The sequence below is a fragment of the Ixodes scapularis genome, unplaced genomic scaffold, assembly GCF_016920785.2.
Source record: "Ixodes scapularis isolate PalLabHiFi unplaced genomic scaffold, ASM1692078v2 PGA_scaffold9__187_contigs__length_104089568, whole genome shotgun sequence".
NCBI lineage: Eukaryota > Metazoa > Arthropoda > Arachnida > Ixodida > Ixodidae > Ixodes > Ixodes scapularis.
Window position 1 is genome coordinate 65,238,495 of NW_024609884.1, and position 72,089 is coordinate 65,310,583.

At 45.4% G+C, this 72,089-nt stretch overlaps 2 protein-coding genes and 1 pseudogene across 7 annotated transcripts in view; 1 reads left to right on the forward strand and 2 right to left on the reverse strand.

Annotated features, from left to right (window-relative positions):
• Positions 1–3,963: 3,963 nt before the first annotated feature.
• Positions 3,964–5,510, reverse strand: LOC115309703 (annotated as a pseudogene).
• Positions 5,511–18,882: 13,372 nt separating this feature from the next.
• LOC8032725 (Golgi reassembly-stacking protein 2) lies at positions 18,883–58,018 on the forward strand. The gene is made up of 10 exons (XM_029967953.4): positions 18,883–19,110; positions 27,673–27,753; positions 28,388–28,591; positions 32,426–32,512; positions 33,387–33,517; positions 37,361–37,472; positions 47,795–47,879; positions 50,343–50,480; positions 52,836–52,952; positions 57,390–58,018. Exons 1-10 carry the CDS (start codon positions 19,048–19,050, stop codon positions 57,443–57,445), a joined length of 1,074 nt encoding a protein of 357 aa, XP_029823813.2. The 5' UTR covers positions 18,883–19,047; the 3' UTR covers positions 57,446–58,018.
• Positions 58,019–68,714: 10,696 nt separating this feature from the next.
• The window catches only part of LOC115309710 (band 3 anion transport protein), a 235,408-nt gene continuing 232,033 nt past the window's right edge, over positions 68,715–72,089 (reverse strand). For all 6 annotated transcript variants that reach the window (XM_040504406.1, XM_040504405.1, XM_040220069.3 and 3 more), the window contains one exon: positions 68,715–72,089. This exon is cut by the window's right edge and continues 211 nt beyond it. The gene's annotated coding sequence lies outside the window, so the exon portion shown is untranslated.

Sequence of the window (72,089 nt, forward strand, 5' to 3'; positions counted from 1 at the left end):
ATCTTGTTATTTTGAACAATTTTAGAGATGCTCGCGAGCTAAACCCTTTTGCTTCTCTAGCCGAGTTTGCTTTGGATATATGATCAATTTAGCGGCGCGCTTAAAAAAAAAAAAAAAAAAAAAAAAAAGTCACTCTCAACTCTGCAGACCATCTCTCCCGCGCCCACGTACCTACACGCTCTCCGCCAAACGCACCGTGGCCAAACGTTGCCCCTCTTGGCTGGCGCCTGCGCTCTTGGCTTTCGCTTTCGAAGTTCCAAAGAAGTTGTTTAGCACAGCTGAAGCCTACAAAGCTGGCAACGAACCGTTGACATCGGCAGATTTAGGTGAATTGAGCGCAGTCACCATTGAGGAAGAACTCTTCTTCTTCTAGACTGTTCCGTTGAACTGTTCTTGAAGACAAAGCAGTCATTATTTTCGTGCTCAAATTAACAAGCACCCGTTTCTTATACATACTTTCGTACCCTAGTCGTTTCCCAAATAAAACATTACAAATAAAAACCGTCCTAGTTTTCTTCTGTGTAAGTTTAACATCTCAAAATACCTGAGATATGATTATTTGGGGTTCACTTACTTTAAGAAGGTTTAATAAGCTTTTGGAATTCAGCGAATATTTTAGCGACTTCCTGGCGAATCTAGCGACTGTTTAGTGACTTACTCGCCTCAATTCAGCAGTGGGCGCAAAAAAAAAAAGATGGCAACAATAGGGAGTTTTCGTAGATCGTTTTCGCCATCCAGGCCATCGGCGCACAGGCGCATTAGTAGCTTTTTCGTTGCGGAGGGCTTAGCGGAGGGGGAAGCGCGGTCTACGAAAACTCCCTACTGACACGACTGACACCCGCCGCTCCACAGAGACCGGCCAGACGGCGTGCGCAGAGGCTGCCCGGTCGGCCTCTGCAAAGGATAGCGGGTAGAAGCTTGTAGGAATACTCTACGTATATTCTACGCGTGGGAATACTCTACGCAATATACGTAGAGGAATACTCTACGTATATTGCGCGTAGGAATACTCTACGTTGCATTCCTACGCGCAAGCAGTCTTAAACGTTTCTTCTTTTTTTTTTAAATCTGGTTGGGACACGCGTGTTAAAAAATAATTTTACGCGCCCAAAAAAAGTTTAGAGCGATACTGACGGTGCGAGACGCGATTGCACACTTAACCGCGGTTAACTCAGCTGCTTCGATAGATGCACTGCTTCGAAGCAGTGCATCTATCGAAGCACTGCTTCGATAGATGCTCAAGATGCTCAAGCGCACGTTCGCCCATAGCTTTAACTGCATAGCCGCAGAATGTTGTCGGCGTCAACTGTGGCTTAGCGTAACTGCAGCTAAGTGCGCCCGTGTAACAAGGGTATAAGTCGGCAGTCACCTCCTTTCCAGTTGTTTTCTCTTTCGGCATTTCGGTCGCGTGGAGTAGAGGTGGATCGGCTTCGCCTTCACGACCGAGATGGTCATCCCGGAATGACCCGTGACGTCATGGACTTCGCGCGCGAAATTTCAAATAAATCTCTCGCCAGCAATATTGCTCTAAATATCTTTTCGCGTTAAATTTGTTTATCGACACGCGTGTCCCAACCAGACTGTTAAAAAATTGTCTTCTCAGGGGCTCTTTAAAGGGTAACTGCAAAGAAAAAAAGTGATCTGTTAAACAGCCTAATTGGGACAAGCATGTAACCAGTGTGTCGAACCGAAAAAAATACGGGTTCGGTTACGGTTCAGGTTCAGGTAAATTTATTTTGTTCCGGTTCAGTTCCGGTTCGATTAATTCGATCCGCGAACCGGTTCGGGGCGCTGAACCGGTTCGGGAACCGGTTCGGAAATTATAAATGACAAATTGCAACATCAAAAAAAGTTACAAATAAAACATCTGAAATCAGCACATACGAAACTGGATACATCGTAGTGTAAGGCTCAGGGATTTCTACCAGGAATGGTCTCTTTATGTGCACTCAAAGGTTAGCTCACCGACGTTTACGCATTCGGACTTCATCTAATTGGGTCCGACGCAGTAGCTGTAAAATCCGCGACCTCCTTACAAACCCACTTACAAGTAAAACTCGCTAACTATCCCGCCACCTCGGCGCGTAAGCAATTGAAGGAACAGTGGGGAGAAAATACAGCTTTCTTTACTTGAACTAGCCTTCGGTAACTCAAATTAGACCCTTAAAGAAGTTTTCATTAAACAAGATACGGAATATGAAAAAAACTTCACCGAACGCAACGCCAGAAGGACGTAATAAGATAAATATTAAAATAGAAGAGTTCGATGTCTCACAAATATGTTAGCTTCTAAGTGCCTATACGAAACCGGATGCATTATTATCAAACTCCACAGCCTTTTCTTTTCTCATTCCGATGGAAGCAAGCTTCAAGAACTCGCGCGTTCTAGAAACGTGTTATGAAATGAGCACACAGCAGCATTTAGGATTTACGGGATTGTAGGAAAATAAAATCCCGTGACGCGATTTTTTATTTTTTTTTGCACAGCCTTCCAATTTTTTTCTTCCGTGCAAGCCGCGACCAGCGCAATACTGGTTCCTATGTAAAGATTCATGGATGCAGCGTTTGTCAAGATTCATGGATGCAGCGTTTATATTCCTAAGACTGAGTGGAGAAGAAAAATATGTAAGCGAGGTGTGTGTCAGTTGACGGCACTTAAAAAACAAATGGCATTGATAGCACATTCATTGTCAACAGCGCGTGGCCGAACCGTTTTGACATGAGCCGGTAGCCGTTATTTTTTTTTTTCCGGTTCAGTTCCGGTTCGGGTTCATCGCGATATCAATATAACGGTTCGGGTTCGGGTTCAGTTCCGGAAAAATACCGGTTCGGTTCCGGTTTTCGGTTCGGTTCGGTTCCGGTTCGACACCCTGCATGTAAAAAAACAAATGTTCCGCAAAAAAAAAAAAAAAAAAAATTACCAATATTTACGTTACAGGATGTAATTTAGTCGGAGTCAGAACCTAGGGAGGCCTCCCTATCAGAACCTCTTCAAATTTGGAACTCCCGCTCTTTCGACCCCGCGGGGGAGAACTACGTCCCGCCCCTCACTCTTGGATTTACTCTTGGGTTGACTTGGCTGCAGAGTTCAACGACGCAGCGTCTCAACTTCCGGTAAGATCTGGCAACAACACACGTTAAACATGGCGCCGGTATTTTTTGGTTTGACGGGTTTGACGCAAACATCATTGGTTTGACGGAACAGGAGAAGCTGCGCGGTTTGCGAGCACTCAGCGAGGACGTGACCAGAGAATTGCCCTTGTGATATTCACGGAAGACGGAAAGTATAATTCGTAATCGACATGTGCGCTTTGAAAGCAAAGGGAGTCACAGGGTCCATGAGGGCACAACCACATGCCGAGGTTCACGACAGCGCTGCATCGACTATGGCGATCTCGTTCTGTTTGGTGCAAACACGGCGATGCGACAAAGAACAGACGTTCGCGGTGTGTGTGGTGCGGTGCTTGGAAGTAGATGTTAAGGAAGAGATCCCGGGCACGTCCGTTTCGATGGTGTCGGTTTATCGTTCTCTCTCGTGCCGTTCATGAGCTCGTGGTTCTGCGCTCCTCTACCTCCTTTTCCTCTTGTCCTACTACCAGATCGCATAATCTACAACAACTTCCCGCGCCGGCCTGGAGATGAGACCATGCATTCCCATACCGCGAGATCAGGAAGTTTAAGAAGGTACAGAGCAGTGCAGAGAACACGAACTCATGAAAGGTCAATGGGGAATACAAAAATACACAAACAAGTTGAATGAACACTTGGCCGAGTCCCACACCGTTTCAGTGAAGTCATGATAACGCAATGCTTGTAGCAAACAAGGGGTGTCCATCGTTCTGTGTCAATTCTTAGTTTGATATGTTGCCTTCAAGTAAGAGAAGGCCTTGCATAGGGCGCTGAATTTCTTGTCTGCTCGCAAGGCGAACCGCGCAGAGTCTTGGTATGCCGTCTCTTCCAGGAAATGCTGCTGTTATTTTTCCAAGTTTCCATAGGAGCAGTGGCGTGTCGTCCTTTATAATAACAACGTCTCCCGGTTACGTCCGGCGGACGTCCTCAACGCCGACGCCGACCGAGGTCTGGGCTTTCGCCACAAACCCGGCGCTTTCCTGGGCTCCTGCTCGAAGTCGAACTCCTCTGGATCACTCCTAGACCTTCCGCCACGCCTGCGGTAGTACCTCCCGTAGAAGCGTCGATGTGGCTTCCGCTGGACTCGGGTGTCCCTGTATTCGTCCTCCTCTTCAAACTGGAAGTTGGGTCTTATGTCTTCGGCGGGTAGCGAGCTCCTGGTCATACCTCTGTAACGGTGGTAGTAGCGGCGTAAACAGGGTCTCCCAGGCTGCAGCCATCGCTGCGGTGGCGGTTGCGGCCGCGGCGAGTCCGGCACGAGCACAACGTCATGGAAGTCGTCCGAGTCCCGCACACCGTGGAGCGGGTTGGGCATTGGTCGGCATTGACTCCGTCTCGGAAACCAACGACCTCCGAAGCGTCTTCCGCCCATGGCATAAGGGAGGTCCCGACGGGCTCGCCGTCGGGACCTGTCACATTGGCGGCCTCGCGCCCTTTCTCGTCTGCGACGACGTCAAACTGGACGGTCTCGCCCTCGGAAACGGTGCGCGTGAGCTTCTGCGGGTGGTTCCGCGTGATGGCGGTCTGGTGGACGAAGATGTCTTCCCGCGTGTCGTTGCGGTTGATGAAGCCGTAGCCATTCTTTACGTTGAACCACTGGACGGTGCCCAGCACCCGCTCGGCGAGCACGAGTTTCTTCCTGGTCAATTGCGTGGCGCCAATGTCGACGGTGCGCGCTTTTTGGCGTTGCCCACTAACACTTGCTGAAGGGTAAAAGATGGCTTGAGAGTACGTTCCTTGGACCATCCAGCCAAATATGGTTTCTACCGCGGTGAGGTCGTCAGTCAGGTGCTGGATCCGTCCCGTGACGACTTGCCAGTAGAAGTCTGAGCCTATGAGAACGCCGACGTCGTTGTCCACTCTGCTTTGAGCCCCAGCAGGGATGATATCTGCGGCTTGAAGTCCGCTGGAATGAAGTTGCCTCAGTAGATTGTCATCTAGCTGCTGGTTGGATACTGTGCAGAGGTCTGGGACTTCCAGTGCTTCAAGTGATGTCTTCTGGTTGCTTTGATGGCTATGGAGGGTCACAACCACTCGTCTACAGGACCGTTTGGTGGCTGTGTTTCCAAATGTGTATACAGTAAGCTCCTCCTGGCCAACGACTTCACAACCCAGTTTTTCAGAAATGTCCTGCCGGATAAACGTGCGCTGACTCCCACTGTCCAGTAACAGCCTCAGTAGGAGGTGTCTCGGTGTCCCTAGAGCCCACGTTCTAGCAGTTTGCAGCAAGACAGCAGAAGAGCGGGAACTGGTGCGCTCACGACTGTTGCGGTACCTTCACGAAGTCCTCCTGGGTCTGGGTTGTCTGATGCGGCTGATGTGGGACGTGATAGATCGCAGAGTATAGTCACGTGGTGACCTCCACAAGTGGCGCATGTCATGTTCCTGCACGAACGGCAAAAACGAGCGATGTGGTTTCGCTTGCCGCATTTGAAGCAACAGCGTGCTCGCGCAAGCTTGGTTCGTTTTTCTGGTGTTGAAAGTCTAGCCTGGCAGTTTTGCACCTCGTGCTGGGTGGTGTCACACAAAGGGCACGTGGCCGCTCGGTAGCCAACAGTCTCAGTCGAGAGTGCGAGTGCGGAAGGGTGGCTCGCCTGTACGGATTCTTGACGTGGTATCGGCGATGACCCATACTGGGGAGAGTGACTTGGGTGTTCCATTTGGACATCTTCTCGAATTTCCACTTGAGTCTGTAGAAATAACATGATGACGCGGACCTGCCCTTCCGGGCGTATGTCAGGTGTGTCGGCTGATGGTGTCAGTGCTGCTTCCCTTAACTTCTGTCGGTATAGTATAGCCAGGTCAGCAGGAAGGCACCGCAGGAAAACATGATGTAGGACGACAGCGTAGTTGCTAGGCGGGACATCCAGCCCTTGAAGAGATGTTGTTCTGAAGCGTATCGCATCGTAGAGTTTACGAAGCTGTACTGCGTTGGTTGAACTGTTGACCGCAGGCAAGCTCAGAAGCCGATCAATGTGATCATCAATTAGAATGTCCCGTCGTCCAAATCGGTCTTGTAGCGTCTGTACCGCGAGGTCATAATTTTGTTCTGAAAGTCGGATTCCTTCCACGGCTCGCCTCGCGTCATCTGTGAGATACGTGAGAAGGTATTTAAACTTCTCGATTGGCAGGAGTTCAGAATTGGTGTGTATCGTACAATTGAAATGATCCCAGAACCCCTGCCAGTCGCGACGGCTCCCGGCAAAAGTCGGTACCTGCAGTTTCGGTAGGGCGACCGTCCTGTGGCTCCTTGAGGTCAGAGTTGGAGGAAGACCGCCGGACTGGGCTCTGTCGAGAGGGACGTTGGGCGTGATATTCGTGGGTTGTGGTACAGAGACTTGAGAGTCGAGGGCGTGTCGGACGCGCGTGAGGCTATGACTGATGCGAAGACGGTACTCCTCTGCTCCCTCAAGCTCGGCCTCAAGATCGTCATCTGAGGTGGACGTCTGGATGTCACGGTCAAGGCGGATTAGGTCGCTTTCTTTCTGAAGCAGGTAGTCCAGTTGTAGTCGGAGGTCTAGCTCTGTCGTGTTCTCGTCTTGCAGATTCTCGATTTTGGTTATTGTTCGGCTGACGGCTGAGCGGACGATGCCGCGGGTTCTTCGGCTGCGGTCCATCTCGTTTCCCGGGTTTCGGCACCAGTGTTAAGGAAGAGATCCCGGGCACGTCCGTTTCGATGGTGTCGGTTTATCGTTCTCTCTCGTGCCGTTCATGATCTTGTGGTTCTGCGCTCCTCTACCTCCTTTTCCTCTTGTCCTACTACCAGATCGCATAATCTACAACAGTATAGACATCCACACTAACATGGAGCACAAATTGGTTGTTGTGGCGTTGAGGTTTAGCGGGTTCAGTCCCGTCGTCGTCAGCCGACCCAATTAAACTGGTCCGGGAGGACGCAGCGAGCGTTTTTAAAAGTAAATCTTCCTTCGTTCTGTTTCAAAATGTGGAAGATTCCCGACGCATGCCATGAGTAAAAAGCTGCGGGCGTTTTTAACAAAATTGTTTTAATTAAACGATGGACTCCGAATTGTCGTGATAAATCTGCTGTTTTTATGCTTCGTGTTGTTGGACTGTTTGCGCAGCGACGTGTTGCGCTCAACGTGCGGTGTAAATAAATTTGGGCAAGACTTACTACCTGCCCACAGATGCATGAACTGAGACCATTGTTTACGTAGTGAACAGTTTTGTGTTTTTCTTTTTGGGAAGAGGCGGCGTGCATTTATTACGATACCATCAATTGATAGTTCAGAAATTGGCGAGGGCGAGCAAGTTTTCTGAAGTTTGTTTCTGCTCTCTGGCACTGCCCCTAGTTTCATGGTGCAGTTTCAGTAGACGTACCTACTATCAGCCAGCAGGTATAAAACTTATCTTAAGCAGGTAAAAGACGGCAGACGGGACGGTGCGGACTCCGTGTTTCACGCTTTTCGCAAGGTGACTGGGGAAGGCGCATGGACTATGCTACCAATTTTCTTATGCCCGTCGTTTGCATCCCTGCAGCAAAACGAATTATTTCTACAAAGGCGTAATCGCAAGCCAAGATTTACGATAACAGTACACATTCATTCAAACAACTTTACGTAAGATAGTTCGGAAGCCGAGAAACAAAAATGCAGTGGCTTAGCTTGGCTATGCCAGGATATGCGTAGCGTGAGCTGGTTAATCTTAGCTTTCCTGGTTGTCTAGGATTAGCTTGATTATCAAGCTTACTGCTGCTTCAATGACACACACACGGTATACGCATTATGTGACACATGTGTATTTATTTTTTTTTTTGTTTGCTCAACGTCTGGTTGAATCTCTATTGCCACAAAGACGGCTCGGTGGTCAGTGTAGTAACACGCTGCCGTCTCTATGGCCCCAACGCAGTATTTGGAATAATTGTCTGTCTCTGATACACAATATCAATGGTGGTTCCCCATTGGGTCGTCTGTACAGTTGAAACACTGGCATGTGTTCCAACAATCCGCAATCCAACCCCGGGAGAAGCGAAGGACCGCCGTGCTTCGTCTTCGTTGTTCGCTACATCGAGTGTCCCCGCCATGGGAGTTATGGGCGTTCAATACAGAAAAACAATGTGATTTTCTAGGGGATGTTTGGACTGTTTCATATAAACAATAATTCGAAACACACGGGTGTGATATAACCGGGCTCGACTGTATGTTTGGCCTATTCCATTGATATCTGAAGAATTTTGGACTGTGAAAATTCATCTGTAACAATTAAAAAAAAAAAAAAAAAAAAAAAAAAAGCTTTTTTGATAGAAGCACAAATTTCCCGAGTTTTTCCAGGCTACTCAAAATCCCTGAGAATTCCCGGTTGGTAGACGCCCTGAGGAACAGAATTCTGTGTTTGACAGCAACAAAATTGCCCTCGACAATCCTGTCTAGGGGTGTCGCGAACCGGCCGCGGTTCGAGTTCGACCAGGTTCGACTTTTTCGAACTTTTAGTGGAAAGTTCGACGAACCTTGTATCGAGGTTCGACTCGTGTGCGCATGCCAAGGAGGATGCGCATCCTTGGCGCATGCGCGTCAGGCTGGCTCGTTGGCTTCGGATTGGATGGTAATGGCTAAGAGATTAATTAAGTGCAGCGCTGATTGGCTATTTCAGTTAATACAGTACTAAAAATTAAGTTTTTAACTTCTTCAGTGATTAGATTTAGTTTCTTTTAATTGCAGCTGTTCACAAAATAAAATAACCCTTTGCATAAAAAAAAAATTCTCCAAACCTAGACATGCTTGTATCAAGGGCTGGCCACACTGTCCACAAAGTCGAACCCACTGATCTCAATGACAATTGCTGGATCGCGCTTGCCGCTCCCGCAAGTGAAGCCACCGGGCCTCACTCGCTTGGGATACGATTTGCCGTTTTTGCTAGCCTTTGCTGCGGTTTTCCAGCGTGCTGACGACACGTTTTCTACTCGTTCGTCGTCATTCGCCGAAGAAGTTTTTTGAAGACTCTGTGTATTGTTGAGACTTGCCGTTGTGAACACGTGGAAAAGTTTACGAAAGTGCAGTGTCGCAGGAAAAAGGCACAACGCGTCGAAAGGAAGGGCTGGCGGCGTGTTCAAAGCATCCTTGGCACGCCGAAGTGCCGTGTCTCTGTGCCTTCGCGCGCTTGGATACCGACCAAGAACCGACGCCGTGTGAATGTGTTTAGCGAGTGCAATGTGCGTGAAGCCGTATCAAAAGGTACAACTCGTCGAAAACGTGTCGCCGGTGTCGCGGCGTGATCAAAGCTTCCTTGGCACGCCGAGTGATGCATCTTTGTGCCTTCGCACGCTTGAATACCGGTCAAGAATTGACGCCGCGCCAAAGTTCTGAACGTGTGTCGCGCGTAGATGCCTTTAGATCATTTATATATATCGGCCACGGAGTTCTGGATCGTCCAGCTGTTCCGGTGAGTTGCTATCAATAAAAGGGGGAGATCTGTACGTGTTCTTATGTACTATATTAACCATGGCTATGTCCCAAATCTACTCTAATAGATTCCGTGGGAGCACGAATAGGGCAACGTTGTGGAGCCAGGGGGGTTTTCGAAAGCAAAAGTACAAGACGGCGAGAATGAAAATCTTTGAAGCGCGGCCGATATGGTCGTGTGCAATCTGTTGACCAATTACAATTAGGCGAGCCGCGCTCAAACGTCAAGTGCAATTAAGTAGGTTGATAATAAGCCAGCACTGATCAGTGATGAGGAGCTGTTGTGCACGGTATTGTGTAAATCGTCTAAGGACGAAAAAAAGACGTACCTTCTCCCCATCTTCCGTCGCTAGTGGACGCTGGATTAAGCTCGTTCCCTAAACTGCGAGAGGGAAAGACGCTGATCCAGAGGCACGAACAGCTTCACGCACATTGCACTCGCTGAACACATACACACGGCGTCGGTTCTTGGTCGGTATCCAAGCGTGCGAAGGCACAGAGACATGGCACTTCGGCGTGCCAAGGATGCTTTGAACACGCCGCCAGCCCTTCCTTTCGACGCGTTGTGCCTTTTTCCTGCGACACTGCACTTTCGTAAAATTTTCCACGTGTTCACAACGGCAAGTCTCAACAATACACAGAGTCTTCAAAAAACTTCTTCGGCGAATGACGACGAACGAGTAGAAAACGTGTCGTCAGCACGCTGGAAAACCGCAGCAAAGGCTAGCAAAAACGGCAAATCGTATCCCAAGCGAGTGAAGCCCGGTGGCTTCACTTGCGCTGCAGCGAACAAGCGGGGAAGCGCGATCCAGCAATTGTCATGATCAGTGGTCGAACCGGTCGAATCTGGCAAAAAGGTCGAAGGTTCGTCGAACCGGTTCGACCCAGTCGAACCCCGAAAGTTCGACCAAAAAATCTGGTTCGACAAAAGTTCGCGACACCCCTAATCCTGTCTTGCTTCTTAATGTAAATAATAAAAAGAGTCCAGCTTGAGTTTTGACTTCCGGTGTAAGTATACAAGCTTTAACCTGGTCATTAATGTTTTAGACGTGTCCAATTGAGCTTTAGGAAAGTGGACACATACTAATTGCCATGTGTGCAGGACCAAAGCTAAACCAAAGCACGGTAATCTTTGTCCGAAATTAAACCAGTGCGCACTTTCATCTGCAAAGCTACTCCTATCACGGTTAATTTAACAACAAACATTTGATCGAAGAAGTTGATCTTCACGTAGGAACGCCGAAACAAGAGGGTGGGCGATTTGCTTCTTCCTTTCAGCAACCCCGTAAATAAATCAAAATTGATCAATAAAATTTCGCGACAGCTTGGCAGCCTGGCTTCGCCGCTTGACCGACAAACGTCGAATTTGCCGAAACACCAAATGCAGTGTTCTTGTTCGACGATAGATGGCGGCACTTACAGCCATCTATCTCGTATTTCCGTTGTGTGATTTCCGCTTCGTGTTTTCCTTGTTTTGTGTTGTGACCCATAAAGTGTAGGGTTGTGCGAATATTCGAAAATTTTTATAGTAGTTCCGAATAATACACTATTCGGTATTCGCTTCGAGAAGAACTTGACTATTCGCGTTTTTCGAAGTGCACGATTGCGGTGGGTTAGCCCCGTTGAGTGCGCTTCTTACTGAGCACCGGTGCACTGCGGAGAAGCAATACCCGCGGAAGCAAGCTCCGCGGGTGTTCCTTTTCCGCACGGGTGCTTGGTAAGAAGCGCACTCAACGGTCGCCGAGATAAACACTTGGAAAAGTATGAATATCGGAGTTGCGTGCTTGGACGAAAACCATACATTCAAAGCGGGATGGTGCACGCGTGCCGGATATGAAAATAAATGGAAACTTTGTGAATGTGTATACTGTAAAACCCTTTATTTTCGGGGCCCCTATTTTTCGCGAATCGGTCACAACATATCGCGGCCACTAAAGTTCGCGAATTCCAGATACCTGCATTGAAATTCTTGAAGACCGAAATTTTCGCGTTCCTTTAAAGGGATACTGAACCAAAGAATTTAGTGCCCATGATAACTGGCTCACGTTCTTTCCACGAGCCAGCAGCCGCCGGTGTGCCCGAGCACACGCAACAAAAATGACGTCAAAGACCTTCATTCGCGCTTAAGAGGACAGTGAAATGCATGGGCTTGGGGCCAAAGGAGAATAAAGACAGGCTTTTCATATCTCTACAAGTGAAAGCTACGTGCTTGTTAGACCAATTAATCGCTTACCTTTTACACCAGACACCACTGTGTAGATGAAAAACTTGTCTTTATTCTCCTTTGGCCCGAAGCCCACACATTTCACTGTCATCTTAACCGCGAATGGAGGTCTTTGACGTCATTTTTGTTGCGTGTGCTCGCGCACACCGACGGCTGCTGGCTCGTGGAAAGAACGTGCGCCACTTATTATGAACACTAAATTCCTTGGTTCCGTAGCCCTTTAAGTTTCGCAATTTTTTCAATTCGCGATATTCGCGAAAATTAAGGGCTCCTGAACATTAAAGGGACACTGACAGGGTATTTATGCTCGCCGAGGTTTTTAGTTGTACATGACATATGAGAGCCCAACTATTTGCGACTCGAAATTCGGTTTCTTTCCGCCCGAAAACCGCCGATCATGAACTGGCCGGTTCGAGTCTCGCTCGCTCTCTTTTCCGTGGTAGCGGGCCATTTTCTAAGTTTGCGAGTTTAACAAAGAAGAAAGCGCGAACGAAGTTCGGGCAATGCAGACACCCAACACCGGCGAAGCCTCTCATCCGGGACTTTCACTCTTTCTACACACACAGAGAGGGGGAAAGCGCCGGTAGCCCTTTCCCCTTTTCTCTCGCGCTCACTTTCAGAAGTAGCCTATGACTCATGAGCATTCCATTTCAAGAAATCTATCCATTTAATTTTCGTGTCATAACCCCTTTAATAAAATGAATGCAATGAACAAAAATAATCTGTACAAGACAATTTTCAAAGGACCTACAGAAGATTAAAAGTTTTGTAAAATGATACGTTGTAATAAAACCTTGATAGTTGCATTCTACATATCCGAAAGCATATGCATGCCAAATTTGGTTTGACAGGGCACTATTAAAAACAAAAGATCTCGTGCACAAATTGTAAAGATGCCCCAAATTTATGAAAAGAGAAAAACACATTCAAGTATTACCGGACAGCATTACTTTTTCGCAGCAGGAAAAAAAAAATTTTTTTTTTTACAGATATTTTGCGACAGATTGAATGTACAGAGGAATGCAACTGGAGAGGAAACAGCCTGGCCTACTTACCAAAATAAACCTGATGGCGGGCTGCAACTCAAGGAACCGCACACATTAAAATAGCTCGAATTTATGCCTTTCTGGGTCGCGGGGAGCTCTTCAAATGCATATTTGAAAAGAAATAATTTTTTTTAATGGCCTTTTTTTTTTTGTACGCATTATTGCGAGATTTTATTTCTACTGCGCGAGTTCATTTCAATCCCATCGACACGATCCTTGGTATGTCTATTTCTTCATCAAAAGCTGTCGTTTTCCGTTTATAGAGTGCAGCAAAATGGGAATTTCTCCACCATCGCACCCAATCAGGCGCAGCACCCAAGGGTCGTATTTTAGTTTTTACTGTCTAAAACGATTCAAATCGTAATCATAGACACGCAAAAAAAAAAAAAAAACGCATCTCAAAAAAAAAAAAAAAAAAAAATTACCACGCGCGCGCGCGTCTTTTTTTTTTTAAATTTTTGGCGCCTTTCATCTGCCGCTCCTCGCCTCCTCGCTTCTTTTGATTCGTGACGTCAAAAATCATGAAATTTAGAAGCTTTGTAGGCGACATTTTATAACATTTAAAGAAGCTGCGCAACAATTACAGGGCTTTGCTTAAATAATTGTGGAAGTTGATGCCGGCCACTCCTGAAGTGAACTACAGAAAACAGATTTTGCCTGGATACCCTAGTTTTATTTTTTTTTTTGTCGATGATGCCAGGGTTTTGACGCATTTGTATTTATGTTGGAACGACAAGATTTGTAAAAAAAAGTTACCTTTCATCGTTGCTATATTTCTACAAGACCCCCGTTGAGGTCATGCCGCAAGTTTCTCATGGTCGCCGCTCGCGGCTGCAGGTCGGGGAATATTCTAATTTTTGCCTAGCGATTACGCGGCGGAATCGCAACATTTCGATGAAAGGATGTGTGTTTTCTGTCATTTGTGACAAGGTGAACGATGCCAAAAATAGAAGATTCCAATTCTTTCAACGTTAAAATCGTTGCACAGCTCCTTTAATAACAGCAATCGTCATGTTTTTTAACGCATGCGAACGCACTACGTGTCTCTTATTTTTGAAATACCGAAAATCGGAGTCCGGTGTGATATCGTTTTCTAGATTTGTATCCTCGCTTGGAAAACATGCTGCAGGCAGGCGACACCTCTCAAAACCCCCTTCTTTTTTTTTTTCGGTCCACCGGCGCCCTCATCTGCCGCTTCTTTCCACCTCGCTTTGGGTCTCGATGGCAACAGCTAGGTGGTGTTGCAACAGCACGGAGTCGTGAAAGAAAGTGGACTCTCAGGACTCCGCAATACTTGACGTCAACGCACCGGCGCGGATCGCGCGGGAACTTCAAATTCGGCGTTTGGAAATTGTTTTTTTACTTCACAAATACTGAATTCCCAAGTTTGGAATTTGAGGCTAATGTCTCGGCATCGTTTTCAATCGTTTCGGATAAAAAAAAAAAAACGATTTTGAACAATTTTTGTACTTTGCGGAAATACCGCTTAGAACGGATCCCTGAGGTTAATGACCTATGAAACACGCGTTCGTTTTTCACCCCACGCGATTGAAGTCCTAGAAAAAAAAAAAAAAAAAAAAAAAAACGAGCAGCGGTCACCCCCTCAACTCGCAGCCTGAACAAGTGGCCACGTGATCTGGAGCCGATTATATGCCGCCAATGTTGATCATAGCCACGTGCTGGGGTTGGCAAAGCACAGGACACGCGCTGGGTTCCAGACATTGTTATGGCTCGGCTATTGTTGTCGTTGCAGCAATTGGACACGGGCCACGTACCCGAATGCTTCTCGAGCTAGTAATTATCACGAGCCTAAATCGAGTGCCCACGCAATGCTCGGGTCCAATATCTATGAACCGCATTCAAATATCGTCATTGGGGTGTACTGCGATCCCCACGTTACGTTTTTGAAATTTTGCAAAGGACAGATTAAATGAAAATGGTCGCTTTTGTCCTTGAAATTACACCGCAACAAAAGGAGTTTCTTGGCCAGTGGCATTGCGTGCGAGTATCCTTGAGTCCCATTAGTGCCAGTAAGCTCGTGTAAAGTGAAAAAAAAAAATCCAATTGAATATCGTTGCACCGAAGTGTTTTAAAGGCAAGGAGGATTAAAGGGTAGGAGAGGGCAGGACCTCTGCCCTCTCCTACCCTTTAATAACTGTATTTATTAAAACGTCGACGGACAAGCAGTGGCGTACCAACAGGGGCCCTGCAATCTTAATTAAGCGTCTACCTTTTTTGCGGTTTCCACGTCTCTTGGGGTTCGGGCAAGCCGGCGGGCACGGAGAGAGTAACTAAATATCAGTGCGTCATATTTTAACCGGACGACGCGGAAACCTCCTCCACCGACGAGGGCGACCCGCGGTACCGAAAGCGCGCAAAATGTGACGTCTTTGGTCCTGGGCTTGCCACTGGTCAAAGCCGCTAAGAGCTTTTTTTTAGTCGAGATACAAAATATAAGTGTCGCGAACCGTTTCAATTATATATGTATGAGAGTAGCTTTTGTTCACTATTTTAGATCGGAAAAGAAACAAATGCAGTTTAGAAAGTACGGAAACGAGAAATGACCCGTCGACATACCCGCCACCAAGCGGCGGAAAAAAACGGCGCATACTAGAAAAGGCTAGTGGGATGAGGCTACGACAAACGAGGAGCGTAGAAAGGTCCCGGATGTACGCGGCGGCGCTGTGGTCGTATACCGGCTCAAGAATCCGACCGGTTCCGAGCGTTCCGAAGGCCTTCGGCGCGAGCCCTGCAGGCGATTTGGCCATTTGGCGGTGCGTCAGCGCGAAGTGGCTCCCATTCTAAACTGATCTTTACCCCGTGTTTGCTGTCGTTTGTGGCCTATCAAGTGTTATGCCGAATTAGTTTTAGTCGCGCAGCAAATGCAATGCGAGCTGCCCTGGCCGCCCGCTTCATACAGCCTATCCAACACGTGCTTTAGTGGCGCCCTCTCGAGCCGTCGACACGGAGTGCGGCAGCCGTGTGCGCTGGATGAGCTCACTACTCCTCCTCTAGTTCAAGGCCACTCAAGCCAGGACCTACAACGTCATGAAGGAGGTTATTTTTTGCTTGTTTTTGTAATTCTAATTTGCCTAAAACTTTTAAAATAAAGCGAAATTTGTGAAAAGGAAAGTTGGATTAAGTTACTACGTTCAGTACGCTCAGGTTCAGTGCAAATTAAAAACCAGTCAAAAAGTCATTGCAGGGCCCCTTTATTAAGTGTTGGGGGGGGGGGGGGGGGCAAACCAGACTTCCCCCCCAAGGACCGGGGGGCGGTGCCCTTGGTATCCCTTGGGCGCCGCCGACCAGTGTTTGCCTTGCCCAGTGGCGGCTGTTTCAGGGGGGGGGGTGGGGGTGCAAACACATGTCTTGCCCCCCCCCCCCCCCCCCCCCCCCCCCCCCCTCCCCCACACACACACTCAGAAACCAATTTGTACGCCACTGCTTGTCCGTCGACGTTTTAATAAATACAGTTATTAATGAGCACCTGGCGGCTGGCATCGGCTGGAACAGATGTGGCGCTACCGGGCGCTCCCCAGCTCAGTAGTGGATATGTGGATTGATGACTCGTATGAGGTGACTTGACGTGACGAGAAGTCGGGGGAATTCTTGCGGTATGAGGTTACTGGGTGCGATCGCCGCCCTTTTTTCCCGTAGCTTGTTGTGGCAGACGTTTTGTAGTTTTGCTCGGAAAATGTTGGCACCGTACGGACTGGCCTTTCTGGAGTCTCATGATGCGGTTGATACACATATCTTTCTTGACTAGCGGATCTGCACCCAGGAAGTCAGCCAGACGATTGACGTCAGCCGGTGGATGCTGGAACGGTCATACGCATAGGCGTAGACTACGGGGGGGGGCCATCGGGGCTCGTGCCCCCCCCCCCCCCCCCCCCCGGCCATGATGCTTACTAAGATGCTGTTTACGCGCCATGTAACGAGCTTCTAGTAGTGGCATGTAAACAGAATAACGCCCACGTTGCCTTTATTGACAAAATACATGGGAAATGGAATCCCAGCGTGCTTCCGTTAGCCGACAGCACGTATTTGTGCGCGTTCTACAAGGGCTTGCAGCCGAAGGAGAGAAAAGACTCGTGGTCTAGTGGATTACTGCACAGGGGCCTGGGTTCTACCCCCACAACTTCGCAGCTGGCAGAAGCTTTTCAGGTTTGTGCTCGCCGGCGCATGCGCCGTGGTACCGGCGATGAACACACGGCTACGCTTGCACAGTGATTGACACACGGCGACGGACACATGGCGATATACGTACGCTGGAAAGTGTACCCCCTAAAATAAACTACTCATAACTGCCGGTGTAAAAGAAATTGCGCGGAAAAGCACCCCCCCGGGGAAAATGGAAAGTCTACGCCGCTGGTCATGCGTGACCGAATATCTGGCTGCTACCATCGAGACTCTGGGACTCTGGCTTGCTCTAGGGTGCTTTCATGTGCGCTAGCCGCGCTTAGCCGCTTAGCCGCGCTAGCCTTCTCTGGCGATGACCGTGCGCATCATGTTGGCTTGTGGTTGCGGAGCGGAAACGTGTAGGCACCCTAACAAAACCTATGGTGCCTACATGTTTCCGCCGGAGCGGAAGCATGTAGGCATCCTAATAAAACCCTTACCCTTGGTGACATTCACTTGACGTCACTCGTATGCACCCTAATAAAACCCTTACCCTGGGTGACATGCACTTGACGTCACTCGCTAGGTTCGCTGGCATCGCCCACCCCGGTCGCAATCTTCGAGGTCTCTCTCTATCGCGGGTGTCGTTTGGCCGGACCTTTTGAGCGTGGTTTAGCAGCATTTTACAACTTTAAAGGGTCTTTTTGACCTAAACTAGTGGTTATTCTTATACTTTGGTGCTTTTGAAGCGCCGTAAGAGTATTTTTTGTGTGTTTTAGTTCGTTTTTGTCGCTATCGGACTCGCTTACCGGAGCCGCGTTGCTCCCTCGACTCCATGAAGCGCTCCGTGTCGTGCGCCATGCCCACAGCGGTAGCTCTTGCAAGAACTGATTTTTCTTCTTTGGTGCTTTTCTAGCACGGTGTGATTACTCTTTGTTTTGTTTTGATAGTTTCTTTATTGTTTTTCTCTAGCGGATTTTCTGCCCTACGGCCGTGTAACCGTGTTGCTCTATCGCCGCTGTGTCGTCCTGTACATACGTCGTGCCTTCGGTGTTCGTTCCTGTGCAGAAACATACCGTGCGGCTCACAGAGTGCACAGCTTATGAAAAATGCGGCGCATTTTTCATTATCCCAAGCGATTTAAAAACCGCATGTAAGCGATTTGGCGAGCGGCAAAACAAGCGACGGATCACCGCTGCTTTGCTGCCGCTCGGTCACTCGCGCGACGAGGCAAACTGCATGAAAACGACGGGAGCACACAACCAAGGCGATGAGCGCTAAGTTTTCTAGAAATCCTAAAACCGAGCTATGCGACGAGCGACAGTGAAGGGTGAACCGCATGTAAGCGATTTAGCGAGTAACGGCGACAGCGACGGTAGTCGGCAACGAGCGACGGAAATTTCTCACGGTCAGTCGTCGCGTCGCTCGGTTTTTGGATTTCTAGAAAACGTCGCTAATCACCTTGGTCGCTTGCTCCCGTCGTTTGCATGCGGTTTGCCTCGTCGCGCGAGTGACCGAGCGACAGCGAAGCGGGTCATCGTCACTGCCGCCGTCGCTCGCTAAATTGCTTACATGCGGTTCAGCACGGTACTCGGCGGCAACAAGGAAACTAAAACGGCCCGACCCCGAGATAAACCTTTTTTTCTCTTTTGTTCAACGAAGCACACACTACCAACGTACGACCGCGTACCCAAGCCAGTCAAACCGCGACCTCGAAGACGGCGGATCGACGGTGACGCGCCCTGGCAAAATCGAACCTGCAGGCCACCGTGCTGCAGGCTCAGTGAATTTTTGGAACACGGCCAACTCTTCTCTGGGCGGCAATGCTTGGCGGCCTCTACTTCGCGGCCTTCCTTAAACGCCGCTAACCTAGGTGACGCAAGTTACCGCCCGTTACAAAGGGCGGTAACTTGTGCTACATTAGACACATCACAGAGTCGTGTATATACGGCTCTGAACATCCATCCATCCATCCATGCGTCCGACCTGTCGCGCCTGTCCCAGCGCCTCCTGCCTGTCCCTGTCCCCCTTGCCACGTAGGGGTACACGTTAGGAGCAGCTTAGCAATTGAATGTTGGCGAGTTTTTGTCCGATTTTAGGACATTAATATATAATGGGTGGATCTCAGAGTAGTGCTATTCCCGGAGGAGGCACCGAGGGATATCATGTACTCAGGGTGAGACCATTTGGTATTGTTTGGATGAAACCTCCGAAAGCCGGCTCTGCGTTGGCAGTAGCTGGCAGTTTGCGTGTCGCTGGTTGGGCATCGCTCGTCTTCGACCCAAGTTCGGCAGCGCGGGAGAAGACCAGGAATCTATCGCGTTAAACGTTGTACTAATGCGTGACGTCCCCGTTGCGCTTGTTTACTGCTGGAGAAACAGTTTACATAGGTACCAGTTTGTCAGCAGGCGCAGGAGAATAACAGCCGTTGGTATCATCCTGGTGAGCTTGTCGGCGATCTACGCAGAAGTACCCTGCCGGCTTAGTGAAATCCTTTGAAGGTCTGCTCACGTCTTACTCATGTGAGCAACTTCGCATCTGGTAGCCATTGTAACGCTTTCCTGATTAAATTGAGGTATAAAGCATTGCTGTGTAAACTAGTGGGTGTTTGGCGAATATGTGTGCTCTGCGCGACACTGTATACGAGCACGACAGAAGCACTTGGCACTTTACCCAGACGAGCACTCAGTTGTACCTCTAAGTTTGGCTCCCCGAATGAGCATTTTTTTCCACCGCACTAGTAGTTTTGATGGCAGCCTTTGAGTTGTAAGAGAAAATTAGTCAAAATAGGCGATCGGTTTGCCTGCACACTGTGTCGCACTCTGTACCATCTGTACATAGCTGTCGCGTGTATTTCACCTATTTAACTACTTACGTAGCTCCCTGCAGATTCTGGTGCGATATATCGAGCATCACCTTCGACCGTTTTTTCCACTTGAATTGCTCGAAGCACGACCATTTGACTGCACTACATTTATAATCCCGCTACTGTCTACTGCGGTTAATTTTGTCTTATCGGAGGATAGGGAGCTTTGCACGATTGAACGATTTTTGACGAATACATGAAGGTAAATAGATTAAGTCACTGCTGACTCGCAGCTGTGCTTTTTAATAAAGTATGTCATCCCTATGTAGAGGAATGTTTCACGAAACATTGACCAAATCGTTCCTGCGGAAACAATGCATCACTCAGACAAACGGTTGATGTTGTAGCGGTTTCTGCCAAAGGGCCTATTCAGCAATATTAATGATGTTTGCGATAATTAGGTGATGTGACGTCAAGCATACCCCTGCTAAATGTATCAGTGAAATTGTGACGTTGCATGATATCACCTGACATTGTGACATCGCATGAAGTGTTTCCCTGCTAAATCTGGCTGGCCACATAGTGCATACACCAGATTCGCTGCGAAAGCTCACCAGTCGTGGCTGTCGCCGTAAAAGACTAAATTTGGATGTGTTTCGGTTTCCTGTTGGCAGGCACGTAGCCAGAAGGGGGGGCCCCATGGGGCCTGGGCCCCCCCGAAATCTTCCAGTTTGCTGGGACCTCCTCTCCCCCCTCCCCCTCATACAGCATTTTGTCATGGGTGGCCCCCCCGAAACAAAATCCTGGCTACGTGCCTGCCTGTTGGAGGGCGTTTTTGCACTGACAATGTGCTTGCTTGCTTTGACCCCATGGCCAAAGCATCCAACTAACATGTGCCGCCAAGCATTCTTTGCATGACAGGGATGAACCCCTCAATTAGAACAATTATTCTTGCACTATCATTCAAACACCATAGCATTTCATTTCACTGGCATGTGCCACACTTTCTTTTTTCATACTGGGAGGAGAGGTGGTGGCTGAATGCTTTGGCCTTGAGGAACAGTAGTGCTGGCGCAAAGGTGCATTCTGACAGAAATCAAAAATTAACAATGCATTTTATATTGAGTGTTTTGTTTTTAAATCCTTTACATGCTGCACATGCCTCATATTTTTGTGAAGTGGGCTGATTTAGTGGTCTTCTATGATCTCCAGAAAGTTTTTAATCGAAACCATACCATTAAGTTTACTAATTAGCGAGTTCATTACTAAAAAGGAGTAACAAGCTAATTACACTGGAGGTTATTAATTTTGACTCTTTGGAAGGGACCAATACATCAACCTTTTTTTTTGTGTGATGTGTACTTTTCATGAGAACTATTTGACTGGTGTTCTGCGAAACAACCTGTACACATAAAAAAATGAATGCTGTTTGTGGGACCCAGCAAGGCGCTCATCTTTGGAATTGCCGAGGCGTTCTACACCACAAATTGACTTTTTTTTTTTTTTGTGGAGCATGATGGAAGAGGGGTGCTGACGCATCCTTCTGCAGTTTCTTCTGTGGCTAGTACCTGAACTGTTTTGCTTGCAAACTGATTTTTGTTCCTTCCCAGAATGCAGATGTCCTTGAGATTTGCACTGCAGTTACATGCCTGGCAATGTGCTGATAGATGTCCTGCTGCTATGCCCTTCACTGATGCTGCATGCTCCCTTGTTTGGTCATTGATGCAGCACCCCATTTTGCCGACCTACGCTTGCCACATGATGTGGGATGTACGACTCCCGTTTTGCACGGGTCGTTTTGCGGGGTTGTATTGCATGCTGTGGGTAGTGTGGTATTTCTCTTTTTGTGTTCCTCAAGGTTAACTCTGCGACACATGCTTTATTTGCCGCCGAGCTAAGAACCTGAACATCCTGTGTCCCAGCAATCTTTTTTAATCCGGGTTGTCCCATGAATGTAGGGAACGACGAAAATAATCCCTGGAGAAGGGGAACAAAAGGGACAAAGGACAAACACAAATCTTCAAACACAGCTAGGTAACTGGTGTGCGACCTCTGTGATGTTCCTTTGGTTTGTCACTCTATCTGCTCCCCCGGTACAGGTGGATTTGTCCTTCAATTTCTTGCAAATTGTTTCACAAAAAGCTCCCAGGCGACCATCCGAATTGCAGTGATATGATTCCTTCGTGTGCCATTTGCACCGAAGTGCTTCCTTGCTACATCCTGTTACATTTAATCAAAATGTGAGAAATTCACACCTACATTGTGCCAAAAGTTAATTTCACTTTAAGAATACAGAAACGAATAATTCAGGCGTCATTGCGCTAGCTGCCGGATTGTTCCAGTAAGCTTGCAGAAATTTTGAGAAGTTTTGGTAGGAAGAATTTAATATGAATTCTTCGTATCGAACGTGACTTAGTACTCTGAGGTTTCTTAATATTTCTCATTGTTTGTGGTCTGTTCGGGCGGTTTAATTAACTCTGTTCAGTGCGCTTCTCACTGTGAACTGGTGCACTGCAGAGAAGCTACGCCCGCATAGTAGACATCACAATCCTGCGTATGTTGCTTTGCCGCAGCGGAGTTTCATATTGAGGGTAAAGCACTTCTCCAGGGTGGAATGGTACACAATGGCGTGTCGGGGATTTGAATAAATAAATAGATAAGTAAATAGAAATTGGTGAATGCCGGTTTGTGAACAGTTATCATGCAGAAAAGTTTGCAAAATAAAACTCTGATTATTTTATATGATAGACTGTGACATCCTGACAAACTGCATGCATCATTGGTAGTGGCTTCTTTCTATTTATTCTTTTCAAATTCGAAATTTAAGGTTGTAAGTTGAATACTTTCAACTTACATATCGAAAAAGGGTTCATGCTTCTGTTGATTCAAAGTAATTGGGCTTTGCTGTATGTTTAACTATTATGTTTAGTTAACACCTCTAACTAGAACCCCAACTGTTTGTGGATGCAGTTAACAAAGTTTAAATTAGAATTATATTAACATTTTCTTGGGTATCAAAGCTTGGAATTAAGATGAACATGTTCAGCTAGATTTTGTAAGGCATTTTTCATTATAAATCTTTACATGCCATGAATGTGCATAACTAAACTACCCTTGAAATTTTAATATACTTCGCAATGGATGCTAAGAAGTGGTTGTACAGAAGTGGGAAGTCAAAGAAACACGGTGTTTTAGTTGAAGAGGCCTACAAATGAATCTTAACATAGTATTTGCAGTAGTATCAAAGGGAACACGGAGTACTCATGCTCCAAAAGTGATTTTTGCTGCTCCAAAAGGGACTTTTGGCTGCGTGAAAACATTCTCCAAAATTGCTCGACCCAATCACATCACTGAGATTGCGGGCTTCCCTTTAACTGGCAATTTACTTCTCAAAACTTCGTCCAACCTGCTGATGGCATGACTTCTTTAAGGCCGCAACTTATGCCTACACCGTGTTGGTAACATTTCTTTTTACTGTTTTGAAATGTCCTGATCCAGATGGCAGAAATCCTTTGCATGACCGTGTTTCATACCTCCAGCAGACATAGTTCAACTTGGAACTCCAGCACGAGGTCTAGGAACTTGATGGACTTTTCCACGGTTAGTTTAGGGGTGAAGAACAGTTCTGCGCAGCTTTCTTGGAAGCACCCCATGACTGTCTTTCTGTGTTCATTTCTTGCACCTTCTACGTTTGTGTTGCAAAGTATCAGGAAGTCATCCACACACCTGAAAATGGCCTTAATCCTCGTGTCAGCCATGTTCTTTCTGATGTATTTTCAACACGCTGCCAGGAACAGATTACAGAGGTGTTGAGCCACTTGAGATCCAATGCACACGCTCCTCTTGTGCAAAAACCTTCGGCCTTAATGTGTCACCACTGCCGCCATCAGATAAACACCAAGCAGCTTCAGGAAGCTGTCCAGATTCATCCCAGTCACATTCTGGAATGCTATGATGCCTTGCTCCTTGATGGCTGAATGAGAAATCGGCAAGAGGCTCGTGTGTGGTACCATATAGTACGCAACCTGGATGTCGATGGACAAGCCAGATGCAAAAGCAGATCCACTTCCTTGAAGAAGGCATTGTACGATGGTACTTGAAACATGTGCTGCATTCATTGTACCTGGGACAGGTGCTTTGCCAGAAAGGTTGACACGTGTGCTTGTTGTACCCCTTCTGACAAACTGCTGCGAAACAATATGCCAACCTTGTATGTCTTCGTTGAGAAAGAGATATCCAGGTGGCCCTCCTTCGTTCCTTTAATTTTTTTGCCTAGGCTGTTTAGGTAATTTTCCTCTAGTAACCTTGGTTCCTTTTCTGCTTTCGCTCTTGACATGGATAGAGTTTTAAACCATGGCAGCATAGGCTTTCTCTCCTTATGTCCCTGAACCAAGGACCACAAAACCATCTCCTTTGTCCGAGACATAAAGCTCAAGATCCCTGCTTCATAGCTCCTGCACCATAGAACCAAAGTCATACCTTGGTGTGCCTGGCAACTTTGGCTGGCTAGGCAATCAGTTCCCACATTGATCTGTGTTGTCTTTTCATCATGAACTCTGGATGCAACGTTTCGAATGAAGGAGACCTTGTCAGTGGGCTCGATCCATGGTGATAGCAGGGAGTGTATCAACCCCGAGCACACATAGTTGGCTCCATGTCTCTGACCTGAGAATCTGAAAATTCACATGGCGTGTTTTTGTGACGGTCTCATTATGCTGAAAAAGTGTGAAGTGTATGACATCATCCAAGGGGATCTTTTTGATAATATGTGACAGCATCCTTGCCCGACAGGTGGTGGTGGCGACTAAAAAGCCTAGAGCCTCTGGGTCAGATATCTGAAAACCAATAAAAGGTGTGCTCACATAACTAGAAACAATCGAGGCACTAGCCATAGAAGAAACTACAGAACGATGCATCAGCACCTCTTTCATTGCATTCCACGAAAAAGAAAAAAGTGTATCAAGGGTACATATCTCGTCTTTATCTTTCATAATTTTGTACAGAAATATTGAAGTCAAGCTTAAACACAGTATGTGCTACCAGTCGCATTGTGTAAGCCAAACCAACTTCTGGGAAAAACTCGGCAAAGCATACGGTGATTGTCATCTAAGATGGGGATAGGACAGTCTACGACTAAAATTCCGTTCCAGAGGACACAGTCAGTTTAGCTTTATTGATTTGCAAAACATGCAAAATGAGTGAACCAAAGGAATTTTTGTTTTATAGCAGTGAAAGACCTAGCCATTACAGCATTCAACAACCTTAGTGTGAGCATGTGCAGCTTTGCATATCTGAAGTGCTTCACATCCCCAAACAATTTGTAAACCCTGGAGATTGCATCCAACCTGCATGTATGTATGCTCCATGCAGCATTCTCTATCCCCATCCGATCTGTATTCACAAAATATGAACCTTCATGGACTGGTCTTGTTGTGGATACCTGCGGATATCCGCTGGGCTTTCTGCACAGGTATGCTTGTGCCCTGTGCCTATGGTGTAGCAATAGCTCGTTTAAAAGATGGCTTGGTAAGCACACATGCATTGTTTCCTATTTGTGGCCACTCTGGTATTCCATGTTGGGTGTGGTCCTTGTAAAGATTAAAAATTGTAATTGTCGTGCTTAATAAGATGTATCATATGGAGTTTTATACTCAAGAATCTCTGATGGAAGAATAAACTTAAAAGATAACTAAGTGAGAATACAAGCTTCGTTTAACACAAATATAACGGATACCGTAGCTCTTACGCTGAGCTTTTATATTGCGTTGTATATATTGTATTGTATTTTATATTGTATTGTATTAGATCTAAATGAAAAATTCACGGCTCTTTAGAACTTAAAATTCAAGTTAACATTGATAAAAGTAATTATTTCGGTGAGTCTTTGCCAAACTTCATATCTACTTCACCAGAAAAGTTTTGGCGTACAATATCTCCATATTCTATGGCATGTGATGTTTTTGAGGTTGACGGTAATCTAGCCTACAGAGAAAGTATTATCTCGGGCACATTTAATAAACACTTTACATTGGTTTTTACCCAAGGCAATGATGTCTTACTATGTTTTGATGCCCACTACCCTCCTACGCCTGATATTGTAATTACTGAACACGGTATATTGAATATGCTATTGAAACGTGATGTTAAAAAGTCTTCTGGGCCCGACAATATTCCAAATATATTTTTATCAAGGTCGCTGAATGGGTTTCAACATACGAGGGTCAGGTTCCAGATGACTGGAGAACTGCCAGTGTCAAATCTATTAATAAGAATGGGAACAAACAATGCATAGGGAAATACCGTCCAATTTCATCGACTTCAACTGCATGTAAACTTCTTGAACTTATAATATGTACTCATTTATCAGCATTCTTGGATAAGCATACCATTTTGTCTAAGCATTATCATGGATTCAGAAGAGGTTTTTCCACATGCAATCAATTAATTGAAACTATTCACAATTTTTCCTTGGCAATTAACAACCGAAAACAAAGAGATTCTATTTTTATGGATTTCTCGAAGGCATTCAATAAGGTTTACCATAAAAAGTTAATATACAAATTAGACAAAATATGTAAGAACACACAGTTAGTAAAATGAATCTCGGCATATCTCTCAAACAGTCGGCAGTGCATAGTTTTTGGTAAACATTGTTCTGACTCACTTTCTGTGGACTCTGGCGTTTCCCAGGGATCTGTACTGGGCCCTCTCCTTTTTTTGCTGTTTATTAATGACAGATGTTCCTGTAAAAATAAAATTGTACGCTGATGACTGCATCATGCACTCCAAAGTAGATAGTGCTTCGGATCAACTTCTATGATACAAAGCATTTCAAAATATTACGACATGGTGCATGGATTGGCAAATGACCATTAACTTTGATAAAACATTTTTTTTATATAAGAACTACTAACAGAAAACACCCTTTAAAGCTTGTTTACAATGTTAATAATATCCCCCTTTTAGAAGTCACACAATATAAATACCTTGAACTTTGGATTACTCATAATCTTACGTGGACAAAGCAAATCAATTATGTAACATCTAATGCTCTGCGGAAGTTATTCTTTCTTAGAAGAACGTTGAAACTTTCTCCCCCTTCCTTATGTCTTCTCACATATAAAACTATAGTCTATAGTCCTGCCAACATTTGATTATGCTGCAATCATTTGGGATCTTTTCACTGATTAACATTAGTACACTTGATCGAGTACAAAAAAAAGCCGCTCACTTTATTTATAATAACTTTGGGCATACTTCCGTAACCAAACTTTTAGCCTCAGCTAATTTGCTGTCCTTGTCTGAAAGAAATCGGCATTCTCAACTAAAATGTTTGTACCATGTTAATTAATGGCCATGATGAGGTAGACCTGTCCAATTTAATCACTTTCTCATCAGTAGATGCTACTCGACAAAGGTGTGCCCTAACAATAACTCATGTTCAATCATGTAATAATTGCTTCAAGTATTCCTTTTTCCCACAAACAGTAACTGAGTGGAATGACTTTGCTGAGAGAGTTATTATGCAGCGATCAATGTCATTATTCACATCTAATTTAAGTTAGCCCCTTTGGTACCGTATTTGTTCATCTGTACTATACCTTGTTTTGCATTTTTGTTCAAGTGTACTATAACTTGTTTCTATTTTTTGTTCTTTTTGCCATAATGTTGTATTTTTTTATTATTGTACCCACCAGCAAAAATCCCATTAAGGGATTGCAATATTAATAAATACATTTTTAGAGTGGCACTGGACAAGATAGCGAGTACATATTGTGTGGTGGACGGTGGGGGGGGGGGGGGGGGGGGGGGGGAGCATAGCAGAGGAATGGTAATGTGTCCAGTTGGAGTAAAACATTAGACTGAGTTTTGAGACACAGCGGAAGAGGCAGGGGTAAAACAAGCTTCGCAAAAGTACCCGTCTTTTGCCAGGTTCAGGAAAACTCTCCAGGGCACAAGGCAGGACTGGAAGCCTTCTTTGACTTCATTGTTGCCATTGGAAACACGCGTTTGGTGAGTTCCTCGGTCACTATTTCGATCAGTCTTTTTTTTTGCTAAAGCTGGAGAGCTTTTAAAAGTCATTGTAATGTTCCAGACTGATTTATTGAACTATGGAAATCACAAGTATTGTGTTGCTTTCTCAATCAGTGTATTGATGTTCAGTCTCCTGTAGCCTCTTGTACAGAGTTCAGATGTGCCATCACAGCCTCTCTGTAACAGAATCTAAACTGAAGTTCCCGTTCGAGATTTGGCAGTTTCCACCATTCTATGCATGACCTATACTTGGCGACAACATATCTTGGCAATGCAGTGGAAGTTGAGGAGAGCCCGTTCACAGCCTTATCCATCGCTCAAAATGGGATAGGGAACTCTTGCCTGTACCCTCCACTGCATTGCCAAGAAAAGTTGTCGCCAAGTATAGTTTGGAAAGAAATTTGGGGCGCTGTGCTGAGCCCCCAAGAATGCGAAAAGCACTGTGCTCAGAGAAATCTTAAAATTGTTTTCAGTGTCCTTTTAGCAATCTGTCGGTGTTTGTGATGCTGAGAACTTTCAGTGTATGATTGTTGGTCGAGCACAAATTTGTGCTTTACTCAGTTTGTCTCTAAAGCTGTCGAGCCTCCCTCTGACTGACATATGGCTCCTTCAGAATCAGGACAATGACGTCCTCAAAGACATCCTGAAGGCGAGCATAGAGAAGCCTGTGGCGATGACCGTCTACAGCAGCAAGACGCAGATGGTGCGGGATGTGGAGATTGTGCCCTCGTCCATGTGGGGAGGCCACGGCCTGCTCGGGGTTAGCATCCGCTTCTGCTCCTTCGAGGGGGCCAATGAGAACGTCTGGCACGTCCTGGTGAGTGTGTACCGCTTTTGGGGGGGGGGGGGGGGGGAGGGGGGAGGGAGGGGAGGGGGGAGGGAGGGGAGGGGGGAGGGAGGGAGAGAGGGGGGGGAGGGGGGAGGGGGGAGGGAGGGGTGCTTTGTGTTGGTCTAGATCAGCTCACAACAGTCATTTTGGTTATGCAAAATGTGCTCGTCGTACCTACACTAGTTTGTCATAAGCAGACTAACATTTGCGAGGGGGTAAGCCTATTTCCTAGAGCCACTCTTTAGCTGCCAGAGTAATGTGATGCGCGAGTTTCCTTGTTCTGCCCTTCGCCAGGATAGTGCGTTACCCTGGAGACGGTCCGAGCTGGCTTGGTATCCATGACAGCCAACCACACCAAGAATCACCGAGGGCCTTTCGGATGTAGGCGTAGTCTGATCCTCTGACCTCCCAACAATGCTCCCTTTCTGACACACAGAGTTTGCAGAGGATCCTCAAACTCCTCTTTGTCTAAATTCAATTATCTGTGCTTATGATCACACCACCACATCGCATCTAAACTAAAATCAGCTAGTTCAAATGAGTGGAGAGATTGAATTCATAAAATAGCTGCCGGGAACCACTAGCAATCCTGTTAGCATAATGATTTCCAGGACAAAAATGGAGATTACTGTTGCTGCTTCGGGTGTTGTGTGCCCAGTACCTACGCCTAATGTTTTCATTTTGGCCACTAAAGCTGCCTTACGCTGTGGCTGTGGATAAGCCTTGTTTCAAATTCATTGTTTTCCACATATCTGTTTATTACAAATTGGGCTATAAACACATGGGTGGTTGCACTAACGGAGAAAAGAACTTGGAATTGTTGGGGTACGTTTGGTGGTCCTTGAAAACTTAGGCTCTTTCTCAGGAGATTTAACTTATCCCATAGCTCAAGCAGGGCTAAGTCATTATTTACCTGCTGGTTTCGTTTGAACTGTGTGCAATTGTTGCACAATTCAAGAATTGGGCAAGAATTGTGCATCGAAATTTATTCTGACTCGAAAAAGAACCTCATATGGAAGCTTGGTAGTTTTTCTTTTTTGGTGTTGTTTGTCTTGGACAGCTTTTGGTTCATCGAATGAGTCACCATATTCGGTGAAAATCATAAGGAAATATCTGAAGATGCGAGTGAGAAGGGGAGGGTCTGCCATGATAGTATGTGTAGGGTCTGGCATTTTTAGTGGGTTTGTTTTTAGAAGGAAGCAGGCAGCTGTTTGCACCTAGTTTGGTAGCCAAAATTTTTTTAGCCGATTCAACATTTTTTACCTTTATGTTCTGTTCTACGGGGGTGATTAAAAAGGTATCCACACTGTGGCTGTAGAATTTATCCACAACTCTGGCTATAGTACCCAACTCTGTTGTGGATTTTTGTATAGACAGAGCGTTGGGGGTGGTTTCGCAAATGATTTGCCGCATCATCCACTGTCACTTATCTATCCGACAGAGTCGGTTCACAGTCACTCTCAATGTTATCATCAGTCGTGGACGGGCATCCGGTTCTTTCTTCATGGCTGACACTTGTGCGTCCTTCCCTGACTTCTGTATCCATTAAAATTTACTTCTTTGCACAAAAGAAGAACAAAAAGAAAACAGTTTATGTTGCTTACAAAGTCTTCAGTAAATATTTGCACCAGACACACCCCCAGACCACAAAAAGCTGATCACTGCATGCTGCTCTTTCATGCAAATCACAAGTGGAGCAGCCATTGTTTCTTGCACCACAGTCACAGCTCAACTGATGTAACACGTTAGAACCTGCGCAACCAAGTGCCTAGCAGTGACTGAAGAAACAGCTACCTCGTACAAAAAAAAGCTGATGAGACAATGTACCCAACAGAAGTGTTAAGATAACCTGAGTGCAGATTATGCTCTTACAATGATCTGCCGATTTTGTGGCTCTTCATAATTTTGCAGTGCCATGAGTTTCACACTCCAGGAAAAAAAGCAAGGTTTTATATGAAAGCCTCTCTTTTTATACAATAACAGCGTGCGCACCTGACTTGTCGATACTGTTTGACTTCATTTTTCCAGTCAATTAAGAGCTGGTACGAGACTGCCGGTACACTTGAAATAGAAAGGACGGTTATGTTTTAAGTGCACGGCAGTTGCAAACCTACTCTTCGGTGAACGTTGTGGGAGATGAGGGCGGAAGACTGTCGGCTCTCTAGGACGGACAACCGGGCAGTACAGTAAACCGATTCGCTGTCTTCTCGTTGTGCTGTGTCACTCCTTGGGAGACAAGCAGAGCACAGATCGATCCGGCGGCAATTACTATATAGCGACCCCACATCGTGTGGAGTTATACACTATCGACAGTGTAAGTGCGCAAGCTACTGTACTCTTGACCTTGCATTTGGAGTTGTCAGCAATGGTCTGTTCTTTCCGCTGCCCTCCGATGTGTGGCAATGACAAATATTTGCTTTCTGGCTTGGCTGATTTTAGGGTTTTTTTTATTTCATACAGTTGCTTTCTATCTCTCTATCATTAAGTTACTCTTAAAAAAAAAAAAATGCTTGGACTGACAGAAAAAAAAAAATGAAGAAAAGAATGACTTTAACCACAATCAGGATATGTACTAGAACCAGAAAAATTCCAAGCGGATATTTTCCGAGCCACCTTTTTCTTTCTTTCACGGGAAAAACGGACCAACCTCCTCCTTACCTCCTCTCTGCTGGCTTACCATCCTCTCCCAGTTATGCGTGAGGCAGAGTGAAAAAAGAAAAAACGTGCGAGCGGTTCTAGCGACAATGTTGCTAGTGTTAACCAAATACTTTACTGGGGGGAACACAGGCCCTTTCCGTGAATGCAATAGGCTCAGCACAGACAGGATCTGGGACGTTTGAATGGCTGGGTGTGTCGCAGGGTCGTGGATTTTCCCTTTTAACAGACCGGTTACCGACGCCATCTCTCGGGTCGGAGTCTTCGTTACCGGCCACCAATTTGCTGTGCGTGCCGTTCTGTTGCAGCGTCCTGGTCTTTTCTTAATGTAGAAAAAAACAACTTTAAAATGACCTTTTATTGAATTACCAGGTATGTATACGCAGTGGGCGCTCAATGTCTTGTTTGGTTCCACCAACTTTGAACTGGGCACAACGTCTGTTACTAGCATAGGCAACTTGTAACCAACTCTATAAATGGATGTAACAGTTAAATACTTGAGCGGGTTTTCGAAATTTCTTAAGCAACTTTGAAGGTGCCGGAGACATCAATTATTGCGAGGGTGTCAATGAGTTTAATTAGACATAATCACGCTTTACATCAATGCTTTAGCAAGCAGATAAAGATTTAGATATTTGATAATGTGACAATTGTCAGAGACGGTCAGAAAAATGCTTGAGTCATCACCTGGTTCCACTCGTGCCGTGTACTTTCCGTTTACATCAGTGTTGGGGCATCGCATTGTGGTTGCTGCTTGCGTCGGCGTTCCCCGGCTTTCTTAAATCTGGGTTGTTGAGCTCCCGCATGATCCGGAGAGAGCGGAGGCGGTCAGAAAGAGCAAACAGAAGTCGGTGGCCGGAGCAGCTGGAGCAGTACAAGCCACGAGGGGAGGCTTCGGCGCTGCCATTGCTCTGTCTAATGCAAATGAGCGGTGTGACCTTTATTTCCCCTAGTGAAGTATTTGCATTAACTGTATAGAGAAGGCTACCTCATAACGAGTGATTTCCTGCTTTGCAAAACCAATTGCATAGTACTGCAACACGGTGGTATACTGAGTCTTGGTGTATCCGACGTATACCGTCGTCAGAGTTGGCCTTGTTGTGGCTTAGGTTTCTGAGGTAGCACTGACGCTCCTGAGTAGCTCTGGGATTGTCTTCTTTCCCTTAGGACGTCAGTCCCCAATCTCCGGCGGAAGCTGCAGGACTGAGGCCCTACGGTGACTACATCATCGGATCTGACTCTGTGCTACATGAGGTGCTGTTTCCTGGTTTTCCTCAACATAGATTTGGATTCGAAATGGGCTAACACTCAGTTCAGCACATGCTTCTACTTTGCCTGTGTGAAATTTGGAATCTATCTTTCTTCGTCTTTTATGGGCACTGGTAGGCTTGTCCAGTTGTTCGCTTTACGAGCAATTGGACAGAGTTTATGAAGTTGAAAGGTTTACGAGGTCTCGTGTTTTTATTACAGTACCCGAAGAGCGTAAGCATTTTGTTTGGCTTTTAGATTTTGGAGTAATATTTTATCTCTGTTTGCAAGATACAGTGCTAACAAAACTGATATGGAACGCAATAACAGTGTCTTATTTAATGGGAGCACTATCCTGGCAACAGCCAAAGAAGTGCTTTATGACGTAGTGCTCAGTGGACAGCCCAAGCAGGGGGGCTGCTCGATCGAGGCCGAAATCGCAACTGAACCGGGGACGACGCAACGATTTTACCTGCTGGGCGATCTACATTTTTTGCCATATCCCCCTCCCCCTCAATGCAGAGGTGACTGTCGAAATTGTGGTGTCCACATTTCAACCGCGATGCTGACCTGGAGCAAGCGCTTCCTCTGCTTGGCTGTTCCATTAAGCGCTCTGTTACACAGCCCATTGTTCGGTATCTGCCGGGGTAGCACTGACATGAGATCAGATACAGTTGGCGTGTTACACGGAAGTTCAGTCAGCACTGTACCTTTTCATCTCATTTAAAAATGTGGCTTGAGAAGGGTTCTGGCAAGGCTTATGATAGGTGTCTGGACAGTCTCTGGATCTTAGTCCTGAAACACTTTTGCAGTGGTTCTAGGTTGTTTTATTATTATTTTTGTCTTTTTTTTTTTGCAATGACCTTGTTGTGCATTGCAGTCTGAAGACCTGTTCACCCTGATTGATGCCCACGAAGGCCGTCCACTGAAGTTGTATGTCTACAACACGGACTCGGACAGCTGCCGAGAGCTCAGCATCACCCCCAACAAGGCCTGGGGAGGAGACGGCAGGTGAGGCGACGAGCTGCGATGCCCGTCTGACGTTCCAGCTGACCTCCTAAAAGCTGGCAGTCTGCCAGTGCCCAAGTGCTGCTTGGGAGAGGCACCACCACACTGTGCTCTTTGCTGCACTTTTTGTGGCTCGGGCATTGATCGAGAAGCTTTACATGTATTACAGGTTATATCATCCGGTTTTTTTATTGGGAGAAGAGGCCCAAGTCCTGTTTGATGGTGTACTTGATTTTATTGCAAACACTGAATCTCCCTACATTAAGCTCTAGCATTATTTGTGAATAAATCCCGCAGGATCCAGATGTCGTCATCTTCAAAGGATCAGAACAGCTTCGATCATCATTTACCCAGTTACTCTAGCGTCGAATCATTTATTGAAGCAGTTGGGCGTGTTTTATGTCAGTTTGTGAGCTGACATTGGCGTGTCCCATACCAACATAACGTATGTCTGTGTACAAAAGAAAGACACATTTATATCATGCCACTAACATTTCACACCTTAACCCTTTGAGGGTCGCTGCCGAGCATGTATGGCGGCGATTACACATTCAAAAAAGTTCCCACCTAGACGCGAAACTGCGCACATCCCGAGAGGTGCTGATATGTTATGTCCTTGCAGAACTATAGGTGTTCTATTGACCGTTCCATTAGGGTCATAGCAGAGAGGGTAATAGAGAGAAAAAAAATGACCCCCCTCTCACCCCAGGTGTCGTCTGCTCCGCCGAGTGGGCTGTACCTAGCCTCCGGCTGGCGTGCAAACTCTGTTTAAAATCGCGTCATTTTGGAAATTTCAAGCGCAGGTGCGCAGATTTTGGTGTGCCAGTTATTGTGTAATACTATCTTAGATAAAAAAAAATATTAACAGGGTCCGATTGCGCTATTACCTGCGTGCAAATAAAACTTAAAAATAGAGAAAACTGTTTCAGATTGGACGGTTTCTCCGGCGAAAAGTAAATCTGGTTGCTGTACCTTTTTTACTATACAAAGTTCGTACGGGTGTAGGCCTTTAGCGACCATGAGTGCAAGTCTGAAGTAATAGATGAAAACGTGCTGTCCTGCCGCAATACACGCAGTAGTTGAGGGTAGTACTGCCGGCTGACTCAACTGCTATTTAAGCAACGGAAAAAAGATATGCTAGTTGATCATTTACCGAAATAGGACAGCAGACATCTATAGGCTGATTTTGGAGTAGCCATAACTATTCTAAGAACGCGAACCACTTCACAACGGCAGCCACGAGCGAGAGTTTGATGTTCCGTACAGCTTGCCGGTACAGCCCAAAGATGGAGAATAGCAACCTCCCGGTTTGTCGTCTGCTGGCGGAGTCGGGCGCGTGCCCTCTCTCTCGTTTTACCTTGCCGAACCTGCCGAACTTCCCGGATGTATGGAGAGGGCGCTGCTGTTGAACAAAATGGTGCCGCCCAGAGAGCGCTGAGTGGAATGGTCTATTGGCATGGTGTTTTGGTTTGCTGGGGATATTTATAGTTCTGAAATTGGACACTCCGTGTACGTGAGATGACCACATCACTTTGGTAGTGGCAATCCCCCGGCTTTTTCGGTTTAGACATCCAAAGCTTCTCGGAATTTGATTCAGAGGATAAAAGCTCATCATCCCAAGCTGTTTAAAGGAAAAACACTACCCCCCCCCCCCCCAAAAAAAAAGTTCTGCAAAAAAAGTTGATTTTAAAAAATGTCCTATATACATCCGTCAACATCTAGAGAGTATTCCCAGAAAGTTTCAATTGTTTACTGTGCATGGTTATTCGTTTATAAATTATTTTCATTCCACAAATGCTAAAGAAAAGTTACAGGTTCCAGCACTTTGAATAGGTTTTTCTCCAATCCACTTTTTGACATAAATCCCACCATAATAAAAGTATTGTTTCAGCATGAAACTATAGAGAGACTTGTTACTTGCGGCTTATATGCCAAAATTTTATGGTGCCGGTTAGTATGAACTCAGATTTTGCATTTTCGTGTTCCTTTTATTATAAAAAATTGTAATTAGCAAAACTTGGTAACCTGAAAATTGCATATTAAATTTCTTTTCATAGCAACCGGCGATGAGTATTCTAATATGCATTCCATCAAAAAAAGTATGTGGTTATCAACACCATTTCTCAACAATAAATTTATTGAGCAGATTCCATGCAAAGCTATTTTTTACTTAGTTCTGCAGGTATAAAAATTGGTTCGCAAGATTGAAAGTGCTTGAGCCTTTCAACCACCTGCAAATATCACACCGATTGAGTGGGCGGTTCAAAGGTTGACATTCCCAGGTAGTGTACCTCCTTAAAGGGGCCCTGCAATGACTTTTTTGCTAATTTTTAATTCTCACCGAACCCGAGCGCACTGAACGTAGTAACTTCCTGGAACTTTTTTTCCTCGAAATTCCCTTTATTTTAAAAGTTATAGGCAAATTAAAATTACAAAAATAAGCAAAAAATAACCTCCCTCATGACGTCCTTGGTTGCTTGAGAGTGACCGTGAACTAGAGGAGGCGTAGTGAGCTTATCGAGCGCTCACGGCTGCCGCACTCCGTGTCGACAGCGCGAGAGGGCGCCATTGAAGCGTGTTCTGGATAGGCTATATGCAGCGGGCAGCCAGAGCGGCTCTCATTGCATTTGCTGCGCGATTAAATACTAATTCGGCATGATACTTCATTGGCCACATACGACAGCAAACACGGGGTAAAGATCAGTTCACAATGGGAGCTACTTTGCGCTGCCATACCGCGAAACGGCCAAACCGCAAGACAAAGCTTCTCGCCGAAGGCCTTTGGAACGCTCGGAGCCGGTCGGATCCTTTTGACCAAACGACCACAGCGCCGCCGCGTACATCTGGGACCTTTCAGTGTCGGCGCCTGGTCCCACTACTCCTTTCTAGTATGCGCCGCCTTTTCCACCGCTTGGTGGCGGGTATGTCGACGGGTCATTTCTTGTTTCCGTACTTTATGAACTGCATTCGTTTCTTTTTTGATCTAAAATACTGAACCAAAACTACTTTTATAAATAATCTAAACGGATCGCGCCACTTACATTTTGTATTTCGACTAAAAAGAGGCTTTTAGTGGCTCTGACCAGTAGTAAGCCCGGGACCAAAGACGTCACATTTTGCGCGCTTTTGGTACCGCGGGTCACCCTCGTCGGTGGAGGAGGTTTCCGCGTCGTCCGGTTAAAATATGACGCACTGATATTTAGTTACTCTCTCCGTCCCCGCTGGCTTGCCCGAAACCCCAAGAGACGTGGAAACCGCAAAAAAGGTGGACGCTTAAATATGATGGCAGGGCCCCTTTAAATAATCTCCGGTTTGGGGTCTGAGACCGCCAGAATGTTGTGGAAGTGGACAGGAAGCAGACACACCAAAACAAAACAGTTTGGAAGAAAGGCGACAACTTTTTGCACTTAGTAATTCCATTTGATGCTTGTCAAAACAGACAGCTTACAAGCCCTTAGTGAGCTCCCATTATATAATTTAAAGAAAACCTGCACATTTATTAATTTTACCCTATCTTCGCGATAAAAAAAATAAAAAAAAAATGAAAAAAAATTAATTTTGATTATTGGGTATTCTTTTTCGAAAAAATACTTGACCTCGGAAGAGTTAATAGAATTTTTTGTTATATATCCCGACACACTGGTAACCAGGGGTTTGTGGAATTCGAAAATCATTGAATGAATAATGTGCTAGTTGTTCCTTTTGCCCACCCTGGTTATATGAAGGCAGCTAGTGGTCACACGGAATTGCCCTATTGTTGCCATAACTTTAGTACATTTAACTCGCTGTGGCTCAGGGAATGCTCGGGTTGACGTGATCCAAGGATCCCCACCGGGTTTCTTGCAGCTTGGGCTGTGGCATTGGATACGGCTACCTCCACCGCATTCCAACCAAGCCGGGCTCTGCAGCACCTGCATGGACACCCGGCAAGCATCCCAGTGAAGACGGCTTCTCTCCCGTAAGTTGTTTTCCGACAGAGCTTGAGGCTTTATCGGTGGAGCAACTCTAGGCATGGTCATTCCAATTTCCATCCTGTTTTTAGCAAAGGCAGAAAACAGTCACTGCATCTCCCATTTGGCTTGAGGTTGGGCAAAGTTTGAATGAAACAGAACATGTGCCCTCGCTTTTGCACTTTGTGGCATCAGTAACGGGTGGTCAGCATGCCTCCACCTGCAACGGGGCTCTACGAGAGTCCGGTTCGGGTTTGTTCTGTAAAGAAAAGACTTGCAACAGAATGTTTCATGTGGCTTTGTTGGCTTTGTTTGAAATGAACGAGGAGGGTTGGCATCAGTGATGCAATAAGACGAGCTGTTCGACTCTTGAAATTGCAGTGTGAACCCTGGCGTTACTAACGCAAAGCTGGCCTCCCTCCGATCTGCGAGGGTATACTGGCGTAAAATAGGTTTCTCTTGATTTGGGAGTTTTCGAGACAATAATTGCTACACAGTTACACAGCATGTAAACTGACGCTTTTAACTCTTTCCTGACCACGGGAAAAGTAGCAATTTTCAAGGGAGTCGTGCAACCGCTTTTATTTTCTGGACTGATTTGCGTATTTCTTTTAAAGGAATAGAGGTTTGTATAACGTGAAGATAAGATTTTAAAATTTTATTTTTTGAAAGTACAATATACGTGCCGAAGGACTATAAATGGCGAAAATTCTACAACTATGTCAAAGTAAACGACAAATAAAAAAAAAATTCAGAATATACAAAACAGAATAGCCCCACACCCAGGGCTATTCTGAAAGTTATTGTACCGTAACTGACATTGTATATTTTTGGTTTGCGGAGAGTTATCCTCCATAACATGTGTGCGTAACATGCTGAAACCTAGTCCAACTAGGTTTCAGCATTAGCACTTGAGACGAAAACAATATTTCAGCCAGACACCAAAGATGGTGTCTGGCATTAAAAAGGGAAAAAGTGGTTGCTTTCAGTAAAACTAAAATGAAGACGATATCTAATTGACTAATGACAAGGCAGCTTACAAATAATTGTTGTGGGTCGGTTCATTTTTTTGGAAGCCCAGTTTAACCTAGCGCACCCGGACATCTTTGTAACGACTTCTTACTGTCGCTCCATACGCCCTGAAAAGTGGACCTGCACCGTAATTTTGTATAAGTATGACCAAACCTTTTTTTGTTGCCCATTCCTGTCGAAGACCGGACTCCGGTTAAAACGTCGAAAATAAAGCTTCCGTTGTTCTACGGAGGGACCTCTACTTTGTCATATATAATATATATAGGTGAAGTCAGAGTGGTGAATGGGTCGAAACACGTCGAAAACGAAGAGTGAGTTGATGCCAGGGACAGGCTTTAAACAACGGTTTCGAGGGGGTCCTGCAAAGTTCTAAGTCCCAGCTTCTGAACATCCGCAGTTGAGAACAACGAGAAATCAGTAGCAGGCCTATTGTATGCACGAAAAGTTGCTACCTTGGCATGTGACGCAACTTCAATCTCTTGGCCGACTGACGGACGTAAACGCACATAGTACAGAGCATAACAAACCTTACACAGTGATGGAAGTGCCATTTGACCTTTTGGAGCAGGCCTTGTAGCAGGCAAAATGTTGTTTTGGAGCAGGTAGTGGCCCTTTTGGAGCAGGGTCCGGCATATGCTGGCATATTACTTGAAAATGAAATAATGCTGCATTGCTTTATAAAGCCCATCTCTATTATTGGAACACAGCGCCTGTCACCTTTTTAAGACAGGATATATAAAATTCAACAAAGTAAACTAAAAAAAAACATTTTTTAAATAAAGTTTATCTGCTTGTCAGATAAAAAAAATACAATTATATATGTCACACTGAGTTCTGATGGTACAGGATATTTAGTTTTATCAGCCTGCACTTCTTTTTAAAGTATCTGCAGCAGCATCTAACGACCCTCACCGTTGTGGAATGTTTTAGTTCAGATTAGAGTTGTCTTTCGGGCAGCAGCTTCAAATATTGCGGTATCTGAAATTTGCTTCAAAAATTCCGATTCATTTTCGATGTGCTGGCGAAGTCACGATCGGATCACGGCGAGTTAACCCGTTGAGTGCGCTCCTTGGCATGCACCGACGCGCTGCAGAGAAGCAACACCCGCAGAGCAGACACCGCAGTCGCGCGAGTCGCGCGGTGCTTTATGCCCCGAAAAGGACAGTGAGGCTTTACCAGCACTACATCCAGAGTTTGGTGCAACTCAACTATACTTTGTTTCAGCTTCGGTGCTAGCGCAGCCAAAGCTACAAGCGCGCGCATGGAGCCCGTAACGGTGCCCACACTGCATGAGCCCGCGCGCGAGTCAGGAATGCATAGAGCATTGGGCTCGCGCTAGCTTTGACTTTGCTGGTAGCTAGCGCACGGGAACAGGGCGGGCCAACGTTGAAAACATCCACAAGCTCGGCCTTTTTTTTTTTCAATAGGCTGCTCAGTGGGATGGTTCTTCGCTTAGTCTCTGCGGCTTTGGTCTCAGATGTTGCTAACGTTGTTCCTTTCAATGATGATGATGATAATGCGCCCTCGCAGTTGCGGTTTGCGTAACAGTTGCGGAGCGGAAAATACCGCGGTACCACCACGCGCTCTGATAAGACTTCAATTTTTATATTTTATTGCTACATCTCATCTCGGCGCAGGCATGGTGCAATTCTTCGGTACAATGACAATTTGGCGCTACATGTAGCAGAATTGCGTCCTTGGCGCAATTTGGCGCAATTGGCGCAGCACTTCCATCACTGCTTACACACGTTGAAACATATAATGGATGTCCTTCAAGAAACATGCGGCGCTGCGGGGTGCTAAACGCCCCGCGGCGCCTTTCTTCCAAACTGTTTTGTTTTGGTGTCAGATCTCCCTGGACTGCTTCATTGGGGCTGTTCGACGGGGCTCCAAGGGCCATCCTCCCAGCTTCGCGCTGCCTTGTCTTAAGCTTAAGAAAGTTGTGAGTGGTCGATGGCAGATAAGTCACCCCATTCCCGAATGTGATTCCTGGAACCACCCCCATTTTCCACGGGCCCCTCATGGTCTCAAACCTGTTGAATGCCCAGAGAGATTTCCTTCCAAGAATCCATTTACCCCTCAGCCCGCCTGCAAAGTTGTTCCTCGTACAGTCCCAGATAGTTTGGCCCCTTCTGTATTTGCATTCCGAGATATTTGTATTTTTCAACCCAGTGGATTTCCTGCCCCTGTATTGTAAATTTCGACTCTGTATATACGTCTATAGTGCCCCATCTTATCACTGAACATTTCTCAGGGTTGAATTGTGGGGTTAGGACCTGAGTCCTAACCCCGCTTTTCCACAGGTGTCCAAAACGTCCTGAAGGCCCTGTGTGGTGTCGGCCAGGAGCAAGATGTCATCCACATAGAGGAGACCTGGTACACCTTGTTTAATCTGTTTTCCCATCTCTGTGTATGTCAGGTTAAAACCTTTGTTGGTTTGTTACAGACCCTGCTTTATTCCACTGATATAAGGCATAAACAGCAGTGGTGACGAAAGGCAGCCCTGTCGTAGTCCCCTTTCAAGCTCTGCCTTCTTCAATGTGTTTTGGACCCATTCGATAATACCCTGAATTCTCTGTATATTTCTCGCAGCAGTCCTATTGCTTCCTGCTCTCAACCTAGTTCCGCCAATTTTTTCCACAGTAATTCATGTTCCACTGAATCATAAGCTTTGGAGATATCAAAGAAGCCTGCACACAGGGCTGTTTTTTTAGGATAGCAATTTCTATACTCTGCCCCAGTAGAAAGTTTTTATCTTCCAACCTTCGTCCCTCCCTGAAGCCATTCTGGAGTTCTCCCAAAATGTGATCGTTCCCCGCCCATTATTGCATCCTTCGCCTAATGATCTTCATGAAAACTTTGTAACCTACTGGTGTGACGTTGATTGGACAGTAATTCTTCAGTGTCATTTTTCTCCTGACCCTTTGTAAATTAGTTTAATTTTTCCAATCTTTCATTCCTCTATGATTGTCTTCGTTTGTGTTATTTCATTGAAACTCAGTCTATGGTGTTTTTTTTTTTGTGAGGGTCAACGTCCCAAGCGGTTAGGAGGGAATCCAGGGAGCACGGGGCTAGGGAAGTGCCGCAGCTAGGGAAAAGAGAGAATTGGAGAGGGGGGACCAAGTTATTGGGAAACGGGGAGTGGGAGTTGTCCGACGAGGGCGGAGAGAGAGTCAGGTATGGTTTTGGATGTGGTGACAAATTAAGGGAGTGTTAACCCTAACATCTTTCTCCTAGCTTTTTGAGCACTGTAATTGGTACTTCGTCTAGCCCTGCTGCTGTCTGTCCACTTCTTCAGTGCCCTCATCAGCTGTCCTTGCATCACCGTGCCCGTTATCCTTTACCCTTCCTGTACCTGGCTTCCCTCCAGCTTGTCAGGTTTCCCTTTTGCTGCCCCTTCCATCGAGGTGTTGGTATCAAATTTATCTGTGCTCTCCTTTTGAAAGGTTCTCCTGATATACCGTTTTCGATAACGGGTAGGCAGTCTTGTCCTTCCAACAGTTCCTGTGCGTTTTCTTCTTTTAGTCATTGCCTGGTTCTTGTGGGTTGATATATTTTCTTTATATACCTCCAGTATTTCCTTGGGGCATTCTTGCCACTGGCCTTCATTCATGAAAGCTTTATCTACCTCCATGATTTTTCTCTGGATACCAATACTTCGCAGTGCCTCTACATCAATCTCCATGTCTTTTAGGTCCACATACAGACTCGGAGTCATAAGGCAATAGTCAGTAGTCAATATTTGTCCCCTCGCTGACCAAGTCATTCTTTCCCTGCATTTTGGGAGGCCGTTCACAATTAGGAAGTGATTGTCCCGTGCTAATGTTTCCAGCATTCGACCATTAGTACCCGTGTGGCCATCCAACTCTTCCAGGGGCCCTAATCTGGACACTTGGCGAAAAAGTCGGCGAGAAATCTGGCGGCTGTGATTGGCCGACGCCGCACTTGACCTTGGAGCCAGCCAATCATAGCCGTCAGATTTCTCGCCGTCTTTCTCGCCAAGTGTCCAGATTAGGTCCCAGGTGTGCATTCCAGTCTCCCAGGATTATGCATTCATGTGTTTTTTAAGAGAATTTTGATGTCCCCCCTCAGGCACTCTCACAGCTCCATATTCATGGGTGTTGCCTCTCTGCCTGTCCACATATAGACCATTCCAATAGCCACTTGTTTTCCCTGAATGCTGCCTGCTATCCATATCTGCTTTTTACATTGTGTCCTTGCCCGTTCCCAGTTACCATCCACCCTGACAAGGACCCCCACTCCTCCTCCCTTCCTTTCTCCTGAGGCTCTGTTTCATCCTTCCCAACACCATATCTTCATTTCTCGGGGGACATTCCTTGTCCCGTAGATGTATTTCCCCAACCCCTATTACTGAAATGCCCTCTTTGTCTATCGTTTTATATAGTTATTCCCATTTCCTGCTTGTTCTTGCCCCCCCCCCCATATTCGGGAAAGCAATTTTTGTTTTGTTATCCCTCTTTTTCCCGTTTTCCTCTATCTCTTGGTCAGTTTGCCCTTCTGTTTCTTAGTGTGGTCTACTGTTCTACCGGTATCCCCCCCCCTCCCTCCAATTTCCCGTTTCCGTTCTACCACCGTTGATAAGGTCCCTTCTCGTTTTGGGGCCCTATCTCTGCAGGACGTACGTGCCCCCGCAGATGGCTCATCCTCTGAAGGCGCTCCTCGAGTCTGTCCAGCATCGCCTCTTCTTTCCTTTGTTTGTCTGGCCAAAAAAATTCTGAATTCGGGTAGCTAGTGTCTGCCCCTTCTCCACTGTCCTCTCCAAGCCGTAGTGGCTGTCTTGTGTGTCTCCATCTGCACCTCCACTGTCCTCTTCCAGTGCCACTCTCGGTCCCAGATGTTGGCATATCTCCTTTGCCTTCCTATTCCACCGAGTGCACTTCCCTCTAAGTGCCTCCCCCTTGTCCTTAATTTCTGGCACCACATACACTACAAAGTGGTGGTGTGGGGCTCTGTGTGTCTAGTCTTTTAGCCATCTTCTCAGTGCCGCTGCTCCTTCTTTCACTGATTCCTCTCCTTGTATGTCCATCACTCCTGCATGCATGACCAGCAACCCATTCTCTGCTATAGTCCGTTGCAACTCTAGGAGGTAGGGTGAGGGTAAGACGGGCCGGGGAGGAGGAAGCAGACTGAACACTGGAAACCTCCTTCTCTCTTTAGCGTTCCGTCTGCTTCCTCTTCCCCGGCCCGTCTTACCCTCGCCCTATCTTCTTGAGTTGCAACAGACTATAACCATATTTTCTGACCGTTCTCTGCCTTCGTCAATGTCTCTCCCTAGATTGTATCTGTTTTGGTCGCAAACCTGCTTTGAATGTAGCTCTTTTCATCTGGAAGGCATTTGTATCTCCTACCACCAGAAGTCGTCTGTCCACCATTCTGCCTTCTTCTGGTCTTCTCAGTTGGTCATTCGAGTCTGTGTCTTGTTGCCTCCCATGAGTTGCTCTGTCATTCCTTCTTGGTCACTCTGCGCTTGCCCTTCCCTTGTCTGTCCCTGTTGCAATGTTGCTAGTGCACTCTCTCTCCCTGGATCGTTTTGTTCTTCTGGATCTGGAGACACCTTTTTTTTTTTTTCTGCGCTGTCCGTGCATTGTGTCTCCTGACCGTTGTCCCCGTCCGCTACCTCCACTCGAGTCTAAACGTCGGTTGTCCTGGCGCCCTCCGGCTGTGCTTCCTGTTGGCTGTTTATCCAGTGCCCTATCACTTCCCCCAACCTTTTCCTCTTGCCCACTTCCTCGTACACAGCTGCCTGCAGTTTCTCCTCCACTGCTCTTCGCTGTGTTCTCTCTTCTGGGAGCTTCGCCAACAGCCTATTTTCCATGGCCACTCTCTCCGCCCTTTCCTCCTCTATCTCCCTCCGCATCCCAAGTATCACGTTTCCCACGTGTCGTTGGACTTCCTCTTCCAGCAGACGTCTCCTCGCCTCATTCTCGAGGCACTCCGGGCATTCGTACGGTACTTTTCCCCGCCTTCTTGCAGGATTTAAACAAAGTCTCCCCGATATCCGCCCAGTTTCCACACCCTTGGCATTCCACTAAACTCGTGACCTGTTTTTTATTTGTCTTTGTTTTGTCCCCTTGTCAGGTTTTCTTTGCCTTTTCCCGAACGGACATGTTCGAGTTTTCAAGTATTCCTACCTTATGGGATCATTTACTCGCTGATCATGCTTGACACCTCCTTTACGAATGACCGGCGATGCCCGTTGAAGAATGAGACTCAAACACAGTTCCATGTTGGTAGTAGCAATGCACTTGCCGGCACACCGGCATGCAGCGGCATACCTGCACACCCATGAGCACACCAAGCGCACCACGTTTGAAGACAAAACTATCGCTAAACACTCAAATTTGACATACAAACATGAATACAAGAATGCTACTGATCTGATCTCTGTCACGTTGACGATGGGACTAGCCATCTTATACTGAGTATTGGAGTTTTGGTTTTTGGTTTCGATTGTAACGCGCATGTAGTTTTAGAGACCGATCTTGGCAAAGAAAAGTGTGCGTTAGAATGCTACTGATCTGATCTCTGTGACGATGGCAATGGGCGTAACCACCTTATTGGAGTTTCGGTTTTTGGTTTAGATTATAACGCACATGTAGTTTTGGATACCGATTGTGGCGAAAAAAAGTCTGCGTTACAATCGTGCGAACATGGAATCTAGAATTGGGGGTAGATCTATAATAACTGCCAAGGGATGTCAGCCTACACAAGTAAAGAAAATTTCTCAGCCCGTCGGGCTAACCCAGGTACTGCCGTGTGCCAGCCTCTGCTCCTATCACACTTGCCCCAAAACTGTAAAGCTTGACATGTGCTGTGAAGCGGTGCACGATTTGGAACTGACAACTCCTTGCGAAATGGAACTAGCACGACCGGGAGAACCAAACCACTGAGCATGGCAGAAGCCTGCACCGGAGAAAGAGTCGCAAGGATGAACGGACTGTTGCAAAAGCCTCAGGACCGGAATTGGGCATCTTAGTTGGCGATGCCACAAAAATAAAGGAAAGAAAAGAGAGAGATAAGAATGGAGACTTTGTGGAAAAATTTCTGTGCTTCTTTTTACCTCACCGCGGAGAACATTACGAGCCATCAAAGCCAACCCAGTGCCGTCTGGGTGTCACGCAGGGATGGCCAGTATTTCAAATGCAAATATTTGAAACACATATTTAAAATGCTTCGAGTTTTTTTTTTTATTTGATTACATATTAAAAATAGATCTGTCAATTGTGTTTAATTACTGAAAAAGGAGTATTTCTTCAAATACTGCTCAAATACAAATTCGGGCGCTGATCTTCGCAACAAAATGTGATTTTGGTCACTCGTCACGATTGGAGTCATGTGCAAAGAGCATAAAACTGGTTGCACTGCGCAATAAATGTCGAAAAAAAAAAAATAAGAAGAGACGAACAATGAATTAACAGGATAGTTTCAATTACTTGCTTTCTGGTTGAATGATTTAATTTTTTTCAAGATGTTGCATTAAGGACACTTTTGAAAGGCTTTGTTGCTTCACTGAGCCTTTGAAATGGACCTTTTTCGAGTAACAAGCGCTGTCTGGGGAGTTCTCTGCAAACTACAATAGAAGAGCAGCCCAACATGCCTCCGCCCGCCAAAACACATTGGCATTCTGCCGTTGTATCAATTTCCAGTGCTTCTTATACCCCATACTACCGATACTAAAAAAATGAAGCGTCCAAATAGACTAAATATGCGCGAAGATAGATCCTGACAATGTTGCTGTCGCCATTTTCGCAGGGCACCACGTCCCGGTGTCCTGCGAAAATGACGACAGTGGGAGTGTACGCTTGTGCGGAAGTTTACTGGAAAAAAAGATCCATTAGGTTCACATGTGATAAATTGTTTTTCTGATGTTGTAACCACCTATGTTATGACAAACAAGTTATATTTTAGATGTGCAACTTTTGTTTTTGGGCAATCGATTCTGTATTGAAAACTCCACTTTTAATTGGGCACAATCCTTTTTTTTTTTTTTTTTGCCTGGGGTTGAATTTGAGACAGGTATGTCAGACTATGGGAACAAAATGTATTTGCATAAGTATTTGAAGATCACATACTCTCGTTGTATTTGTATCTTGTATTTAAATACTTCTCTAAAAATTGTAATTAGATTTGTAATTATAAGAACGTTTTTGCTGAAATATTTGTATTTCAATGCATTTTTTAAAGTATTTTGCCCGCCCCTGGTGTCATGTGACCTTTGGGAGGGGTGCAGCGACATGCAGAGCACATGGTCACGTGATACTTTAACAGCGCTGGTCTGTCTGGGATAACTCGTTGCATCTGCTGCGGTCTATCGTAAGGCGAAATGGAGTATAGTAAAATCCTGAATGAACATACTTCCCTCAGCAGATCACTTGTCTCGTTTTTCTGGCTAACCACTCAAAGGGTTAAAAATGCCGAAACATTGCCCACCCCGTCTAATTTATGCGATGCCAAATTGGACTCCCTCCAACTTCCACGCTATTGGAAAAAAAAATTTTAAAAATATGAAAAGTGTGCTGGGTTTAGGATCTGGGTAGATTAACAGGATTTTCCCCTAATCTGCCGTGCATTCAAGATTAAGTGCGCCATATTTCTCCATGATTTCAACATAAATGCAGTAAAAAAAATATGCTAAACAGAACATGCTCTACAAGCGTGTCCCAGGATTTCTTATTTATCATTTTATATGTTAGTCCAGTGGTTCTCACACATTGATGTTTCGCGGACCTCATGTGGATCGGTGGAGATGATGGAGGACCCCGTTTGTGGTGAGGGAAAGGGAAGGAAAAGGTGTAGATTATTGATGATAATGATTTTATACATGAATACAAGTAAGGGCTAGTGCGAAGTAGACTTGTCTCATTCACGTACGCACGAGAAAACTCGCCCAAAAATTTGAACGTTTCTTTTCAATTTAAAAAAAAAATACAACTTTTATTTCCGGGTTTGCTGATGTTACAAGGCTTCACGGACCCCAAAAGGTACCCCCATTTGAGAACCACTGTGTTAGTCCATCGCGTTTCAATGTGGAAATAGTAAATTTAGAAAACCATACGAAATTTTGAAAATGACTGGGTGTGCCACGCTTGTCGGCACTTCTAAATGGTCAACTCGGAAACCAGTGAGGGGAAGGCTGGTAAAAGATGTGGCGTCCAGCGTACAAACGGTGCCTAGCAGAACCCCAGCTCTTGGTGGTTGGAAGACCTGAGAGGGTGGAGCCCCTGAGAGGCGGGGTGGTCCCACACTTGTCTGAGGGGGGAACCTCCTTCCAACGCAGGTCCAGTTAACGGCACCCAGCGTTGCGGGCAGCTCCACAGCCACGTTGCCCCACACGGTGCTCGGTGAAGGGGCTTGCATGGCGGGTGAGTCTGTTCCCAAGCATTGCATCAAGCTTCTTTAGGGTTTCCTGTCGGCTCCCACCAGCGGGAAAAATTTCTGGGAGCGGGGCAATTTCGTGGCTCGGTTGCTTCGGTGCCAAGGAACTCTGCCACCCGATTGGCTTTCTGGGGAAGCTGTGTCGAAGGTCAGAGCAAACTGTTTGCTGAAAATTGGAGACCGATATTGTTCGTCGGCACTTGCTGCAGCTTACTAGAATCTGTCATCACCAGCCGCATAACTTTGGTTTTAGAATCACGGGGTGTTTAACAGTGATAGCTGTTATGGGCTCTTCCCATCACTAAAAATGACGTCCGTTGTTATAGTTAGCGATGTAGGGCATCCTTCGCCAGCATTGCAACATCCTTCAAAATGATTGCCCGCCACCCGCGGGTATCGAACCTGAAAGCGGAGACGTTACCACCGAGCTATGCCACAGCGTTAATAACCCGCTCTATACTTTGGGTTATTGTAGTACCTGATGCCCACTGCATGTGCCCTCTGGAAACAAAAATATAGCCGATAACAAAATGCCGTCGTAGCGCTGTCAAAGCCAAGAGCTCGTGCCGGGAGACGCGCTTTCACGTGTTCCGGTACAAGAAACAAAAGCATTCGGAATTCGTAGTACACGATGCCCACTGCACTTGCTCTCTGGACAAATGCAGAGAAATAGCCGATAACAAAATGCCGTTGTAGCACTTCATGCACCCGACGCCCACTGACACGCGCATTCACGTGCTCCGGAAAAAAAAAAGAATCAAAAAGCGTTAAGAACAAAATGGTCAGATATGTATTTTGTTCTGAACGCTTTGGTTCATGCACCATACGTTGCGTCAGCGTGACGCCGACGCCCAATGACTTTGCCGTGACCTGTCACAGCTATCGCTGTGACTGTACATTGGGTCAAGGTTGGGCAGAGATTCTCTAAAATGTTTTTTGGAATACAAATACTAGGATACATGACGTAGATACATGACGTAGATAAAATACAATTACTGAAATACATCCATACAAAAGTATAGCGAAACATAACAGAAATACATTTGAAAAATATAAAATATTTGGAAATACAAAGACAGGAATATGTATTGCAGGGGCAGTAACACTCACATACATTTTTCTTAAAAAAGCTTTTTGTAATGTGAACTCTTGAATTACTGGAAAAGAAGTTACTATTTGTAAAACAGAAATAAATCTTGTCATATGGAAGCAATACAAAACAAAAGTAACCATACAGTTTTGCTACTACTCTACTACATTTCATGAGAAGTAACTCTTTAAATAGCTTGTCGGTCAGCCGCTGCCGATTTCGGCCAAGATTAAGCGTTCCCCAAGTGTCATCGAACACGGGTTCATATTAAAACCAACAAAGACCGCTTTCACAGTGGGAAAGTTTTAAACTATGCAAGTACTATTGTTTTTGCGCTTTTCTATGTATATGAAAACCTCACTTGGAGGCGGTAATAGGTAGGCTTCAATGACAGGTGAGAAACAAGTCCTTCAGTGGAAACAACAACTTACACTAACCGTGAGGTAAAGATTAAAACTTGGATGTTTTAGAGCTCGAAATGGCCGGAAGTGGCCTCTTCACTGACGATGTCAGCGGCAAAAAAGTGCTCGTTGAATCCGGACTGGACAAACCCGAATATTTCGGAATATGCAAGTTGGATTAAGCCCGTGCAAAATGATCCTCACAGTGCTCAATGTGCCACAAGACGTTTTCTTTCAGCAACATGGGTAGCATGACAGTTTCCAGTTGCGCATCGAGCAAAAAGCACCTTGCTGCTTTGAAGTCTCAGTCAAGCTGTTCTTAATCTGGACTTCTGTCATTTGCATTTCGGCCGGATGTAGCGGAGACCGCACATGTTCCCCCTTAGGAGCTTGCAGCCACCACAACAAGTGTGGAGACGTCGATGAGCGGCTTTCTACTGAAGAGCGCTGTGACAAAGGCCGAGATAATTTGGAGCTTTGATTCGGTAGCGATTCACGGATCCCCTTGTTCTACAGCCAGCGTCGGCCTCACTCTTCCCGCTCATGTCTTCCGCGTGTGAAGTCACTACAAAACTTCTGTTAGGGAAGGACAAGATAGGATATACCATCTGCCATTGTATTCCGTCTTTAAATGGAATAAGCTGCTATTAAGCCTTGCTGGTGTGCATTTCATAGTTTGCATTAACTTTGTGCAATATGAGACACTCTAGTCAGGTACCCTAATTTTGCTAATTATAATTGTGCTCTATAAATAAAAAATGCTTTGTCTTATATATTTAACCACCTCTGCAGTGGTCAGGGAATTTCACCTGAAATTGTCAGGGAAAACATAGAAAAGTCGGGGAATTTCAAAATAATAATTTGCTAGACACCCTGGTAACTTTCGTGGCTCTTTTTAAACAAATTAGTAGAGCCTAAAGAAAACACCCTGTATATATTATGCTTTCTTTTCCATGCAGTGGATCTGGGAGCTCCAAATGCCAGTGAGAGTCGGCCACCTGTCGGTACTGCTCCCGCTCCCACTCCCACTCCCAGCACCGCCACCCCCACTCCCAGCGGCGAGCCGGACTGGTCCAGTACGTCGGGGCACCCCTCGGGTGAGCAATGCCGCTGGCCAAAGCAGCTGCGCGGGCATGTCTTGTGCCTGCTGCGGTTGTCATCCCAGAGTTGTGGCACTGTCGCAGAAAAAACCCTTCAGCTCCTTTGTTGCCTGTTCGTACAAGCGTCATGCTGGCGTGAAAACGCTACCACTGTGCGCAGTGTCTTGAAAGAAGATTGTGCTCAGCTTTATGCTCCGACAAAACTAGAAAGTCTGTTATGAAGGGAACACGTTTCCGACTGGAAAGAGATGATGCTTGGTGGCACACTGGGTAGACGTGCCTCTTAGGTGTTGCAGATCGAGGGGCTCGCCATAAAATGAGCCTGAAAACTCGGCACCTCTACGTAACGAGCTCACGCTTTCACCAACATTGTATTTTAGGGTGAACTTAAAGGGGCCCTGCGATCATATTTAAGCGTATACCTTTTTTGCGGTTTCCATGTCTCTTGGGGTTCGGGCAAGCCAGCGGGCGCGGAGAGAGTAACTAAATATCAGTGAGTCATATTTTAACCGGACGACGCGGAAACCTCCTCCACCTACGAGGGCGACCCGCATTGCCGAAAGCGTCTTTGGTCCTGGGCTTACTACTGGTCAGAGCAGCGAAAATCTTTTTTTCTAGTCGAGATACAAAATATAAGTGTCGTGAATTGTTTCAATTATGTATGAAAGTAGTTTTTGTTCAGTATTTTAGATTAGAAAAGAAACAGAAACAGTTTTATAAAGTACGGAAAAAGAGCAACCCGTCGACACATTCGCCACCAAGCGGCGGAAAAAACGGCACATATTAGAAAGGACTCGTGGGATGAGGCGCCAATGAACGGCAAGCGTAGAAAGGTCCCGGATGTACGCGGCGGCGCTGTGGTCATATACCGGCTCGAGGATCCGACCAGTTCCGAGTGTTCCGAAGGCTTTCAACGCTGGCTTGGCTGGCGATTTGGCCATTTGGCGGTATAGCAGCGCGAAGGGGCTCCCGTTCTGAACTGATATTTACCCCGTGTTTGCTGTCGTTTGTGGCCAATGAAGTGTTATGCCGAATTAGTCTTTAATCGCCCAGCAAAAGCAATGCGAGCCGCCCTGGCCGCCCGCTTCATACAGCCTATCCAACACGTGCTTTAGTGGCGCCCTCTCGAGCCGTCGACACGGAGTGCGGCAGCCGTGAGCGCTTGATGAGCTCACTACTCCTCCTCTAGTTCACGGCCACTCAAACGAGGACCTACGACGTCATGAAGGAGGTTATTTTTTGCTTGTTTTTGTAATTCTAATTTGCCTATGACTTTTAAAATAAAGCGAAATTTGAGAAAAGAAAAGTTTCTTTAAGTTACTACGTTCAGTGCGCTCAGGTTCGGTGCAAATTAAAAACCAGTCAAAAAGTTCTTGCAGGGCCCCTTTAAGCCGTGAAGAGAGCGAGATGCTGAAACTAGAACGAAAAGAGCTACAGAAGTCCCACCCAGAAGCGGCGTGTGCCCCTTCCACAGGCATGGGTAGCAAATCATTGAAAAATAATCTGACAGAGTCCTGAAGGCTCATTTATAGTCATGTCGTCGAAAACCAAGCCCTGTGCATTCCGGTGTTGCAACATAGTCGGCGCAATCGGAGCTGTTCGAAGCACTCTGATTGCGCTGACACGAAGGTAGTACATTCTCTAGTTCTGTGTTGGCCACATCGAGCTGCCAGACCAAAATCTATTGTGCGCTGTGTCTCGACCGGCACCAAGGCGATGCAGGCACATCATCACGAAGTTGACAACAGTCAGCTCGCTTGTCGCGGAACACTGCGCATGCTCCCTGGACATCATGTGACAGTGCGTCGAACAAGTATGACTATAGAGGGGTGGAATTTCTGACTGTAGCCAACCTAGCGTGCCTTTTGTCGTCTACTGAACACCAACACGCCGAAAACGTCTGATTATAAACGTCACGTGGTCGTAGAAAAAGCACACCACGCTCCACAGTGTCCTTGGGCACTTGACTTTCGGCACCTTTTCTTCCTTAGTCTTTGTCGGTGGTCTCTAGACAGCTTAACTTCGCTATTGGATAACGCGGATCAGAATTTAGTAGTATGAATTCTAACGATGGCTATGGCACAGTTGGGCAACGGGCGACAAATCTTTAAATGGCATTTTCTAGATAAGGCGAACATTTAAAAAGGTAATTTGTGGATTTTAGGTAATTAAATCACTCTTCGTCGCTTTTCATTGGTACTCGACGTCTGCCGAGACCTGCAACAATGTTCCGTCGAAATCATTTCTTTGTTTCGAGAGTCCTTTTGACTTATCCTCGGTCGTTGGGGAAGCGTCCCTGTCGTTGTACGGCTCGCTTGTCGCGTGGGTACAGCGCCAGGTGTCTGTGTGCAGGCCAGGCAGGCCTGGTGCCCCTGACGACGCCCATCAGTCTTCCAGGAATGCCCCCCATCACAGTGAGCGCCAGCCTTCCTCCCGATGCTCTGGCCAGTCTGTCCAGTGAAGCTGCAGGTGAGGGACTGGTGGCAGCCGCCGATGGTCTTGTGTCGAGCGTGCACGCCGCCTTTGACGCTCGCGACCCAGTCTGGCAGGCGGCAAAATTTAGTCGGCTTTTTCATTCGGCGGGGGCTATGCAGTACTTTGGACAAATCGCAAGAAAAACCGTTTCCTAAGGTACGACACCCAAATGCGCCATAAAGGTGTAGCTGGGTGGCGAGTTAATTTTTGTCTTTTAATATTGGCGACCTTTCCGAAATCGACGGCACCTAGCGGCTAAAACGGAAAACTGTGGCAGCAGGTTCGTTTGTTCGCCTTCTAGAGCGCATTAGATATTCACGGCACCTGGTGGTTTAGAGACGGAAGCCGTGAAAGTAGGTTTGAAAACGTGATGAAAATCTTCAATAGTGGGAGGAATTCGCCTCATTTAAAAGTTTCGAGCAAAGCAGTTTTTTTTTTCCCACGAGCTAGGTATATCATGTCAAAGAGATCAAACACATCGCTGTGGGCCAATATGGCGTTTGGTTTGACAAAACGTGATGGGGTCGACGTCAAAATTGTTGTCTTTCCTCCTTTCCTCGCTTTTATTAAACCTAATGCCTTTTGACAAGACAAACGCTTAACTCTGTATCGATCTGTGGGAAACTTAGTTTTCACTGCAACTTTTGTTCAAACAAATGTTTTTTTTTCTCTTTTTTTTTTTTTTTTTTCGCTTTTGACAAATTCTCAAAATTAACACACCACTTAGACGCATCCTTGTGTGAGGTCATACCTTGCAGAACCAGTTTTTGTGCTGTACCATTTAAGCGCTATTCACACTAAGGAGAAACCTGCAGAGGCATGTGCGAGATGTCACCAGTGGTCACAACACCCTCCTCAGCTTTGTTGTCCACGCAGATGAGGTGCTGGTTGAAAGAATGTCAGCACTAGCAGTAGAGTTGAACAGTTTCCACCCTTTCCCCCAGCAGACAAGTTTAAGGGGGGACATGGGCCTAAATTTTAAATTTTTTTGGAAACATTCATTTTTTAATTTTGAGGTTTTCAGTTTTAGAAACTAATTATACACCCTTACACCAAATTTGATAACCATATGCCAAATAGTTACGTTGATATAAAATATTTTCAACACATTGTGAGGCAGTAACAAAGTAAAGGAGTTCAATGTTTGAATGTATTTTTCTCAGTTCCACTTTTTGCTGCAAATTTCATATGAAGGAATCTTTTGTTCGAAGGTGAAAGTATTCTGATACCACAATCAAGATGTTTCTGAACTGAAATTTACTCAGGAATCGGGCTATCTACTTTATTTTGTTTTAGGTTGAAGTCCTCAGTGATAAAAAACCAAGTTTTCAAAAATTGACAGAGGACAGATATGCATCTCATAGTTTGAGGTAATAACTCTTCCTGAAATATTTACATTTAAGTTATTAAAACTAGATAGCCCAAGGTCCCATATCCCCCACTTTATATTCAAGCAGTCAAAATGATGCTTAATAGCTTGATTTGCATATCATAGATTTCTTAATGAAAAGCGACACATCATGTTATGCAGGTATGTAAATTTGTCCTAGAGAGCTGAAAGTTAGCACGGTACACCTACATCTGAAGCTAAATCTCCCCTGCAAATTTCATTCCAATCACTTGAGTAGTTAAAAAGTTTGAGCTCTAGCCAGTGTCCCCCCTTAACAGTGCTTCATTTGACACCAAAGCTTTTAATGACAAAATATTGTTGAAAACTAACTGATCCACCGTCAAACCAGGATTATTTGTACCATTCTAGCATTCTTTCCACCACAGAGCTGACATTATCGTGGTGTATTGCAAAAAGCATGACATTTTTGTCACATGATGCGCACTTTGTGCAGAAATCTGCTGATTTCTCCCTCGTGTAAGTACTGCTTTTAAGGGAGTTCATTTGGCCGTCGCTGAAGACAATGGCCTATTTTCCTTTGTTACAGGCAGGCTCTAACTCACCCTCTTAAGCAACGGTATGAAATTGGTTTTAACCGAAAAATCTAGGTTTAATAGTTGCCATCCGACAATTGGAAGAAGCTGGGGCATACCTTTATTGCCCAGAATATGTCCTCTTTGGACAAGCTTACCAACTTAGACAAGTGCTGCTCCTGCAAAGCGTGACTAAAGTTGGCTTCCGTGCAATTTGTCTTAAGGGGGGACATAGCCTGGGAGGGTCAACTTTTGAACCATTGTCTGAAATTGATTCAAACTTTCAGGGTGGATTAAACCCCATTAGGATTGATGACATCTAAAGTTTTAGTCTTATAGGCCAATTCTACAACATACTATGCTCAACAAGCTCCCGAAAAAAAGTTACTTTATTAGGAAAAATATTAAAAAAAAATAATTGCAATATACAGAATGTTTGGTTTTGTGTCAAGTAGAATATCTATAGTGCAAGTTAAGGTAAAATTAATTGGAGAAAATGCAATTCTAGAGAAAAACAATAGCACCCAAAAAGAGCAAACGATTTAACAAATATCTGCACTTTAAAATATTCAGTTTTTGTTATGAAGAATTTAGCTTTTTCAGATTATGAGTACCTTAACTTGTTTCTCAGGAAATTTCAGCCAAGGACACCACGGAATGAAATCTTCACACTTTCAAAATGTCCAATGATGCATTTCCTCATACCACATTTCCTGCCAAAAAGTGAAACTGAGAAAAATGCATTTGAAGTTTCAACTTTAGGTTTCTTTCTTTTCTGTGAGTCCGAAATAGGCAAAATTCAGCTGGTGCATTGTTAGCACCTTCCTCTTTGAGTCTTCCTTGTTCCCCTGGCAGTAGCTACCGGTTCGTGTTGTTTGTAGTCATGCTAGCTTTTGTAGCAGGCATTTCTTGGCAGATAAACTGGCAAGAACTAAGAGGCAAATCACACTAAGGAAGAGCAGCAAAGCAGGAATAGGATCTGAAGTGGAAGATGCTGTAAATGGGTGTTACTGAAGATGACACAATGTCACGTCACCAAGAAGGACCAATCATAAACCCTGTTTAGGTTTCAACCAATAAAATTGCTCATACCAAATTTTCAGAATTTTTTCTGTTTGGATGTATTGGGTCCTCCTGGCCATTGATACTTTTAAACTTCAACAGGCTAAATCTAGAGTAAATGGCACTTCCAATGGGGGCGAGATGTTCTGACTATGTTAAATGAGCATGAAGCAACGCTAAGTAAAGAAGGCAAAAAACTTGCTCCCTGCTGACTCAGAGGGCTGCCGACATGTCAAAAATAATTTATTGTGAGATAAATCCTGCATGTTTATAAATGAAAGTTTCTGAAACCATTCTTTGGAAGTTAATAAACATAAACCTACCATTTTTGAAAAAAAAAACACATTTTGTTCTAAAAACTTTTAATTCCGAGGCCGTGTCTCCCCTTAAGGATATTTATTTATTTATTTATTTTACCCTCAGGGCATATGGCATTACAGAGGGGAGTAGGAACAATAGTAATAATAATACAAATGGAACATATTATACAATACTTAAAGAATAGGAAACATGAAATTGGCAATAGATGTACAAAAAAAGTGTGTGGTCATTAATTGATGCGAGCGATGCGGTAAGAGGTTTCAGTCTTTGGAAGTTCTGGGAATGAAAGAGTCCTAATAAACGTTAGAATGGCAATATGGGACACGGACTTTGTGATGATATGTTCTTCTCCCTGTACATAGCATATTTCGGCCCAAGTTCTTTGTTTGCCTCAAATGGCGTTTATGGAGACTACTACACACTTATTCAGTAATTACGGCTCAGAATGATGAAACATTGCTCAATGTTTCATTTTGTTTAATTTCATTTATTTTGGCTCGAGCGAGATAGGCCTGGAATGCCCAGATTAAGCTCAAAAAGATAATTACAAAAAGAAATGGACATATGGAGCAAGGGCTAGGTAGGTTTGAAAATGAGTGGAGCGTCTTTAATACCAGTCTTGGTAGGGATCCCAGCGTCACTTTGACAATGTTTCGGAAAGCATTGGATACCGCCACATATGTCCTATTGAGCACAGAATAGTAGTCATTTATTTCTGTTTGAACCTTGAGCAGAGTTACCCTTTGAAGGGACTAATTTTCTGCTTTTTTTTCTATACAGAGTGCATTGGTTGTTCTATCCATACACTAGTAGCATTGCAATAGAAATTGGAGAAAAACAAGCAACATCAACTTTCTGGCCCATTCTAACCAAAGCTTTAGTTTATGTGCCAACTCACGCCCACCTTCAGGTTTATATGCCCTTTAGGCTTCCAGAGTGCTCACTTTTCTTTGCTACCAAAATGTTTTGCTTGCCTGTGTTCAGCAACCAGTGTGCACGTGGACAATGAAATAAGTTTACAGAAGCTAAAACCTACTGGCAATAATTTATGTGCAAGCTCAAAGGGCCATTTTAAATGTAGGCAACGGAAACAGCAGTAATTTGGTTACCACACCCTATTTTCAGGTGGCAGTGGAGAAACTGCTAGCAAGGCACCCATGGCCGCACCTCAGCACCTTTAGAAGAAGGGCCTGCTGTGGAAGCATAAACATTGCAGTTCTGTGTCCTACCAGGAAGACGGTTGGGGGGTTGGGGGGTGGGTGGGGGGGGTTGGGGGGTGGGTGGGGGGTGGGGGGAGGGTGGAGTTGGCTGCAACTTCCCACTAGCATACAGTGCCTGCCCTTTGGCTGCTCCGTGCTGAAACAAATCGTCACATGCACGTTGAAGGTTTCCACGACATCATGAAGCAATTAGCTTCTTGGATACATCAAATCTAGGACGTTTGATTAGCAGAAGCAGCGGAAAAGGAAATACAGACAGGCCTGACTGGCATGCGTCTTTGTGAGCAGCATATTTTTTTTTTGTTAAAAGGAGTTTTTTGTTGTTTTTGTTTAGTTTCAAGCACAGTTTTTGTTTTTGTACTTTTATTGCTGTGCTTCCTTTAAAATAAAGAAAAATATTTCTAGTTTGCTATGGTATGGTATTAGAAGGCCTTTCCATACAAAACGCTTTTATAACTGCCCGCTTTCTGGAAGGGGCTTGGGATGAAACAGTTTGTTTTTGCTCCTGGCAAAAATAAATTATTTTACGGGTGATCAGAGTGTGCCATCCTGTTCTTTTATGCTCCATTTCATAGTGTAGGAAAAATACATGGCGAATGTTTGCCCTCAACACGTGTTGCTGGTCCGGGCAGGCCTTGCTCGAATAAGTGGGCATCAGCCCTGGGAAGTGTGAGAATGCAGTGAAGACGTGTTTTCTTTTGTAAATGATGCATGTGAATGCAATATCTTTCTCTTTGAACCTGAACCGCCACCGTAAATAAAATACATGCGGAAATACGTAATATCCCGAGTCATCGCCCACCCCACTTTCTGGGCCAATATCGATTTCCAAAAAACACAGAGTCATCACCCACCCCTTCAAATACCCTAACGCTGACTCCGCGATCCGATCCGCTCTGCGAACGTTCATCCTACTTGAATAACGCAGCTGCAGACTGTGGACCTTACAGTCACAGGATGTCCCTGACAAAGTAAAACGAAGGAGAGAAAGACACTTCTCTTTGTTTATGTATTCCCTCCGCGAGCGACCTCAAAGTCATACATAGTTTATCCGTGCGAAAAGAATATGATACAGGTAACAAAAAAAACGTTTTGCTATAAAAAATTTTGCCAAAATGCAAAACACAATGCCAGCGACTGCGGTCACAAGGTGTGTCAATGAAACGAATGCGGGAACCTGTTAATGAAACAAACTGCCGCTGAAATGTCGCAGGGTTGACAAAACGACCTGTAGATGAAACGTTCGATTGCCACCGGACTCGTGGCATATTGACACGCAACATGTGTAAACGTGCACAGTTCATGGGTGGTGCAGGTGTTCGGGGCGGCCAAATCTACTGCCCTCCACATCCCTTCGAAGGCACACTTCAGATGACAGAAAATCCGAATTTGCTTTTGTGAGAATGCGATTCTACACTAAAAGTCACTACAATAAGTGGTATTTTATCCACAGATCACAAGGTGAGCGAACACTCAATCTCCAAGAATGTCACGACTGCAGCCTATAAGGTCAAAAGAGGTTGGTAGCAAGAGAGAAGGAATAGACAACAGAACAAAGCTTTATTTTGCTCATAACTGGAAGCAAGTTAACCTCCACCCAAAATACACTGAAAGATCTCGTAACATATAAAACAAAACCCACCCGCAAGGTCAGCGAAAAGCCAACCATTCTCTCTGAATGCTGCGACTGCGGTTTGTAAGGTCGGGGGGCGTTTGGGACAAAGACTACTACTTAAATGAAGATTTTCTCCAATGCCGTGCACAAACGTTTGTGAAGCATCCCATTTTGAGTCTGTGCCATCTGTCATCACCACCGCACAGCAAAGCAGCCCACCGACCGTGTCGTATGGAAGCACCAAACAAGAAGGTTGTGCAGGAGCCTGCCCCTTGTCATTGACAAGGCACCCGATGCTCCTCTCATCGAGCTGAAGCATGCAATGTGCTCACCGCATCGCCACTCACTCTTCATTCCTTTCCCCACTTGCTCACTCGCTGCGCACGATTGGTTTTGCTATTCTTCGGGCACCTCTTAATTAGCGTAGGAGAGGTTATAGGGGAGCGCTGCTATTTACTTTTAAGTGTCACATTACCAAAAGGTGTTGCAGTGACCTGCCAAATCCTCCAAATCTGGCTGGTGAGCCATTGCCCGCCAAACTTAGCCGATATCATTGACATTGTACATCTCAAACTTTGGTAGCCATTGCAATGATTACAATGGTGTCACTGCCACAGCAGGGCTCCCTCACTGCCATTGGCTGACATAAGCAATCATGTGACTAAAGCGAAGGCCAGTGGCATTTTCGTCGGAAGTCACGGTACGAGTCTCTGAACATAAACGATTGTACAGAGATTTATTACCCCAGAAACGTGTTTTTATGTATGACAGTTTTGTCAGATACAACATTCACTTTTTTACTTTGTTCACTCTTTTAAGGGTAGAGTGCCTAGCAGAGGTTACAGGCACAACATTGCAGTTTCCAAGCATGCTTTCATGGAACAAGCGTTTGCACTAGAAAGGCGTTTCAAAGCAAGGAATGCAGGCTAGCTCATGCCTGTTGCCTTCGCTGCCCAGTCAACTTAAAGGAAAGAAGCAGTTTTTCGCTTAGAAAAAGTTTTTTGGATGTAGCCACTTTAAAAAATGACTCTGGCATTTCCCAAAGGCATTCTAAATGCATAGCATTTATAGGGTCTCTTTGCACTCCTTTTGCAGGCACAGTCAGGAGGCCTTTGAAGGGCGGGCACACTGGAATTTCGTGAATATACAAGGTGTTCCTGGAAACTTGGGTCAAATAGTTCTTCCGAAACTAAACATCGCATAGAAGATAGGTTGATGCTGTAGTGGGCTGGTGCCAAAGAGCCCAGTAAGGAAAATTATTAGTGTTCAGTATAATTTTGTAATTAATTACTTTTTAGTAATAAAGTTTTTAAATATTAACTTTAAAGGTAGGGCTTCAGTTAGAAACTTGATGCCAACCATCCAAAACTACTATGTGCAGCATTTTACGGCATTCCGAAAAATTGCTCAGTTTGGATGAGTCTCTTGGTTTTGGTTTCTTATTAAAGCGCATCTCTGCGCCAGCAACCCTGCCTCCTTGTGGCCAAAATGTGCAATGTGCATGTGCTGCCACACATCGCACGTAGAGATGAGTCTTCACACTGGCACCAACGTCAAAAAGGCAATCCTCGAGGCAATTTGGAAGCTTTCTTTCTAGCCTCTTCTACGTGCGATGCATGGGGGCACACATATGTTGCACGTTTTGGCCACGGGGAGTGGGATTGTTGGCACGCAGATGTGCTCCGATAAAAAACTGAAACCTAGAAAAGCGTCCAAATTGAGCATTTCTTCAGAACGCTGCAAAATGCTGCGGGTGCCTTATATCAATGTAATGCGGGTAGATTTGGTAGTTTTCGATGATGCCCGGCAAGTTTCTAATTACTACCATGCCTTTAAAATTAATAATTAAAATATTAATTACTGAAAAGTAATTAATTACCCATTATACTGAATGCTAATAGTTTTCCTTAATGGGCCCCTTGGCACAGACCCCAAAGGCATCAACTTTTGTGTGTGATGCATAGTTGACACAGGAACGATGTGGCCGGCGTTTCTACAGACACCCTGTATAAAGCTGCCACAGTGTCGTGTTACACTGATGTCGTAGTGACACAGTGTCATGTGACCTCGTTGTGTCACGCAATGTCATGGTGTTGCCCGAGGTCATTGTGTAAAGTAACTTGAGACGATGATGCCATGTTTGTTTTTTCAGGAAATTCAGAGGGTGTTTTTAGGAGTTTATTTTTCGCTGTCATAGTTTATTTTTGTTAAGACTTTCAATTCGCCGAAATTCTGAGTTTAATTTTACCATGTTCCCAATTTAAAAAAAAAAAAAAAAGTTTGGACAAAAACATGCTTTAAAAAGCTAGATCACCGGTACCGAACAATATTTCTGCTGCGGCATTTGGCATTGGCACCCTAGTGATTGGTATCAATGACTGCCCCATGACAAATCTTGCAAACAAGTGTTGCTTCAATAAACAGCGGTACTTTGAAATAGCCAAGTTCCTGGACACGCTCGTCACTCTCGCTGTTATGAAGACACAACCCCCTATCTATCCAAGAAGCACAAATACTATGGCCTGAACTGGAAACCAGAACAGTGGCTTTTGTCATGGCCCAGAAGTACATTACTGACCTCTACTGAACGAACCTGGACAAGTGTCCAGGTTCGTTAAGGGGGATCTTGGAGCTTTTGTTTTTTCTTATGACCAAATCCAATGAAACTGCACTAGGTTGTTCAGCTTTTTGTGCTGATTTCAAATGTCTGCTCATTTTCTTAGTCAGTAGAATTGTCCTCAAGGCAATTAAAACTTGTCTGCCTTTGTTTGGAAGTACTGTAGTGTCTCGCCCTCATTGTGGCAGGCAGCACATAATGTGTCCGTCTCCTGAAATTTAGCCCTATACGTCCTCGTCCTCAAAACTCCCGTTCTCGCCTCGAACGGCAAAGAACTTCCCAGTGAATTGTGAAACATACTTTCCTTTCTTGTGTCCTGTTTTTGTGACCTGTACACTGTTAGAGCCGATTTTGCCTGCATTCTTCCCTCCCGTTTTCCTTTCTGCCTCTTTCACTCCCTTTTCTACTGATGTAGTCTGCTCAGCCCCATTGCTAGTGTGTAGGTATTTAACTGTATAAACTTTCCGGTTCTGTTTGTCAATTTTGTGTTTAAACTTTTGCATGTATAAATACTTAAATACCTTCCGTGCCTACCACGTATCATCCATTTCGGTCATCCTTTGTTCAAATTTCAATCTACTAATTGCCTCTGCTCTCAAAAGACAACCAGCCCATGTACCCCTGTACTCCCTCATTTGATGTCTTTCCATGTGCTCCCAGTGCCAACCTGCCTCGCTTCTTTGTCGAATTTCTAATCCTGATTGAACCTCCAATTTCATGCACAGTACGTACCCCATTGCCAAAAGACAGCTCTTGGTACCATCACTCCTTTCCATATACCTCTGACCACTTCATATCGATTGGCCCACCCGAAAACGCCGCTTTGCGGCGTTTGACTATTCGCTAAAGTGTCATTCGGTGAAACGTGGGCGTTTGCTGAAACGTCATTCGATCAAGTGAGTGCCTCCCATTATATTTCCATAGTGCCTTGAGCTTCACAATAGATGCATTTCTTTTCCATTTTCTAATTATATTCTCCACATGTTCAGCCAGTGTGCTGTACGGGAGGCACTCACTTGATCGAATGACGTTTTAGCGAACGCCCACGTTTCATCGAACGACACTTTAGCGAATAGTCGGACGCCGCGAAGCGGCGTTTTCGGGTGGGCCAAGCGAGTTCATATTTTTGTAATGAGTTCTGTCGCCGCGAAGCGGCGTAAAGCGCAGCGCGACGGATGGGTTAACGCGCGCCCCCCGTTATTCGCTAAAACGACCATTCGCTCAAATGTCACCGTTCGCTAAAATGTCATTCGCTCTTGTGATATGGACCCAAAGTTCTTTCAGAACGGCGGCGCCCGTGACAGCGCCTGCGGCGAACGAAGAAGTATGTACGCAAGCTGTTCGGTAGAGTAGAGGCGCAGAGAACACACGAGAACGGAACCTGGGCGGCTGCAGTGCGAGGTGAAGGAGCATGTCTGCACAGTGCAACCACACAAGGACCACGTGGATATTTCGCAACGGCGGCTGCCAGAGGGGTGGGGGGAGGAAGGGAGTTCGTCGCCGGAGGGTACGTGCATGGATGTAGAGAGTGCACTCCTCAGTTTTTTTTGGAACAGCGGCAGCCTACAGGGGGAAGGGGGAGACGAGAGAGAGCCTTGCTGCAGTTGGTGTGTGTGTGTGTTGCTGTTTACGTGCCATGTAACGAGCTTCTAGTAGCAGCATGTAAATAAAATAATGCCCACGTTGCCTTTATTGACAAAATACATGGGAAATAGAATTCCAGCGTGTTTTCGTTAGCTTCAATCTCCAGTTCTGGCAAAAAAATAATGCGCAGCCCCCCCCCCCCCCCCCCCCCCCCCCCCCGAAACGAAAAAAAAAAACGCACATTGTCAGGGCATGGCGTTTCATTTTGAAAATTTTACAGCAATGTAGATATCAACATTCACAAAGTTTGTTTCTTTTTAAATACACCAGGCACTCGCATGCACCATCTTGCTTTTAAAGCATACTTTCTTCCTTAGCACACAACTGCAATATTTGTTCTTTTCTAAGTGTTGATAGTGGCAAGTTAGCTCCATTGAGTGCACTTCTTACCAAGCACCAGTGTACTGCGGAAAAGCAACACACGTGGAGCTCGCTTTCGCGGTTGTTGATTCTCAGTTTACCGGTGCTCGGCAAGAAGCGTGCTCTACACGGGGCTAACCCACCAGAATCAACACTTCGAAAAGTATTAATATCGCAGTTCATCTTCAAGCGAATATGGAATAGCGTTTTATTCTCAACTATTATTTGAATATTCACAGAAATCTAATAAATGCGCTTAAAAGTTGAGAAGGCTACACTTGAGTACCCTGCTGGAAATAGCAGGCCTTTTTCAATTGAAATGCATAGCCAAAAACAATGAGAAAATCCGATGTTTTGCAAACTGGAGCAATTGGAAATGCTGCAGGCAAGCCGCAGCACGGGGAAGGCACAAGGAAAGGTTGAGGAAAAGTCAACTTTAGGGGGCAAGCGCCATGATGCCAATTGTGTCTGAATGCCATTCAGATAAGAGGATACCTGTCACAGGCTAATTAACCAAAATTTGTTACCATCAAACCAATGTGCACAGGGGTGCCTGTTGCCAACTGCCACTCATTGGTTTTCGCCCCATAAATACGTACCATCAATGTGCACAGGGGTGCCAATTTCCGCTCATTGGTTTTCGCCACATAAATACGTACCATCAATGTGCACAGGAATGCCCAACTGCCGCTCATTGGTTTTCGCCCCATAAATACGAACCTTCAATGTGCACAGGGGTGCCAATTGCCGCTCATTGGTTTTCGCCCCATAAATATGTACCATCAATGTGCACAGGAATGCCAACTGCCACTCATTGGTTTTCGCCCCATGAATACGTACCATCAATGTGCACAGGAATGCCAACTGCCATTCATTGGTTTTCACACCATAAATACGTACCAGCAATGTGCACAGGAATGCCAACTGCCGCTCATTGGTTTTCGCCCCATAAATACGAACCATCAATGTGCACAGGGGTGCCTACTGCTGCTCACTGGTTTTCGCCCCACAAATACATACCATCAATGTGCACAGGGGTGCCAATTGCCGCTCATTGGTTTTCGCCCCATAAATACGTACCATCAATGTGCACAGGGGTGCCGATTGCCGCTCATTGGTTTTTGCCCCATAAATACGTACCATCAACGTGCACAGGAATGCCAACTGCCGCTCATTGGTTTTCGCCCCATAAATACAAACCATCAATGTGCACAGGGGTGCCAATTGCCGCTCATTGGTTTTTGCCCCATAAATACGAACCATCAATGTGCACAGGGTGCCAACTGCTGCTCATTGGTTTTTGCCCCACAAATACGTACCATCAATGTGCACAGGGGTGCCAATTGACGCTCATTGGTTTTCACCCCATAAATATGTACCATCGATGTGCACAGGGTTGCCAATTTCCGCTCATTGGTTTTTGCCCCATAAATACGTACCATCAATGTGCACAGGAATGCCAACTGCCGCTAATTGGTTTTCGCCCCATAAATACGTACCATCAATGTGCACAGGGGTTCCAATTGCCGCTCATAGGTTTTTGCCCCATAAATACGAACCATCAATGTGCACAGGGGTGCCAACTGCTGCTCATTGGTTTTCGCCCCATAAATACGTACCATCAATGTGCACAGGTGTGCCAATTGCCGCTCATTGGTTTTTGCCCCATAAATACGTACCATCAACGTGCACAGGAATGCCAACTGCCGCTCATTGGTTTTCGCCTGATAAATACGAACCATCAATGTGCACAGGGGTGCCAATTGCCGCTCATTGGTTTTCGCCCCATAAATACGTACCATCAATGTGCACAGGAATGCTAACTGCCGCTCATTGGTTTTTGCCCCGTAAATACGAACCATCAATGTGCACAGGGGTGCCAACTGCTGCTCATTGGTTTTTGCCCCACAAATACGTACCATCAATGTGCACAGGGGTGCCAATTGACGCTCATTGGTTTTCACCCCATAAATACGTACCATCAATGTGCACAGGGGTGCCAATTTCTGCTCATTGGTTTTTGCCCCATAAATACGTACCATCAATGTGCACAGGAATGCCAACTGCCGCTCATTGGTTTTCGCCCCATAAATACGAACCATCAATGTGCACAGGGGTGCCAACTGCTGCTCATTGGTTTTTGCCCCACAAATACGTACCATCAATGTGCACAGGGGTGCCAATTGACGCTCATTGGTTTTCACCCCATAAATACGTACCATCAATGTGCACAGGGGTGCCAATTTCCGCTCATTGGTTTTTGCCCCATAAATACGTACCATCAATGTGCACAGGAATGCCAACTGCCGCTCATTGGTTTTCGCCCCATAAATACAAACCATCAATGTGCACAGGGGTGCCAACTGCTACTCATTGGTTTTCGCCCCACAAATACGTACCATCAATATGCACAGGGGTGCCAATTGACGCTCATTGGTTTTCACCCCATAAATACATACCATCAATGTGCACAGGAATGCCAATTGCTGCTCATTGGTTTTCGCCCCATAAATACGTACCATCAATGTGCACAGGGGTGCCAATTTCCACTCATTGGTTTTCACCCCATAAATACGAACCATCAATGTGCACAGGGGTGCCAATTGCCGCTCATTGGTTTTCGCCCCATAAATACGAACCATCAATGTGCACAGGGGTGCCAACTGCTGCTCATTGGTTTTTGCCCCACAAATACGTACCATCAATGTGCACAGGGGTGCCAATTGACGCTCATTGGTTTTCACCCCATAAATACGTACCATCAATATGCACAGGAGTGCCAATTTCCGCTCATTGGTTTTTGACCCATAAATACGTACCATCAATGTGCACAGGAATGCCAACTGCCGCTCATTGGTTTTCGCCCCATAAATACGAACCATCAATGTGCACAGGGGTGCCAACTGCTGCTCATTGGTTTTCGCCCCACAAATACGTACCATCAATGTGCACAGGGGTGCCAACTGCTGCTCATTGGTTTTCACCCCATAAATACGAACCATCAATGTGCACAGGGGTGCCAATTGCCGCTCATTGGTTTTCGCCCCACAAATACGTACCATCAATGTGCACAGGAATGCTAACTGCCGCTCATTGGTTTTTGCCCCATAAATACAAACCATCAATGTGCACAGGGGTGCCAACTGCTGCTCATTGGTTTTTGCCCCACAAATACGTACCATCAATGTGCGCAGGGGTGCCAATTGACGCTCATTGGTTTTCACCCCACAAATACGTACCATCAATGTGCACAGGGGTGCCAATTTCCGCTCATTGGTTTTTGCCCCATAAATACGTACCATCAATGTGCACAGGAATGCCAACTGCCGCTCATTGGTTTTCGCCCCATAAATACGAACCATCAATGTGCACAGGGGTGCCAATTGCCGCTCATTGGTTTTCGCCCCATAAATACGTACCATCAATGTGCACAGGGGTGCCAATTGCCGCTCATTGGTTTTCGCCCCTTAAATACGTACCATCAATGTGCACAGGAATGCCAACTGCTGCTCATTGGTTTTCGCCCCATAAATACAAACCATCAATGTGCACAGGGGTGCCAATTGCCGCTCATTGGTTTTCGCCACATAAATACATACCATCAATGTGCACAGGAATGCCCAACTGCCACTCATTGGTTTTCGCCCTATAAATACGTACCATCAATGTGCACAGGAATGCCAATTGCTGCTCATTGGTTTTCGCCCCATAAATACATACCATCAATGTGCACAGGGGTGCCAATTTCCGCTCATTGGTTTTTGCCCCATAAATACGTACCATCAATGTGCACAGAAATGCCAACTGCCGCTCATTGGTTTTCGCCCCATAAATACGTACCATCAATGTGCACAGGAATGCCAACTGCCGCTCATTGGTTTTCGCCCCATAAATACGAGCCCTCAATGTGCACAGGGGTGCTAATTGCTGCTCATTGGTTTTCGACCCATGAATACCGCCAACCCAATGTGCAGAGGGGTGTCTGTCGCCAATTGCCACTCATTGGTTTTTAACCCAAAAATACCACCAACCCAATGTGCACAGGAGCACCTGTTGCATATTGCTGCTCATTGTTTTTTTTTCTGTTTCCATAACTACCATCAACCCTATGTGCACAAGAGCACCTGTTGCCAAATGCTGCTTATTGGTTTTTGCCCCATAAATACCCTCAATGCAATGGGCACTGGGGTACCTGTTGCCAATTGTCGCTCATTGGTTTTTGTCTCAAATATACCATCAGCCCAATGTGAATTTCCTAAAGGATTACCAATTAGTGCACATAGGTTTTTGTTCCATAAATGTATATTGCTCAATGTGCCTGCACCTACAGTTGCACATTGGTTCACTGTGAATTTTGGCCTCATTTCTATTGGCCCATTTCCAGCAGGGTATGTTCAAAATAATTTATTTTGGAAAAAGTACTTTGGTTATAGGGTTAGATCTTTCTGACAGCATCCCTCACTAGTTCTGCAAGTGCTAGGAATGACAATGGGTACGCATAGTTTGCATCCAGCTACGTCAGCAAATATGCCCGCACTCAGGTTTACGGCAGTCTTTTGGCTGTGCACAAATAGGGAAGATGTCAATGTTAATTTCACATATGCAAGCAACGGACTTTGCACCAAAGTAGAACATTGCAAGCATTTTAGGTATGAAGCAATACAAACAGAGCTGCACTAGATTCGTACAGTAAAACAAGTATTTTCTAGTCTTTTTTTAACCTTTCTATTTCTAGGCACCTTTACAACAGTCAATTTAGTCATATTAGAATAGCAAACTTTTGGTTTCTAGCTGCGGCCATCAATTGCATGCATGTCCAAGCACTTAGGGTTCTGCATCCTCAAGAAATTGTGAAATTAAACCTTAACGAATTTTAAGCCACAGTTGCACCGATTGATTTTCTGGTGAACATTGTTGATGTGATAATGAAGCATACTAATGGAAGTTGCTTCTCCACTTTGGCAACTTTGCCCTGCTCAAGCAAAACAGCACTGTACATAATAAAATCATTTATTAAAACAATGCAAAAATAGTTAAATATCAACATTGCATTCACAAAGTAGCTTTAAAACTTGCTCTTGAGACGCTGTACCATTGGAGACTTGCAATCCAAGCTAACAAGATTGCTGCATTAGCACTCTTGCCGACAAATGATGGGCACCTACATCGAAAGCCATTTTCACTGTACAGCAGTCAATACAGCTAGAGTTACTCGTGCACTACAGCTATGGTAGCCGCAGTTTTCCCCCATTGTCCAATGCTCTCATGGTGGTGATTAGCATCACCGGAAACTCGCTTAAGCAGATGCATCAATGTATATGGCTAAACCCTTTGAATCAGGCAGCAGCTTGCACCACCTTGCCAGTTTTAATGACAGCTGCCAATGTACATATACAATTAAGGTTTTATTCGAAAAGTACTATTTGCATCAGTGGCTGTTAGGTGCCACTATTTGGTTGCTTAGAGCTTCACGAGCACTCCTAACGTTTGTGAAATGCAACATCTCGAGTTATAGATGCGATGTTATGAGACTGGTAGTATTTGTCTGGATCTGTTTCGGGAGGATGAAAAGTGCCTTCAGGATTTTCGTTTCGGCACATCAACAGAATTTACCGACAAATGGCAATGCTATGCAGCAATACAACTGAAAAGACGTTGCTCCGACCGTAGCTCATTCAGTGGCTCCAAGTACAGCAACACCGAATTGTAATCATAGTAATGGGCATACACCCACCAGACTGTGTTAGTACAGTAAGAAACTGGTTAGCATGCACTCTTCTACAAGAACACCATTGCAGTTGTGTCATTTGAACAAGCAAGACTTTTTATGCACATAGAAAACAACTCGGATTCCGTTTTCAATTATGCGAAACGGTGGCCGTGGTTGGCAGCTGTCGCCAAGACAATGCGAGGACGAGTACAGAGGTGCCAAAAACGCAGCTTGGGCTTTCCTGTCTCTTTGGACAACCAACAAATGCAACAATATTGGTGCTAGTTGCCTGCTGTGCTTGCTTGACATATAGCTACAGTATTTGAAGACAGCTGTGCAAGAAATTTTTTCCATTGTACAGCAAAGCAGCAAAGTTTAAAACAGGCTCCACCGCACTTCAGTAAATGTGTTAAAAAACTATGGTTGCTTCACTCTTCAAAGCCACCAGATTTCAGAATACTCAACTTGCTGCGGCTGTCCGGTACTTTGAAGCATACTCCACCACATAGTTTTGCTCGGCTAGTCGGTGCAAATAAGGCTTCAAGTTGTGGGCAACACTGTGCCGTTGCAGCGTGCAGCAGCACAGGTGCAGTGTTGCCACAACTTGAAGTTTGCGAGTCCGAACTGCCATGTCTCGCAATTTTCGGGATTCAACCTCTCAATAGCAGTGCTTGACTCTGCATGCTCCTTGGGCTTCTTGTACACTGTCTGCATTCACTGGTGCTTCATTTTTAATTCGTTAAATTGGCAGGCATGGCCAACAAATATCAGAAACCACGAAGGGTTCACAATATAAATAAGCTAATAGAGTAGAGCATCGCCAAGAGTAGTCTTGTGTAGAAAAGCTAAGTTGTGGTACGCTGTAGCACCGATGTCGTAAATGATGCAATATACATTTCTCTGGTACTTGTATGGATACAGTCAGGTAGCAATAAGGTTCCTCAAAATAGATTCTTTGTTTGTCCTTTACAGGTCTCAATCTGAAATACCTATGCAATTGAGAGCAGTTATCAGCCGCAACTGTCCCCCCTCCCTTTCCCAAAATACAGCAGACCAATTATAATCTACACATGCATTTTGCATTCCCACATACCAAGTCGTGGACATTCTAGCAACCTCAGCTGTCCTCTCACCTCCTTCCTTCCTTCCTTTCTTTCTTTCATCCCTCCCTCCCCCGTCGCAAAGAAAAAAATCCTAGCTACACCACTGCATGGGACGGCATGACATTTTACCGCAGCTTCGTGCAAAGAACTAGCGAGGCACGTGGCACAACTCAACAAACCAGCACAGATGAAAATTGACCCTATTTGATGGCTAAAACAGCAACACAAGCTTTTCCATTCATCAAAAAAATTTACTAAACAGTCCACTTTTTATTGTCTGTCAAGCAAAGGTGCACTGTATATGGGTATCCTGTAATTACAACTTCCAATAATTTCAGAAAATTTGGACAGTTTCTTCAACATTAAATTACCTGCAAGTTCACTGTACGTTCTATGATAGTTTGAGAGCCCATTGTTTTTTACCTTTGTCATAGAAGTTCGAGTTATAAATGGGTTGCATGTCTGCATACACAACATGACAAAGCTTACATGACACTGGTGCATTGTACTGGTATACAATTTAGTGCTCAACAACAAATTGCATCACTCAAGTCGATGCTCCACACAAACATGTTCCAATACACTGCAAGTAGTCCTGATAAACCTTCCAGCTGTGGAAGGTGATCATATGGGTGTTGCAATCTGCACATGCAGATCACTGAATATGGAATACGCCAAATGCACGGAATGCATGATTTACATTAATGTGCCTCCTGTAAAGAGGATGTTTCAAAAAGTATGACTAAAACCTGGCACCGTTTTTTAAACATATAAAAGCAATTTTTTTTATAAAACGTTTTTCAAACTTGTTTGGTTCCTCCCAAAAGGATAAGTTAGATGTTGCACAGCTGTTGGTAGGAAAGGAAATGCAAGAACAAAATGGTGGCACTGGTTCACACTTCAAAAGGCACACAAGTAAATGATGCACCCTTTATTTCAACCACTTGTCTGACAAACTGCTGTAAGGCGAATATTTCTTCATGAGCACTAACATTCAAGCATGAATAGCAAACAATTACAGCACCGTTTCTGCCCCCTTTGGGGTACAGTGAGGAGGCATTTCACAAAATCGCATAGTATTCAAGAACTAAAAAAACCAACAAGGCGCAACAAATGCCTCCAGCTTGGTGTTGTTCCAGACCCAAGTTTCGTAATACTCACTCTGCGCTCTCAGTTCACGGGCCCGTACGTAAGTATGTTGGTCAGCTAACCTCTACCCTTTATGCTTTTAAGAAATATCACAAAGGCCCACTCTGGTTAAGCACAGATAATGGACCCTAGGCATATTATGGGCACATCGTAGAGTCACACAACCTGCATGCGTAAAGGGTGAAATCACCCTCTTACCGGTCTCTTTAAGTTGGCTTTCTAACACTCAAAATATCTTGCCACAGACTCTATAGTAGAAAAGCGCGAGAGCTGTCCACCCCTACTGGGCGGCTAGCTCATCATGGCACTTAGCTCATATATAATGTGTATAGATACAGAACAACTGAACAGAAAGAACAAGCATAACATATGTGTATACGTAGGTTAACAAGTTTAGTCATGGTTAA

Excerpts from the sequence above, each read along its gene's own strand:
- LOC8032725 (XM_029967953.4), top strand. The coding sequence starts at position 19,048 with ATGGGTGGATCTCAGAGTAGTGCTATTCCCGGAGGAGGCACCGAGGGA. Across the intron at positions 32,513-33,386 it reads CTGACTCTGTGCTACATGAG|TCTGAAGACCTGTTCACCCT; the intron begins GTGCTGTTTCCT and ends TGTGCATTGCAG. Across the intron at positions 50,481-52,835 it reads TACGTCGGGGCACCCCTCGG|GCCAGGCAGGCCTGGTGCCC; the intron begins GTGAGCAATGCC and ends GTCTGTGTGCAG.